The 72089-nt window shown below is 37.6% G+C and overlaps 1 protein-coding gene across 1 annotated transcript; it reads left to right on the forward strand.

Annotated features, from left to right (window-relative positions):
• Positions 1-18451: 18451 nt before the first annotated feature.
• Positions 18452-36693, forward strand: LOC145979552 (uncharacterized). The gene is made up of 5 exons (XM_083112525.1): positions 18452-18578; positions 24499-24653; positions 28320-28446; positions 32066-32296; positions 36085-36693. Exons 1-4 carry the CDS (start codon positions 18505-18507, stop codon positions 32277-32279), a joined length of 570 nt encoding a protein of 189 aa, XP_082968651.1. The 5' UTR covers positions 18452-18504; the 3' UTR covers positions 32280-32296; positions 36085-36693.
• Positions 36694-72089: the final 35396 nt, after the last annotated feature.

Raw genomic sequence — 72089 nt, forward strand, 5'->3', positions numbered from 1 at the left:
GAAGAAAACTCTAGAAGACTGAGCTCAGTAACGTATTCACTCAAATGATCTTCCGGAGAGCCTGTAATTGTATGTAAAACAGCTTTCCTAAGTATTTTAGGATTACAACAGCATCGGGGAAAAGTTGAAAATCTCCAGAAGTTGAAACTGAATCAAGAAACCAGACTCCCTCAAGATAAACGAGGAACACATGGAACAAGAGTGAAAAAAAATTCTGATGAAGATAATACATTTGTTAAGAAGCATATAGAATCATTTCCGGCATACCAGTCTCATTATTCAAGACGAAGGAGTGAAACAGGGGACATATTTAGGTCCAGAGCTAAATGTATGTAAAATGTATGAACTACAGTGTGAAGAACGGTCTCGAATTCCAGTGACAGCTGACAAGTATCGACGAATATTTTGCAGCAATTATAACATGGGATTCAAAGAACGAGCTATTGACACTTGCAATTTTTGTGACGAACGTATGATCAAACTTGAAGGTGAAGAGAACACAGAAGTGAAAACGAAGTTACAAGAAACTCAAAAGGTACATCTGCTGAAAGCTGATAGTGTTGGGAAGTCAATGCAGAGGCACATAGAAGAAGCAAGGGCTCATCCAGATGATGTCTAAGTTTTAGCTCTTGATTTACAACAAGCCCTTCCAACCCCAAAGTTGTCTACCAATGTTGCGTTTTACAGAAGGAAGCTTTGGACGTACAATCTTACCATCCATGACTGTCCTTCTGGCCAAGGATTCATGTATGTTTGGTCTGAAAATATAGCCAAAAGAGGTTCAGATGAAATTTCATCGTGCTTACTATGCTTTGTCAAGTCATATCCAAAAAAGCGGGAAAACTTGTTTTTGTATACTGATAACTGTGCAGGGCAAAACAAGAACCACACCATGTTGTATCTTCTTAGTGCATTTGTGTCGTGGGTTTTATGACCGTTACTCACATTATGCCTCCAGCTGGACATACCCGTCTTCCATTTGATTCAGATCAAGCCATTATAGAAAAGGTTCAGTCACGACACCAGTTCGTATATTCACCTGATGATTGGATAAACATCATTGCCACAGCTGCAAGGAAAAGGCCTTTTATAGTAAAGAAGATGTCACAAGAAGATTTCTTCCATATCACTGAACTGTCCTCGAACTTCACAAAACGAAAAGTTGCTACTGATGGTCTGGAGCTAAAATTTCGTGATGCTTGCTCATTTCAGTTTACAAAGGATGATCCCTGGACTGTGAAATTTAAAAACACTTACAGTGATATGGAAACATGGCACGACATTCCCCTTGGCAAACGTGGACCTAGACCCAAAATCGACCTCACTAAACTTGCACGTAAATGCAGTTCTCAGGTTCCAATTTCTGTAAAGAAGTATGAGGACTTACAGTATCTGCTGTTGTACAGTCATGGAAAGTAGTTCTTGGGCCACGAGACCTACGATATCGTAACATCTTAAAACAAAATTGTCGCTTGGGTTTGCCTGGCGGTCCTGGATTCTCGGGAATGATTGAGTATTGACAGCAGCGTGAGTCATACCCCCAGGCCCAGCCATAACAAATAACAGCTGGGTGCCGTGAGACCACCAGAAAAAGTTTCAGGAATTGGTTTCTTATCAACAGCTATTCGTAAGAAAATGTTCTCTTTATTGATATTAGAGTCATTGTTAAGAAAGTTCACTGAAATGGTGGTTTTCGTCGAATCATCATCGCGCAACACACATGCTGTCAACCCAGAAGTACTTGAAAAAGATTGGAGTTAAAAGTAACTACTTGACAAATGATAAGACGAATCGATATTCATTAGTCCCAACTTAGAATTTTGTGTAAGACATGGATCATCATGTCCTATCATCCATTTCATAACTTCATTAATCATCCTCATCGCCTTTGTTGACGCCAAGTGCTAGAAAAGCAATATAAAATAAGCAAAATTAAGAAATTAATAAATGACATTTTCAGCGATTTCACGCAGCGACTCAGTTGCATGTAGACAAAGTTTCATTAATTGGGAACCAAGGGCCTCGTTGTGTTTCATTGTCATTTTCCCTCCACTTTGCCTGCCGCGATTAACCTGATGTTGATTAATGCACAATCCACAAAGTGCACCAAAGGTATGAATAGGTAAACTATGTGATATTATGCTAATTTAGAGTTTAGTAATAAAATGTGAATTTTGGGGGGTTCAGTTAAGTGGCTGCACATCCATTACGTAATCGCGATATCATCAAATTGTACGAAGCCTGTCTACACCTACGTAAAGTGTCAGTCCCCGTCATAGGCGTGCGCAGACCCTCTGATTAGGGGGGATAGCCTTGATGATAGTTCAGGCCGGAAAAGAATAACGTAATTTCATCTCACTTGTTTAAATTTTATTGCATTGATGGGTGTGTTTATATATACACCCCTCCCCCCGCCCCACACACACATATAAATACATACATACATACATATATATATATATATATATATATATATATATATATACACAACACACACACACACACACACACACACACACATACTTATATACCAACAGTAAAAATCATATAAATTGTCTCTCAAATCTGCGCGTTCCTTTTCCTCCAAACAATTGTTGATGCACTTAAGAGAAAACCTTTTAGCAGCAGTACTTCTCTCCTCGGTAATTTAAAATGCATTACAGAAAACAAATTGCGAGCGAAGCGACCAATAAATTTTCAGATCCAAATTTTTGCAAAATGAAAACAATTTCGATTTAATATGGGGAAAAAATTCATGGAGCGCCATATTATTCTCTTTTACAATTTTTTTCATTTAGATAGTTTGGCTTCCAGGGTTAACTCCCGTCGACCCCTAGCTGCGGCTCTGAACTTGACTAGACTGCAAGAAAAGAAGACATTGCGAGCGAAGCGAGCAAGAACATTTTACAAAAGGTATTTATATTTGTATAAAATTTGAAATCAAGGGGGCAATTGCAGCTGTCCCCCCCCCCCCCCCCGCAGGTGCTCTTGGCAGTCTGGAAGAAATAATGCAAGAAAGACGTGAAAACAAAATCCATCTTGAGTATCCTTTCGTCCTGCTACTCTTAGATTCTGCTACTCTTGCTTTCCTTTACTTCCATGTTTGCCCCTAAAATTGATTCCCGTTCAAGGTTGTGGGGGGCTGTGGTTTCGCCACTGCACCCCCTTCCCCCGTAGTTGCTTTGAACTTTCATCGGCTTGAAAATACTTAACTTTCTTTAAGAGTATAATATAGTTTAATAACGGCGATAGGATTCATCTATCCTAAATTTCTAGGTGAAAATATAATAATATAGGGGCATAGATGTCTGGAAGGGGGGCAAGGATTGCCACATATTTCCCTTAGAAAACGAATGTCAACCAAAAAGTACGTTTTCACATGTATAATTTGATTTCAGTCATAATAATTTACATTAATTATTATAATGAGGATGCAGGAATGCGATAATGCAACACAATTATCGGGGTAATATGCCCCATGGAAAAATACCTTGCTTGTCTCTTCGTGGAAAAAATCTGCAGACGTCCATGATTAGGGGGGCATTTGCCCTCCCCCTGGCCCCCTGGGCGCACGCATATGATGCCCGTGATGGAAGATGTAGCGCAAAGCCAGGGCTTTAAGGTCAAATTTGTTTTGTTATTGTTTTTATTAGTAATTACCTCAGTTTTCTTCCTCTGAAGTTAAATTATTCATGACGACGATTTACGATTACATTAAAGACAAGAATGAACATACACAATGAACCCATTTTGGTCGAAACTCGAACTCGGAATCTTGTTCGGCAAGAAATACAAATATCCATAAGGCATGAGTGTTTCATTGGAGATGTTCCTCTACTTCCGTCATTTTATCACTAATATATTTCTTTAATATACAATAATAAATCACAACTACCTAAAAATAAATATTATTTTGCATTTTCACGTTCATATGTTTTTCTTACGGTTAGAGTGTGAACTGTCACCTGTTTATTTAGATTGTTCTTTATGTTTCGTGTGTAGTTAAAGATAGGAAAAATGCTTGAGGAACGATTAGGGCTATAAGAATTCCGCCCGTGACAGAGTGGTTAGCACAGTGCATCACGATGTCTGATGTCCTGGGTTCGAATCCCGTCGTGCGTATGGGTGTTCTTTGTGAGTGCCCCGTCATCAATTTCATCATATCACTCATCCTCGTCGTCGCGATTAGCAAGAGGTGAAAGAAAAACGACGCTAAATAAGAAAATAAAAATACTTATAAGAATCATTCTTATTTCCGGACGTGTCCTACATTTATAGTTGTGTCTGGCCTCCGGAAGGAATTTGAAAGAAATCTCAAATGCCTTATACGTATTTTGGGCATCACGTAACTTCAAATTAGATGGAGAAACAGAAAATCTGAGGGGAGTGTGAGATAACGTGGTTCCTTGGAGAAGTATGCTTAAATCAAAGAGTGTGCATGGTTGCTACTGGATGTTCGGAAAAGCTCAGAAATTACTTCACGATTTTCTAGATCCGGAAAAGTCCGGATATATGTATAAAAATGCTTACTTTGTGAAGTTTTATCGATATAAGTGTCGGTAATTTGTTCGAAGTAACAAGTAATTATTCTCCTTATTGGAGAAATAAGGCACACAATTCCGTTTTTTCCCAGTGTATAGTAGTTTCTTACATATTAATAAACAAGAACTTCCAGACTTTGTTTACCAAATTGTGAATTTTTTCCTTCCCGAATTGATGGATTGTTTTCTCTTCCTGGCCCCACATCGACGAAAAACGTTCTGTCTTACATACACATGTTGAAATCACATACAGCCGTGCTATTAATTAGCAGTTGAGGAATTTTGAACTCAACCGTTCACTTCAACATTAATTTTTGAGCTGAAGATGTCATACTCTTGTTATATGCTAAGATGTCCTAGTAAATACGTTCGTGTCCAACATTTTGAGACAATTTGTCTTACTCTCCGCTGAAGAGCGATCTGATAGCCCTATGCGTGATGAGAACAGTTTTTACTCAATTTCTGATATAATTCATTCCAGCATTTCCTTCAACTTCTATTACCTTGTTATTGCCTCCAATGCTTACACAACTTTTCCTTCGTGCTCGACCTTTGGGTTGAGAAATGTTTACTACACCCCCATCTCCCGCGTGTAAATAGCAGGAGGCAACAACACACTGGAAGACCATAATGTATACAACTTGTTTACTACATATTTTACGAAAATATTAGAATGTTAGCTTGATATAACTGTGGATTGGAACGAACGAAATAAAATACCTGTTTTATACGCACACTGGAACGAGAGAAGGCCAGCTGTGAGTCACTCTGGCAGTGAAGGTCAATGATCGAAGCAGTTAGTGCTTGCTTCCTACAAGCAGACGCCTTATCTTTTCTCAAGGAAACACGGAAATCTTAGTTACTTTCTTTCGCCAGACTAATGGTGAACATTTACAGGAACGTAAGGAGTAGTATCGTATTCTATTGGAATTAGATTTCGTGGTGTTTAAAAGATATCATAACAATATGTAAATCTCTTTTGTGACCTAGAAATTTAGTGATCCTTTTTCCTTACGATTTCTAAACAACCGAAGAGTGTGGTGAACGTGAAACTACTTATTGTTCGCAACAACGATATGCATTATACAAATGGTCTCTAATCAAAAACCCTATTACATCACAGGAAGTGATATTTAAAACAATCCTACCACGTATCCAACGTAACCAATATTCAGATTGATTCCAAGCTTCTGTTTGGGTTATTTTGTGTCGCATTTTTACCTCTTGCGATAATCGCGACGATGAAGATGATGGGTAATGATACGAATGCAATGCTACATCTAAGCCTCAACAGGTTTCAAAAATGGATCCTCTGGCTTTGTATAGAGTTACGGTGATTTTTATTTTTATTTTCATTTGGTATTTTAAGTGGCTAATCGAGACTGCATCTACAGTTTAAAGTGGGATCCTAACCACTGTGTCTCCACCGGGTATCGAACCGGGGACTCCTTGATTACAAGGCGACTCCTCTACTACAGCGCCATCGGGAAGGATGAGAGAGAGAGAGAGAGAGAGAGAGAGAGAGAGTTACGGTGACTACGATAATGAAGAATTGAAAGTAGCAGAACGACTAAGCTATTCTTTTGTCAATATTGGGATTGTTAATGAATGTTATGAATGTAAGTTCAAATTGAAAAAAAATAAACTAAAAAATTTCCAGAGTGCCGTTACAAATCGTTAATTTTTCTCTTTCCACACATTACTTTGCTACTATGTAGATATTTGCATGCTAAGATGTAGAAAGCGCTGCATATTCAGTGTGTGGAATTGAGATTTATTTCTGAGAATGGAGTGAGTAGTGGGAAAAGGATCACCTCACATGTTTAGATTATACCCCCCCCCCTACACACACGCACACAAAATATATCGGCTGTTGTTCTTAAAAGGAAATATAACATGTATGAATTGTGTCAAGAAATATTGGAGCCTATTCACATCCCTACGGAACTTGGAAGAAAGCCCACGTAGAGATTGGGAAGTTTTGTTCCGACAAAATTGGGATGTATAGTAAATTTATAAGCAAAGTCCTACCTTGTGCTTTGCACCAAGCCATGAAGGCGTATAGGGGGTGTGGAGTTAGTGGAGTTGGGGCCCAACGCTTTCTTCATCAGGCCGAATGTGGGAATGATGTGATCAGCACCACGCTCCTGGCCGCCTCCCCCCCCCTTCCCCAGAGTTTCCTCCAGGTACCCACTTTATACGACGCTGGGTGGGCACCGAAGCAGCTTGAACAGGTGGACAAAATCCCGATTATCCCCCGTCGGGGATCGAACCCAGATCTCTCGCATGGTAATAAAACGCCCTAACGACTTTGCTACTGCGGCACATACAGTAATTAAGGCATGAATTGTTTTAGCGTCTCGTTCAACGTTTTTAGGGGAATCATTTTCGGAGATTTAACGTGTAGCTCTTGTCGGTTCTGCGTCCTGGCTTGAGAAAAGACGATTTTCTGACGAACAACATTCCACCTGACAAGTCACGTGACTTTCCTACATTTCCTGTGCCTGTTGGCTTTTGCATGAAAGACGAGTTGCTCTTGAGACAGACAGAATCACCCGATCACCTAATGGTGCAATGTGTGTTGCCTACCCTTCCGGCATTATTTACTGCCATTAAAGTCTTTTTGGGAAGAACTTTTTTCCACCACTGTACGTGCCTCCAGTGTATCATTGTTTCTACAGCAATCTGCATTTTGATGCACAAATTAAATATGAAGACTGATTGTAGATATTAATCATTCCAAATAATGTAAAAGCGGGTTTTTTATACATCACTAGACTATCTCAATTTGTGATCATTTTGTATTAATATCATCAATCCTGATCATCCTCACATGCTAAGATAAAGCATTAGTAATATTGGTTTGTACTTTGCTTTTTCAAATAAAATAATAGTTCCTTTTACATTATTCATATTACCATACATATTTCTTTGATACATTTTGTGGCAACAGCATGGTAACCATCAGTTAGCTGCAATAATGGTATGCCACGTCCATGTTCTCCCACAACATGTACAGCAATTTATTTTGTTTCTTTTTAACGTGATTTTTGGGGTCTCATGTTTGGAGTATAGGGTATATGGTTCTTGAAAGTTCATTTCATCAGTAAGTAAAGTTTCAAAAGCTTCAACTTATATTTGCAAAATTAATTAATTTCTAAAATATTCAATCGTGTTTTTCTCAACACTACCTTGTTGTGGGTTCGCATTATCTTGCACCGAAGGGCAGAATTATTTTATCTCAGTGCAACAAACAGAATGGATAAACATAGCGAGAAAGAGAGTGTGAGAGAGACAAAGAATTCTTCGAACAGACAAAGAAAGATGATCGAATAGGAGGGTGTGTGTGTGTGAGAGAGAGAGAAAGAGATGGGGGGGGGACGTTACTACATTTGCGCACTGAATATATTACGCGTATAAACCAACAAATGTCCCTCAGTTTGGTTCTCATTTAGTCAGAAATGATCAATAGTCCTTATCTTTGTGAAATTTCAGTATTTAATATGAAAAAAAGGAATTTAATTTCCTGCCATTCATTGCAGACATGAATTAGAGCCTCGTTTAATGGTAGAATGCCTTATTGTTCACTCATCAAAATGCATGGCAACCTTTGATCCTGGGGTGACTGGAAATTCATATGCAGAGATAAGACCATGTGTCACATGATCCCCTAAATAGGGAAGGAAAGGAAGGACATGACTTCATAATTCTTGATTCCAGCAAGTACTTCTCCCTGGAAGATCTACAGACATGAAGTTACACTACTTATTAGCTGCTTTATGTAAGTACTGTCTAGAACATGTGATTGGACGTACAGTCATCGGCAATAAAAATGAGACAACTAAATCATGAAATACTCACTTCCCTGCAAGTTTTTATATGTGTTGCCGAACTCTTAGGCGATATGTTTATTTTAAGAGCTACTTTCAAATAGCATTTTCCACCACCGCGCGTAGAGTTAGGCAACACACATAACGGCTTGGGAGCAAGTGTTTCAGGATCTAGGTGTACCATATTTATTGCCGATGACTGTACCTTGTTAGAAATGTAGTATAGTAAATGAAAGTTTAATCTGTGACATGCGTCGAAGAGAAAGGCAGACTAGAGCGATATGGAGATAGAAACGAAGATACAGTTACTCACAATGTTGTTCGTACAGATGAAGTGTGAGAAGTAAACGAAAGAAAAAAAATTACAATAAGCCTTACTACATTTAGTATTCTCCCTACATATAGTTATAACTATACCTCGGAATTTAGGTTTTTAACCTATTTTTTTCCCTTTGCAGGTATATAAGAAATAACAAGTTATGTCAACATATCATTGCAAAACGCAACAACTGACGAAGTTTTATAGTGCCTAAAATAACCTATTTTGTTTCTTAGGACCTATTTTAGGTTTATGTGCCTAAACTAAACCTTTTTTAGGTTCTACAGGATTTTTATATCTCACAGAGGTATTTACTCGGTTAGGTGATGTAACAATTCAGTGACTTGCATGTTTGAAACATGTTTTCTGTCTATTTTCCTCCCCCTCCTTGTCTATGATGTTTTTCAAAGCTCTAAGCAAAACAAAATGTTTCAAACTACTGATACCTGCACACATTGACGGTGATTAGAGGGGGCAGTTGCCTCTTACTTTTTGTCCCCGCACTATGCACTCAGCCTTGTCTACTAAGAGAAAGTAAACTGTCCTTGCGCCCCCGCCCCTCCTTCCAAGTTTTGGCAGCCAATCGCCTCTACTGTCTGCACAGTCCAAAGTGCAAACTTCTGATCCATGTGATCTTGCTCACTTTCGCATCAGTTGGGTTCTATTGTGGCATTGACGCCTTACGAAGTAATGTTTCTCAACATCTGCTTGTACCTTTATTTCATGATTTACCAAAATTCACAAATGTTTTCCAGAGCCAGTAATTCCTGCATCATTCCCGTATATTGTGCAGCAAATTTTACATACTAATTCATTTTTCATGTCAACAAGAAATTTATGCTAATATAACAATTATAGTATCGCAATAATTTGTGTATAATTTTGAAAATGATGCATGCAAATAAAAATTTGGTTAGAAAATTAATATTTGGTTGTTACACATACCTACTAAAATTTCTTACGGTTCTTGTGATTTGTTTAACGATTGAATCTATATCGTACCATTTAAGTTTTTTGGAACCATATCAGGATTCTTCGAGCCCAATTTAATATTTTTAGAACTTGTATCAGAATTTTCAGAACCTATTTTAGGATTTTTAGAATCTATTTTCAGATTTTTAGAACCTATTTTAAGATTTTAGAACCTATTTTAAGATTTTTAGAACCTATTTTTTGGATTTTTAGTCTATTTTAGGATTTTTAGAACCTATTTTAGGATTTTTAGAACCTATTTTAGGATTTTTAGAACCTATTTTAAGATTTTTAGAATCTATTTTCAGATTTTTAGAACCTATTTTAAGATTTTAGAACCTATTTTAAGATTTTTAGAACCTATTTTAGGATTTTTAGAACCTATTTTAAGATTTTTAGAATCTATTTTCAGATTTTTAGAACCTATTTTAAGATTTTAGAACCTATTTTAAGATTTTTAGAACCTATTTTTTTGGATTTTTAGTCTATTTTGATATTTTTAGAACCTATTTTAGGATTTTTAGAGCCTATTTTAGGATTTTTAGAACCTATTTTGAGATTTTTAGAACCTATTTTAGGATTTTTAGAATCTATTTTCAGATTTTTAGAACCTATTTTAAGATTTTAGAACCTATTTTAAGATTTTTAGAACCTATTTTTTGGATTTTTAGTCTATTTTAATATTTTTAGAACCTATTTTAGGATTTTTAGAACCTATTTTAGGATTTTTAGAACCTATTTTAGGATTTTTAGAGCCTATTTTAGGAACCTAAAACCACACACAAACTTTGATGTCACATTTCTGTTCGTACAGTTGCAATGAAAACAACTTTACTTTAATAGCCAGATGCATAACCCTTGGCCTTAGTAACTGCTTGGCATCTACTGTGCATAGAAGCGACCAAGGTCTTGCAGGTGTCTGGGCTGATTCCCTCCCACTCTAAAGTGACGTCCCTCTTCTTTTGACTTGCACTCATCTTTACGGACACGTGTCATCAAAAATGTCCATAAATGCTCAATCGGATTCAGATCTGAACCTTGAACTAGTGTTTTCAACTGCTTTGGTACATTCAAAATCAACCAGTTCCTGTTGAGTTGAGCAGTATGTTTGCTGTCGTTATCCTGCTGGAATGTGAACACACGTGGCAATCCCATTTGCTAGGCACTTATTTTAATATCTTCAGGATATTATTACAGACATGTTTGTCCATGATTCCACCAATGACTTGCATTTTCCCAAATCCTTTAGTCGACATACAGGCGCAGATCAACGAACAACATTGTAAGTAACTGTAGCTAGAGAGAGAAATAGAGGAAATAGGGAAATGGAGAGAGGGAGATAGAAAGAGATAGGATGAGGAAAAGAGAAAAACTGTTAAAAAAAAGCTAATTAAAGATAATAGGTATAAGGAAGAAGAGAATTAAATGAGGAGAAAGAAAGAGAACGGGATAGAAGACATGGGAAAGAGGCATCCATACTGGGGTAAGAAGAAAGTTTCCCGGAGAAAAACAGAAAAACAGGCAGAAGGAGAATGAGAGAGAGACAGAGAAAGTAGGACTAAGCACGAACACACACACCTATGGCGTATGCTGCGCTCAAATATGGGGCTATCTCATCGTACCGTAATGTTTGAATAGACAAATTATCTATCTCAACTGTTGCAAGAGTCTGTCTCTTTCTATTCAATCTACCAGCAAAGAATAGGAAATGGACAAACTATTGAGCTTTAAGGCGGCAAGGAGTTGACAAGCCTTCAGTAAGAAGCCAGGTTGCCAACTCGGGAGGAGTGAGGTTACCAACTCTTCGTTTTTAGAGAGAAAGAGATAGAGGCGAGATAAGGTGGTAAGGTCACTGTCCCATTTTTTTAAAACAAAAAACGAATGCCAAATGTCCCTTTTTGTGACTGACTTATCGGCATTGTTGGGTAGATATTATTTCACACTTCAATATCAACAATGTGCCTCATTCCAATTTTCTTAAAACATTGGAATTTCCTCTCTCTTTACTAGCAGAAAATACCCTCACTGAACGAGTTTTTTCGTACATGAATGATTTGTGAACAAGTGATAAGAATGCTCTTTCAGTACAAACTTGGAAACCTATCTTGATTAATAAGGATAACTTTAATCACACGTTTGTAAACTTTTACAAAATGTTATAAATAAATTACAGTGGAGTAGTTGATTAGAGCACCGAATTTGTAGTCAAATCATCGGTCTGTCGCAGGTTCGATTCCCACCAACGACAAAATAAATTTATTTACCCTTGTCTACTACTTGACGAAGCAAAGTGTATGCTTTAAAGCATAAGTAAATAAAGGAAGCTTTTTTTGTATTCTCTATTGAAAAGTTATTGGTAGTTAATAGTTGTTGATTAGTAAACAAATCAAATTCAATAAAAGTCACTTTTTGGGCTTGAGTGTAGGTATAAATGAAGAAAAAATAATAGTGACTTTTGTTCCTAAGCATTGATCTGATTGGTTTAGTTGATTTCACTTCCCTTTTCTGCAACTTTTTGCTAATCTCAAAGATGAGGATGAAAGGTGAATAAGATGAGAAGGATAAAGGACCAATCACAAACATATAGGGACGACAAAACAAGAGCCCAATAGAGAATTATATTGGCTGTGAGTCGAGACACCAAAGCCTTGTTAGTCTGCAAAACAGACTGACATTTGGGTGTCTTCGGTGAGAGTTGCCTGTGCACTTGCAGTGATGTGCCGTAAACTCTTAAGTCTGTATGCACATACTATATGCGTAGATTCTATTGGCTTAGTTGGTGTTTTATATAGCTTTCCTGCAGCTTTTGGCTAATCGTAATGATGAAGATGAGTTTTAATGAAAGAAAATACCAATGACGCCCACTGATAGGCTGAGACTCGAACACGTGAACTGTAACGTTGACCACTTAAATCATTCGGCCACTAAACAGATTTCCCTATATACGATTTTAGTTAATCGTATTTTGATGACCTAAAAATTCGTAAAAAATGCCCTTAAAAAGATGCATTTATGACCTAAAAATTGCCAAAAAATGACTTTAAAAATGACCTAAAAACCGTTAAAAATTACAAAGTAAAATTTTATTTGCACTTCAAATTACAGCAACTCTAGTATGCAACTTTTGACAAATTATGAGAGGTTACTGTTCAGTTTTGAGGTGCAGTGTGTAACGAATATTTTCTGTAAATTTTCAAAAATAAATGAATGACGATTGTCAGCTAGCACACTTTCATACATAGAAAAGCTCCTTTCAACATCAACAGAGGTAATAGGGGCATATTTAAAACATACAATGTCACTTGGTTCTAATTCGGTTTCAGAGTCTGGCAATGAAAACGTTTTCCCACACAATACGTCCCGAATAGAACATATTATTGTGTATCCTGCATTTTCCCCTAGCACTTTCTGCATCTTTTCTCTCACTTGTATTCCAACAGTACCTGGAACTGCTTCCAAATTATCCTGAACTTTGTTAAGGACATTAACTTGATCAACCAATGTAGCTCCAGATGTCTCGAGTGAAGTTATGGCAGTAGGTAGGAAGCCGAAGTTGGACTTTATATAGCATAATTTTCCCTCCATTTCGGGATCAGCCAAGAGTTCCTGTGCTTGTCTTATACACAATGCTTCACTGCTGTCGGACGAGGTTACAACTTCTTTCACAACTTTATAATTTTCACAATAGTAACCACAAGCCTCTAACCATGTACCCCATCTAGTAAGAATAGGAGCTGGTGGCAAAGGCACATCAGGTGCATGAGACCTAAAAGCTAACACTCGTGATGGGGACTTGAGGAAAATCTTCTTAATGTTTGCAATCAGTTGGTCTACATCAGGAAAGTGACTTCGCAGTTCTTCAGCAATACGGTGACACGCATGTGCAAGACATGTTACATGTACCATTTTCGAGTACATACCTTTCAGAGAATTCCCTGCTTTAACCATGTACGGTGCCGCATCTGTTACGAAAAGCAACACCTTGTCATATTGAATGCCGTCGGGCCACAATAACTGCATCGCGTTATTGAAAACTTTGCTGATCGTTGAATAATTCACTTTTTCTAGACATTCACAATTTATTAGAAACACTTGAGTAGACTCGGATTCCTGCATCGTACCAATCACTACATTTGCAATGTACCGTCCGAGTGAGTCGGTACTTTCGTCAATTGACACCCATATTTTTTTACCATGAATTTTCTGCCGAATTTGATCCATTGTTTGGTTGTAGCATTTCTTGACATAATTTTTCCTTAGCGTGGAAGAATCTGGTATCGATTTCCCAGTATGTTTTTCCAAAAATTCTCGAAGTTTAGGATTATTTAGTTTACTTAGAGGAATGTCAGCAGAAATAAAAGCGTCGCACAGTTCTTCAGAAATAACAGAGGATTTGGAGGAACACTCACCCATTAACAATTGCACCGTCCTCTTCTGATCTTGAATTTGCTTCAGAGCTGCCTTGTGTTTCTCGCGGTTGACATGTTGCTCCACCGTGAATTTCTTTTCCGCAGCAACTCTTACACCACAAAGCTGACAGAATAATACTGATCCGTCCGTACTGAACGTATTTTCACCATACTGGGACACAAACTGTTTTAATTTGTACTGTGAACTTTGCTTGGTTTTTGGCATCTTGTCCAATGCTTCGAAAACCTGCTCTACTGAACACTGCACCAAAGTAAATTCTCGCAATAAACAGGAACTTCGACAATGGCCAGATCACACGTTCCATCCATTCACTTTCAAGGAACACAACAATTGGTCTGAGCAGATTAGAAGATAAGATTAGGCAGGGCAACAACTTTCTTCTCCTGGTGCAAAATTGCGAGCTGTTTTGAACTTCTAACAATTGAATTTCATTGTAAGGAAATCGTTATATTCGTGTTGTTTATTTTCTTCTGAGACGGATGGAAGGTAGCTGCGGTTTCATATATTTTAAATTGTCTAGGGAAGATATGAAAAAATAGGATATTTATTCATCTTAATCCTTTCACGTTAATGCTGTCCATGCACTCGCAGCGTACAAGTGCTCTGGAAAACTAAGAAAATAAAAAAATGACCAAAAAATGACTTAAAATGCCAAAAAATGACTTATACAACCCATAATGGCAAAAAATGCAAAAAAGAATGCCCCAACAAATAGTGCTTAAAAGTTTCAGCACGACACGAAACATATAAATATTAAAAGATTTGGGTTTCTTATTCACCAGAAAAAAAGATGCAATTTCATCAAAATCCTAGCCCTATTAATTATATATGTATATTTTTTATATTTTATCGCATTTCAAATATTTTTTTCTTCGAAATTTTCTGTCCATTTACAAAGTAATTTCCATGCCAATCCCCTTTCTGGGACTGCAGAACCCCTAAACTATTTCCAGAAAGCATCAGATCTGCTCATGGATACTTTATTGGAAGTCTTGGGCACAACAAAGAAACCCTTTATATTCTGAATTGACTAAAAAAGTCTTGGAATGAAAACAATGACTGGTAATATTAGTTTTAAAAATAATAATGGGCAAAAAATCATGTTTTATAGTATAATCCTTACATATATTTTTTCATTTCTTATAGGTCTTTCCTCAACAGCAAGTTCAACATTTACAGAGTTCTTCGACGCAGGAGTAGAACAAGTTTGTATTGAAAATTTAGGAATTCAAGGCGTACTTAAGTACAAAGTAAGTACATTTCTGCAAGATTATTGCAATAGATTAACCAGAATACTTCAAAAGCTTTAACATTATAAATTGCATACAGGGATCAAAGGAAGTAGGTTTGAAAACTATAAATGCATACCTACAGAACGAAACCAAATGTCAAGTTACAATATACAAGGGTCGTTCAAGGTTGACCGGGATTTTCGTACGTAAAAAATCGATGAATAGCCGGATCATGATGAAACGTGCGGGTGACGTAATGTATTCCTTCGCGAGTAACTAGCGCCCGGCATGACGTATTTCGCCAATGCGCAGCAGTTGCAGCGAACATGGCGGCAAGCAGTGTGTCTGTGGCTGTGGAGCAGCGGTGTGTAATCAAATTTCTCGTGAAGGAGAAAGTGAAACCAGCTGAGATTTTCAGACGATTGCAAGCACAGTATGGTGAAAAAACGATGTCGCGGACAAGAGTGTACGAATGGTGTGAGCAGTTTCGCGAAGGACGGGAGCTGGTGACAAATGAAGCGCATGGACACATTCGCCCGACTGCAGTCACACCAGTGATTATCGCACGTGTTGAGCAAATGATTCTTGAGAACCGGCGAGTAACAGTGCGGGATATTGCTGCCGAGGTGAATATCAGTGTCGGGAGTTTTGAGACAATCATTCACGACCACTTACGCTTCCGCAAAATCTGTGCAAGGTGGGTTCCCTGCCAGCTGACATTCGATCAGAAGTGGACACGCAGGACGGTCTGTGAACAGCTTCTGAATCGGTTTCGAGCAGAAGGTGATGAATTGTTGCAATCCATCATCACGTGTGATGAAACATGGTTGCACAATTCAACCCCAGAGACCAAAAGACGCAGCATGGAGTGGCGGCATAAAGGTTCCCCGCCCCCCAAGAAAAGCAAAACGCAGTCGTCCGCTGGAAAGATCATGACAAGTGTCTTCTGGGACATGAAGGGCGTTATCCATGTGGATTTTCTGGACAAAGGGAGCACGATTAATGCCCAGTATTACTCCACATTGTTGAGTGGTGCTGTACGAAAGTCCATTCGCAAGAAAAGACCTGGGATGTTGTCTGGAAATGTCATTCTTCTCCATGACAATGCCCGCCCTCACACGGCCAATGTGACAACAACAACTCTGGCCGACATGCGCTGGGAAGTTCTGCCCCATCCCCCCTACAGTCCGGATTTAGCCGCCAGTGATTATCATTTGTTTGCACCCCTTAAAGACCATCTGGGAGGGAAGAAATTCACGACAGACGAAGCACTGCGGAGCGATGTCCTCCAGTGGCTACGACAACAACCAAGTTCCTTCTACGCCAAAGGAATTCGGGAGCTGCCAGAACGATGGCAACGATGCCTCGGCGCGCACGGAGAATACTTTGAAAAACTGACATAGTTTGGTGTTTCTTCTGCTACCTATTTCCTCTGCAGAAATAAAAGTCCCGGTCAACCTTGAACGACCCTTGTAATTACAGACAACAACTCTTTTGAGTGAAAGTAAAAAGGGTAAAGCTACCCAATGCATATCGCAACAATCCAGGAAGTTATAAGGGGAGGGGTGGGAGTGAAGATAGAGTGTCAAAATGTATAGCGAGCTAGACGGGGCTATTTTTATCAGCTGATCTGCTGCTTACTGTGCTTCCTATACAGTGTGCAGGCGGTAAGCTTACACAGCACAAAGAACTTTCTGGCCTTGAGAATTTCACGCAAGATGTTGAAGATACACCAGCAAATGAATGATAAACAATATTGAACTGCATCATCCCCTGATATTATTAGAATAAATAAACCAAGAAAACCTCTGTGACAGGCCATAGGACATGCATGCTAGAGGACAGAAAAGTTTTTAGAATTCGTATTGGGAAATAAGATACCTGTTGGAAAGCTAAGATGAGGATGGGACGACAATATTAAGATGGACCTGAAGAAAATTGGAGAAGATTGTCAGGAGTGCTTGGGATAAAATGCGAGGCATGTTAAGGTGATGAATTTAGGAATTCCTGATAGTTGAATAGCTGATGTTGATAGGGTGTGGAAAATAATATGAGAGGTTCATGGTATACAATTTCACCGAAAACACCACCTTTTCTATACTTAATTTCACATAGTGACTACATTCAGTTCGTTAGTTCTATTTTATGTTTTATAAATATTCAGCACCGTAAAATTACCATTATATTAACATGGTTTATAGTTTACTGTAGTGGTACACTTAGAGTAAAATGTTTGTTTTTACACTTGATATTACGAATATAATGAAGAGTATTTGAAAATAATTAGAAAAATATTTGGACTTAAATGGGATTTTGAGACAGGTAAGTGGAGAAGATAATATAATTTAGAACTTAATTTGTATTCATGGACAGATATTATTAGAATAATTAAATCAAGAAGACTTAGGTGGGCAGGCTATGCGGCACGAATGGGAGAGGAAAGAAGAGTTTACAGGATTCTTGTTTAGAAACTGATGGTAAGAGACCTGTAGGAAGGCCAACACGAAGATGGAGGGATAACGTTGAGATGGACCTAAAGGAAATCGGTAAGGATGGAAAAGATTTGATTGATCATGTCCAGGATAGGGACAGATGGAAGGCTTGTGTTGCTTCAGCCATAAACCTCGGGTTTATGAGTTTAGGAAGGCTAGAGAGTTTGTTAGTTAGTTTGGAGGTTTTTGGAGCTGTATGCATAAATCCGGTATAATGCCAAGAATTACAGAATGACATATTAAGACAAGCAGAATCAATTAAATCAATCGAACTATTCTCAGGTGTTCATTGTCAACATCTACTAAACTAACGCATCGATACTATAGAATCATAACGGCTATAGAGATACGTGATTTTGCATTCAAAAAATAAATCAATGACATGACCTAAGACAGAATACCAATTGGTCTTTAGGAACTAATAATATTTCAAGAAGTATGGCAATAATATAGAGGTAACTTTTGATAACATGCAAACAAACTACCTTTAATTGTAAGAACATGAATTGTTGTGGTTATAGTTCATTTCTAGGTACAATTCGATATTGTATGCAGCATTGTTGCAATCGCTACTAACATAATTTATTACGTTTGAGAAAAGGGAACATTTAACTCATCAAATAATATTTTAATTCACAGGAAATTAAAAACATTACCTTCAATTGCATATCAGATGCAATTGCAAAGATGGAGGAAAGTGGTGCTGTATTTCGAAGTCGGCATGTCGACCCATTGATAAACATGTATCAAGCAATCTGCAGGTTAGTTACATCTTATATACGTAATATGTTTTGTTTAATTCAATCATCTTTGGAATGTATTACAGTCTCTAACAACAGTTACTTCAATTTTAGAAATGGTATAATCCCCCTTAAATATTTATGAGGACATTCCTCCTCCTATTTTTTTCTGTATACGGCCATGACTTTTACATTACAATAAAGTGCCTTAATGGTTGGTTGATTTGATGTTTTAAGTCAACTTTATGCACAGTAAGGCTAATCGGGACTGGGCCTACAGTTTAAAGTGCGATCCGAACCGCCGGGTATCGAACTCTGACCCCTTGAATACAGGGCGACGACGCTCCGACTGCGTCATCGGGGAAGCCCCAAAGTTCATTATTTGTAATGAGATAGAGTGTAAAAATATCATATCTACTACATCCTGCACTATAGGGTGACGTCAGATAGCTCTTAATTGCGTTTTTAAAATATTTTAAGTTTTCATCTTCCTTGATTTCACATAGCTGTTTATTGTATTCCCATATTTGGTGCATTCTGTTTATATATGTTGAATCTGTGATTCTGTATACATATTTTCATTCAATCGAGTGTTGTGGTTGTGTGTGTATTACAATTTCCTTCTGAGATATTTTTGCGCTTTTTACAAGTTCGCGTTCTAGGATATGCAGATATGGCAACACCGTGTTTCCAAATATTGTGAACGATTTTATTCATAAATTGTCAAAATAAGATCAACTTCACACACATGTAATATAACTGTCCAAGTTTAAGTGCCAATGGTTTTGGCAAAGTTAACTCAGGCTCTGTCCGAAAGTTACAAAGTACGCACTTGAAGTATGGTATTGGCGGAAGTAACGTCACCTAGTACAGCCAACTGCAAATGAAATAGGAGGAAAAATATTTTCCCGACGGAAAATAAGTTGGCAATGCTGCGAACACAGAGGCATTCTTGATAAGACGCTTGAGGAGCGTCGAGCCAACTTTCCTGAAAAACTACAACCCCAGTATCGATGGTCATGCTGCACGTGGATTGGCAACTTTCGGAAGCATGCTGTCTGTCTACACAATTCTCCCCAAATACCTGTTTGAAGATGAATCTTCTACTCGCATTTTATTTTCCCAATGTAGTTCTGACATTGTATTCATTTTCAATTATTTTTATTTGTTCATATTTTGCTTTGCTTTTAGGTCACTTTTATAATTAATCGAAACTATGAAGATTGATGATAATTAGATTAAATTGATGAAGAGACACTTAAAAAAGAGATTGCCAGACCAGGTCTCGAACTCGGAACCTAAAGCGGGTAGGTTGGGGAATAATAATAATAACTCCCGGCCATGAACTGGCTTATAACATTTGTAATTGCTCAGGAGTATTTTTTGTTCTGTTCCTGCCTAATTTATAAGTGACACACTTAGTTCGGAGAGGACAGTCCACTTATTGTTTGAGAGGAGGAACACATCTCGTTCATATACTAGATACAATCATGGACTATACTTGAAATGAGACGTGCTAGAGACTACTTTCGGAGATCATTTGGACGTGGCAATTTTGATATACAAGTTGCATTTTCTCTACTTAGATTCATTATGTCCAAATTTTATCCTAATAGATAATCTCGCAACAACGCAAAATGTTTTATTTAACACGAATTCACAATGACTAATATATACTGGACCTACATTTTTTAAATGAGAAATCTAGGTGACTAAAATATGCTTCATCACGAAATGAAAATGCAATATTCATTCAATACACTAAAAATGCTAACCAAAACAGACTTTATTATATTAATAACACTACACACGTAACGTTTTCATCCAACACGGTTTTCTTCGGAGTACGATTCACAAGGCTTAATATGATTATCATTCACTACAGAGCAATAGCTATAAATATTAGATAAACCTGAAATGAGGGGTTAGTGTTCACCATAAGAGAGTTGCAGCAGGTAAAACAAAATACATATGTAAGGAAGAGGTGTGTAAGTGTAAGTTTCTATGTGAAAATTTATTGAGTGGTAGCACCAGACAACTTTACGTCAAGGGTCCTAGATTCGAATACCAGTTTGGGCATTGGTGTTCTATTTCAACGTTCTATTTACCATATCTTCACTCTTCTTTATCGTCGCGATTGCCCAAAAATGGCAGAAAAGCGACGCTAAATAAAAAAATGTGAAAATTAGAAGGTTAATTAAGAGCTGATAGGTAAAATATATTTCATGAGCGATGTTCGATAGAAGTTCCGTTAAGATGTAGCAAGCAAATAGCGAAGTTGTGTGAAGGATTGAAGATAAGCTTCTATCACATTTAATCTAAGCTCACACGAAGAGCTAGAGCTCTCTGTGAGCTAGAGCAATGCAAAGCACAGACAGCACTTAATTATTGAGAGAAAAAATGAATTTCAAGGCTGCAAGTTTCTGCAAATGTCAGAATTTTAACTCTAAAATAATAATTCTTATGTGACGAATATGATTGATTGATTTGGTGTTTTAAGTCCACTTTATGCACAGTAAGGCTAATTGGGACTGGGCCTACAGTTTAAAGTGGGATCCGAACCACTTAGTGCCTCCACCGGGTATCGAACCCGGGACCCCTTGATTACAAGGCGACGACGCTACCACTGCGCCATCGGGGAGGCCCTTATGTGACGAATAGTATAATGTTGTGAGCCAGTGGGGATTTGAGGTGCTTTGCGTATTGTTGCCTTTCGAAATTATTTTCGTTGTTACCATTCTTGATATAGGCAGCATTTTGCGACAAGTTCTTAATTAGTTTTTTTTTTGTTTCAAGTCCATTTTATGCACAGATAGGTTAATCGGAACTGGGCCTACAGTATAAAGTGGGATCCAAACCTTTATGTGTCTCCACTGGGTATGGAACCCAGGGCCCCTTGATTGCAAGTCTTGACGTTATCACTACGTCATCCTGAAGACCATCCGTAATGGGACACATCTGCATGGATTAACATAAATTTATTTTAAACATATTTCTCACACTAAATAGAGTTCGTTATCACCACAGACTGGAAATTAGTTTTTGTGCGAAAATACGAGGAATACCTATCGCTCTTCTCTTGTTACTATTCATTAGAAAATAAGAATAATTTCATTTCTATTGTTGCTATTGATTGACGAAACAACAATGCTTCAAACTCAGAAGCCAATACTGAAGATTATATTTTTGTTATTTCACGCAATTGTTCTACCACTCTCAGTTAATTGCGATTATAAAGAATAAATATGTAAGGTGGAGGTGGGATGAAGACTATGTTCTAAACCCAGCTATTAGACTTTGAAGCGTTTTACACTAACCAATTCGCCACGGGGTTGGCTTTTTTGTGAATGTCAGTTTATCAAATCAATCTATTCGTCATTCAAATTCCAGAGGTAGCAAACCAACGTAAAATAACGAAAACAGAAAACGGCTACATATACACTTACCATCACCCACAAAACACACACACAAACCTCTTCTGGCATTTGTTGTGCTTAATGGCCTTGGGGATTAAAGATAGTCCATTTCTGGTTCAGCTCGAGACAATTCAGGTGCCTTATCAAAGCTGCCCTGAAGCACGCAGGGTTTCTAACCCAGTTCGCCATGCGGTCTACTATTATCTTTGCCGTTGTTTGTACAGTTCGAAAGCGCCAAGAACAGAAGCATGCAAATGCGCAGCTCGCAGTACAGATGGTTGCTCACTAGGTCATAATTTCCACATTCGTTGTTCATTTTGTTGGAAGTCACAAGTCCGCGATTTTAAACAAACGAACAACGAGTGTGGAAATCACGTGACCGAGTCAGCTTCCATCTGCACTGCATGCTATGCACTTCCTTACTCCTGTTCTGGCGCTTTCGAACTGTACTAGGCGACGTCACTTCCTCCAAATCCGTGCTTCAAGTATGTACTTCGGACAGAGCCACATGCTCAATGTCAGCATTATTCGTTACTCTGCACTCTACCCATGTCAATACGGTAATCCGACCTTGCAAAATGCTTTTTCCTCACCACTGGCAGTCATTTTACATCTGGTCAGCCTAGCACCTGGCGGCAGAATTTAGAACTACTGTGACCGTTCCAAAAAAGTCCGCGGGTTCTAGATTCCACAGGTGGACGGGCTAGTGCACCACTGATGCACACTTCGGCGTTCCGTATTTCACCGGTGCGCATCAAAGCTTTCACCAGGTTATACCATGACGTCATCAATTTTCACCGGCCTCCAGGGCTGGTGCGGTTGGTGAATCAAAATGGCGTCGTCTGCACTGAAACTTCTGCTGATCTGCCCGACAGACTGTCTTCTTTCCCATAAATGTACTTCTCTATACCGATGACTGTAAACTCTTCAAAGAAATTTCATCGGAACGCGATTCACTAATCCTACAACAAGCTCCTACAGAACTACTTGTGTGGTGTCGCCAGTGGAAACTTGAATTGAATACTCAGAATATCCTTAAAAAGGAACAAACTGATCTCTCCTTATACTCTCCAAAACTGTCCCATCAAAAATGTTTCCTCTCAAAAAGATCTTGGTGTTATCATCGATGAAAAGCTAAACTTCAATGATCACATTACATATACTATTAAACGAGCCATTCGTCTCCTTGGTATTCTGTACAGGTTCCCTGAAATCCAAAACCAATCAGCCATTAGCATATTTTTCAAATCCCTTATCTCTCCCATTCTTGAATACTGCTGCCCCATCTGGACTATGGCTTCTAAAACTAATCTTTCCAGGATTGATTCTGTCCTCAGCTTTTTCCTCGCCATTGCTCGCCATAGAATTCCTTCTCTCAGACACCTCTATAAAACAGATATTATGTCTATTTTGAAGATCCAGTCACCACACACTCGTCACGAACTAGCAGACATGAAATTTTTGCATAAAATCATTAATGGCAAAATTAAAACTAAATTCCCTGTCAACCAATTTCATCTACGAGTATCCGCACTGCCAACCAGCAACGTAAAGCTTTTTCACATTCCCGCTACAAGGCTCTCTCTCCTACAGCGGTCTCTTTACTATAAGCTCCCCCACTTATATAATAATCTGCCTGTAAATACCGATATTTTCTTGTCAGAATACAGTTTCCGACAATCGTTAAGAATGTAGGTGTAACAATTTTTTTTTCATCTGCCATCTTGTATTGTCTTGTTTTGTTGTTGGGTTTTTATTTTTATTATCATTATAATTTTTTTTTCTTGTTTCTACAGTTTCAGTATAAAGTGGTCTTTCAGTACTGTATCTGAAATTTTAAGTAAATAAATAAATAAATATACGTTCTGTAAGCAATAATACGGAATGTCACGCCAATTTTGTTGCACAGAGGGCGAATAAACTGGTTGCAGGCATAAACTGTAGACATTTTTAATACTACTGCTCCTTCACTTGCATGCAATGTATGCCGATGCATCAAAACATGCGTCCATCTTCTGCTGCAGCATACAGGAAAGCATCCATTAGCAATATTCGATGTTTTTACGAAATAATACCACTTAAAGTTGTAGTGTACATGAAAAATAAGATGATGTTAAGTGAAAATGCAAAATATTCATGAAAAATCTTCTGTGATTTAGTCACCATCAGTGACTATTTCCTAATAAACGTGAATATGGGTGCGCATTCCTAATCTAGCCTTCATTTGTTGCAGAATGAAGCTTTCCGGATTTCAGTGAATTTGACATCATTTTTGGTGCACCAGTCTGATACATGCTGGTGAATTCTGGAAAGGGCGGTGTATTTGAATGTATTTCACAGGATATTTGGATATTTGATTGGTGATTATGTTGTATTGCTCATGGAACGTGTTTTGATCGTTCAGATCATTTTGAAACTCTTTGCATTAATATTGAAAACTTTGGTGAATATTTTTTACGGGATGTACGTGGAGAGTTCTGAACAATTTTGTTAATTTAGTTCTGAAAATGTCGTGTGTTTTGCAGATATAAGTCGGATTTAGTACCATGTGCAAAAGAATTCTCAAAGGCATTTGAACTCTGCACAGAAGAATTCGATGAATCAGACAAACAATTAATGGATAAATCGATTGAAGGAATTGCAGAATATGTTTGCTCAAGACAAGGCGAGATTCTTTTTGGTAAGTTTTATTCCATTGCTTTATGACGCATATTAAGCAGAAGGTTGTGTGATAAATACTTTATGAACGTTTAGAATACATTAAGGTTATGATAATTGATCTTTGCCCTAACGGTTACACGCCAACCTCCTTGGTTAAGTAGTTAGAACAAGGCGCTGCGACGCCAGGGGTTCCGGGTTCGAAAACCGGCCTGAGCACGGGTGTTCCTTGTGTCTCTTCATCAATTTCTTCATATCATCTCTCATTCTCATCGTCACGATTAGCCAAGAGTGGCAGAAATGCGACGCTAGATAACAAAATAAAATAAAATCAAACCAAGGGGCTATGCCATCTTAGTACTATAGCGGTCGTCAGTGGCGGCGATTGGGTTCCAAAACTAGGGGGTAAGAACAGTTTTTCTTTCCCTTGTTAGATAAGGTTTAGCATAGTGCCGGAGAAAAACTTGCAAAAGTGCGGGGGCAACTGCCCCCTTCGCTCCCCTAATCGCCGCTGGCCTTGTGGTTACCCTTGTCAAATGGGGTCGGGCCGGAGGGTAACTCGAAAAATGTGTATAAAAGTAATTCAAATAATTTAAAACCTTCCTTTTCCAACGGTATCTTATGTAAATTTGTATCTGTTGTAATACTTTTTAAAATAAATATTGAAATCAGGGCAAATCAGCTGAAGCACCCCGTACAAAAGGTAGTTAAGATAGGTATAATTTCATGGAATGTTGTAGGAAATATTTATTGGTCTGAATCTTTCACGTTTGAATGGACCATTTACATATTATAGACTTTTGCGTGAATTTATAAATGTATAGAAATGGTTATCATTTGGACCAGACACTTGAGAAGAACGGATGTTTTATACAACGATTTTTTTATTAAAGTTTTGAATATGATGACCTACACAGTGTGTGTGTATATCCAAGTTATTGTTCGAGATTAGGACACCTTCTAACTATATTCAGATTATCCATCCTCCGCACATCCCTTTTAGTGCGGCACTACATGTGTTCAAAATGCAACCCATCTACTTCTTCTATAATTTTTCATTATTATCTTCAATTTATTATTATCACTTATATTTGCTCTTCCGGATGACGTAATGGTAACGTTGTGGCCTTGTAATCAGTGGTCCTTGATTTGATTCCTGGTAGAGGAACATAGCGGTTTGGACCCAAGTTTACAGTTTACGTTCAGTCCAGATTAGTCTAACTGTCCAAAAAGTGAATTCAATGTAAACATGGTCTCTGCTTAACATTTTACAACCCTAGCGTATGCGCTGTTAAACTTTTAGGACTACAGCACCGCCTGATACCATCTGCTATGTAATGAGCAACTTTGTTATAAAACTAGATAAAAGTATTTTCATTTGAACTTGCTACGATAATCTTTGTCAAATACTTGCCAGAAGCTTCAGATTGTAGAAAAACTTTTGAGTTACGCAAAATACATAAGGTATATACTGTTTTAATATTGTCCACTGGTTGAACTTCGTGGTGAATGGGTTATCATGTCCGTAGTGTGTGCTCCGCCAGAGAAAACATCTGGAATTGGAAGCCGAGAATGAGTAATTTTGCTAATCTTATCTCTTTCTTTATTTATGCCTTTCCTTGATAAATGTGTACTGTGGTGCGTCTGTCGAAAATATGTACACCACTCCTTTCGGAGTGAAGAAATCATTGGATAGATATTTAGAAAAAGAAGATAGGACTAATTTACTATGCGGAGACTCAAGGCTCTTGTTATCTCATTCCGTGGACAGTAGCGTGTCTTGTAATACGTCATTGGATTTGAGAGGGATAAGATCAGACTATGAAACAAATATTTCTGTTATCCGCAAATTAATTTTTAAAATAATGTCTAATGTATAGACAAGTATCTAGGAATATACTTTGGGAGAGTTACAATAATAATAATAACAATAAGAATATTAATATGAGAAACACGTTTCCTATGGTATTGTATATAGAGATATATTAATATGATATCCTCTTCAGAAAATAACCCTCCCCTCGCATTTCTACCTCCCACTGCATTCGATTTGTGCTGTTCCTGCTGTGTACTAAGAATTTTGATCCTTAAATACACATGATTTATTGTAATATTGTGTTATTCATTTCAACTTTATGCATTCTCTTAAAATTGATTTGACTGTAAATAAAAGGTATACCACGTGAATATTTATTAAAAAAATTCGAAAGAACACACTAATCAACACAAAGGTTAGTTCTGATGGAATTCTATATCAACCTAATTGAGAAAAATACGACTACAGTTCCACTAACTCTGTAGGTTACAATCATATGCGGAGAGAATCATTTTACAGTTTCTGTAGTTACAGACAGTTAGTACATTTGGTTTCTTTAAGGCGAAACTATTGAGTTTGTTGATATGTTTTACTTTTAACCTCTCGCATTAACGGCCATTTGGGTTGTGGAGAAATTCACGCGTTGGAGAAGTAACGTCAATTCAATCTCCAGGTGCTGAAGCTAAGGCAGTTTCTAGGGTCAAAGATCAGTTTAGTTTTAGAGAGGAATCCGAGTCTTAAAATTATATTGATCTTCAGGGAGAATTTATTGTATCGAAGATTTTTAACTAATCGGGAGCTAACATCCTTTTCATTTTCAAGGATTTTAACGAAGTTAGTTTCTAGGGTTCAATGACTTGTTGCATTGTGTACAGGCTTCTAATCAATCGGGAGCTAACATCATTATCATCTTCAAGGATTTTAACTAAGATAAGCTTCTAATCAATCGAGACCTAACATCATTTTCACTTTCAAGGATTTTAAGAAAGAGAGTTTATAGGGTTAAAGGACTTGTTGCATTGTGTAGAGCTTTCTAATCAATCGGGAGATAACATCAGTTTCATCTTCAGGGATTTTAACGATGAGAAGCTTCTAATCAATCGGGAGCTAACTTCACTTTCATCTTCAGGAATTTTAACTAAGAGAAGCTTCGAATCAATCGGGAGTTAACATCGGTTTCATCTTCAGAGATTTGAACGAAGAGAATCTTCTATCCAATCGGGAGCTAACATCATTTTCATCTTTAGGGATTTTAACTAAGAGAGTTTGTACGGCTTAATTACTTGTTGGATTGTTTAGAGGCTTCTAATCAACAGGGAGCTAACATCAGTTTCATCTTCAGGAATTCTAACGAAGAGAAGCTTCTAATCAATCAGGAGCTAATATCATTTTCATCTTGAGGGATTTTAGCCAGAAGGGTTTCATGGGTTGAAGTTGGACTGTGTAGAGGTTTCTAATCAAGCGGGAGCTAACACCGCTTTCATCTTGAGGGATTTTAACGTAGATGGTTTCTAGGGTTTAAGGACAAGCAGGATTGAGAAGAGGACTCTAATCTTTCGAGAGCTAATATGACTCTCATGTTCAGTGACTGAAGTGAAGATAATCGCTATGGTTAAAGACCATCTTTTCTGGAGTTGATTGCAAGTTGTAGAGAGCCAATGGTTGTCATATCAGAACTCACCTACTTGATAACCAGAGATCCTCTTCAATTGTTGTTAACAGGAAAGGGTTAAAGGGTTTGTCGGAAATGAATATTGATTTTGTTCAATGCGTTTTATACCTTTTGATTTTACCTGGTTAGTCTGTGATTGTAGTAGGTATGACAAAAGAACTCCGTGTGAAATTTAATAATGCTAATTTTCTTTCTTTCAGTGGAGTTGATGTATGAAGCACGAAGACGACCTTGGTCCTTTATGTTTTGCTTCCACGTCAAAGTGCCCCAAGGATTAATCTCCTGTTACGAATTAGCGAATTGGATTGAACCTTATGATGAATGCAGGTATATATATTTGCCTTGCAGTTTCAAGAAGGAATGGGTCGTTAAAGGATATAGAATAGAGAGAAGGCCAAGCTGGAAAGTAAACACCAGAATAATGTAGGCTGCTGAACTAGGTTCACTGGTAACGATTTAGTTATGCTGGGTGTATTTCAGGACATGGCAGCTCCACACCAAAAGTAACAGTACTAACGAAATAGTTACATATTCTGAAAATATTGTGAGTTGCCTCACCACCCAGTTCGTTCAGGAGCACAGAATCCATCACATGCCATTGCCAACTAATTCACCCAACCTCAACTGCATCAAAACAAAAATACATGAACACTCCTGAAGAGAGCTATTGTCAATCGTCCCAACCCATAACAGACTCCGATAGCTCACCGAGGCCACCATATAGGAATGGGCCGTATTCTTCAGCATACACTGGAGAACCTGGTACGAATCATGCAACAACGTGCTAGGGGAGGCCACTTGGTTCCTGACGACTAGGAGCTACTGGAACAGCGATGGCTGATGGGATTGGGGTTGCTGTCATTAATTATTCACATTGTGTTTGGTTCGAATTGTAACTGTGCTCCTTGTTTCATGTAAAAATCACATCACGTGTTCTCTCAAATCAAGGTTTTTTACCTTCTGCTTTATTTCATGGTATATCCCAATTCCCTAAAGACCTGTATCGCATTCCCTCTTGTAAAATATATAAAATTATGCAACTTTTTTTGAGCATTGTATACATGAAGCTCATACAGGCCGAGACCTCAGTTGACTGCAGCGAAGGATCTGTTTCTCAGGCACGCCGGAACAGACTCCTCAAGATGGTTGAGCTCCCGTAAGGACAATATTAAAGCGTGGGCTGATATGCTTCAGGTAGATGGGGTCGAATACGCTGATTAGCGCTATATTTCTAATTTCGCACACTTCAGTAGTAGTAGTAGTAGTACGGAAGGAGGTCTATCTCATTTAAAGTGTACATATACAGTATGTATATGTAATATAACTGTCTGAACTGGGGATGAACTACGTTTAAGTGAAAATAAAACTTGTGCTTATCAGCTTTGGGAAACGTTACTGAGACAGAATTGCCTTCGTGAGCAAGTTTTGGGTAATGCAACTGTAATAAACTTGAATCAAAAATGAAAACGGGTGCGTAATTATAACTGAAATAAGATTGTTCTACATTCCTTCTTAGTAACAATGACATACATTAGCATGCAATGTTAATTGTTCACTTTCCATTCTCTAGTGGTTTTAAAGCGACTTATTATAACAGCATATTTAGAGAGAACACATCTCTCGTCTTCAGGTGAATAAATTTCTTCTTGCCGGTAATGGGGATCGAGCATTCGGCAGACTTGTCATTTTATTAGAAATTCAGTTCGCTAACCAACCAGTCCACGCATCCCAGGAATTCTGTACTAATTTCTGATTCACTCATGAAACTATGCAACAACTTCTAATTTTTGATGAGAGGGGACCATAGTCGTTCATTAGAAGACGAGAGAAGGGGGTGTTCTCTATAATACGTAGTCTTAGAATACGTATAATTAAAAGGACTAGACAATGGATAATTTGATAACGTTCCATTAACATTGCATGTTAATTGTTCTGTATTAATACTTTAGATTAACCAAATTGCGGCTGAGTTTGTAAATTTATTTATTATTACTGGAATATTTGAAAAAATATACTGGGTTAGTAGAGAAAGGAGGAGACTTCAAAATATTATATCCAACAAACCATACACGACATGAACATAATCCGTACATCATTGGATAGAGGAAGGTTCCAAGTTTGTAATATGCGTATGACAAGCTGACTGTTTGCTGAATCTACGGCGGAATTCACGTTTCAAATTCCACAATGGATTCACACAAAACGACTTTTCCTGTGGCGTCGTCATTTACACCCAACGAGAAAAAAAAGTAATTGTTAGTGCACGAAGGAAAGCAATTGTCCTACAACATAACTTTGAACCATAATACAGGGTGTCCGGCTTAGACCTTTAACATTTCAAAAGAGCATAATTTTGCAGAGAAACCCAATTTTATTACCAAAATTTACATTTTGGTAGAAAAACTCGTGCATTTTTTTGTCCCAGCACCAGCACTTCACACAACCCCGATATGAGCCCCCCTGTGGCACGGCAGATGTCGAACCGATATTCCAATTCCGTCCAGGTATTCACTAGCAATTGAGGGGTCACATTGATAATCGCCTGACGAATTCTGTTACGAGGATCTTCCAAGTTCTCGACGGGCATACTGCAGACTTGGTCCTTGATGAACCCCCAAAAGAAAAAGTCTAGGGGGGAAAGATCCGGCGAGCGGGGAGGCCAAGTAAGTGGTTTAGAACCTCTTCCTATCCATCTTCTGGGAAAATGCTCATCGAGAAATTCTCGTACAATGATAGCAAAATGTGCCGGGGCTCTGTCTTGTTGGAAAATGGTTTCTGGAGGCATTTGAGGCACAGCGTAATGCTGAAGCATGTCTAAATAATTCGTTCCTCTCACTGTTTCTTCAGCAAAGAAGAACGAGCCTATTATCTTCTCTTTCATTAAACCACACCACACATTAACTTTTGGCGAGTCTCTCATAATTTCACGAAACTCATGAGGATTGTCACTTCTCCAAATACGGCAATTTTGCTTGCTAACTTTCCAACACGTGTGGAATGCAGCTTCATCAGAAAAGCACACTTTGTCCAGAAAAACATAGTTGTTGTCAATTTCGGTTAACATTTTGCCCGAAAACGTCTGTCTTTTAGGCTTATCATCAGGATAAATTCCTTGATGTAACTGGATCATGGATAGTAGACCGAAGAATGTTGAACTCTAAACTTGCACGTCTTATTGATTTTCTTGGACTTCTTGTTAATGCAGTGCGAATCATTCAATGTTTTCCTCTGATACCTTCCGCTTCGCGTACTTCCCGCGCACCGACACAACACTTCCAGTTTCTCGTAGTTGTTTATCCCACTTAGCAATACTCAAATAGGAAGGAACATTGCCGTGACGTTGAAGATTGAATTCACGCCGAGAAGCACGTTGAACAAGCTTCACAGATTTGTTTCCTGCCAGTGAAAGAACGCAGAACACTTTCTGCTGAACCATCAACTCCGCCATCTTGGAATTTATGCGTTACAAGCGCATGCGCGTCACATCAACTCGAAGTACTGGTGATTCTCGCAAATGGCCACAGTTGCCAGTCCCATACAAACAATAAATTTCATTTGAAATTGAATGTAACTAAAGTTATACTGTTTTGTAATGTTAAAGGTCTAAGCCGGACACCCTGTATATCCAGTGATATTCGGATTATGCTTCTGTCGTGTATTGTTTGTTGGAAATTACATTTTGAAATCTGTTCTTCCTTTTAAACTAACCCTATATATAAATGCCAGCTACTGTAATTACAAATTCATTTCAATCTGAGCTACATCATACAAGTACATGCATTGTGATAAACCTCCTTTCAAATCCAGTTTGGAGAAGGATTCCGACACACATTTGGCCACAGTCTCAACTGCCTATTTGTCCACTACTTTAGTTTGATATGTTCTAGTAATACATTAACACATATTTGATTTATTAGTTATACTATGAAACTTCAATTCTTTCCAGATTAGAGGAGCTGTTCCTAGAATGTATGGAAGGTACAATAAGGTCCTGCAAACTCCCAAGGACAATGAAGTTCGTTGAGGCCATCATTGATTCTGATTCCAAACTTGGCCCCTGCTCATATTCAACACAGGGCAATACTCCTATCCGCAATAGAAGGGCATTGCCTTTCACAAATTGGAAGAACCGGCCAGAACCAAGAACTATTGGCGCCTAGGCACTTCAGTAATTGAAGTATGTGATTCATTTAGTGTATTAGAATTAGAATTAGAAATTCTTTATTCATGGGCGAAGTTCAGCCTGTGGCTGCTCTACCACTTAACGATAAACTCTCTTGGAGTGATCACTTAGCTCTAGTTGTTCATTGATGACCACTTAAAAGGAAACAGAAGATCATCATTTTTTAAGTTTACCTCTGTCTAATTACCTAATTATTAATGACGGCTACCTTTCACCTCGTCGGAACCTTCGACTACATCTAAAGCATTGAAAACAAATGCGATTGGTTCTGATTTGATTTGATTTGAATTTAAAATTTTGGGAGCGTCAGCACTTAGGCTATTTTGCTCCCGTCACATTATACGGGGTCCAGCCCCTTATCGTTACAAATCACAACTCTAACGTTGCAGAACTAAAATCATAAAATATTAAAATGTTCTGACTTTCGTTAAAAGCTGAGGCTGTAAAGGGGCACTCAGCACACATAAGGACAAAAGACCAGGACAATACAAACAAAATTATACTGGCCATGGGGCCAGTCGCCAGAGCCTCGTTAGTCTTCAGTCCAGGGTGCACTAACGTGGAAGTGAGGTTGACATTTGGGTGTACTATGTGGAAGGTCACCCCTTACACCCCCGCTTGGTTCTGCTAAACACGAAAAGGGAAACATGACGGTAGGTAGTTAATAGACAGTTTTCTTTACTTTACTTGAAATCATAACGCAACGTCTGAATACAGGATCATTAAAAAAGAAGGACCATATTGCAAATCTTTATTGTGGACACTGGGTAAAAGATACAAACATGTACTATGCGTCACCAGATAGGGAAAGAATGAAAGTTTTATGCACTCAATTGAGCACCGTATGTGATGCGACAAACATCGAATCTACAATCCTGTTTCTTCGACATGAACTCAAACTGGTCTGAAGTTGTGAACTCCACAGCCCCAACAATTCGACGCTTCAGCTCATTCAGATTTGCAGATAGAGATGGGATATAAACAGTGTCTTTTACGTATCCCATGGATAAAAATCGCAGGGTGTGATGTCGGGAGAAATGGGAAGCCAACAACGACACACAAGGTTATGGTGCTCGTTTTCCAATCCAACATCCGGTACACCTGGGGAGTCACCATATTGCTTTCATTACCTAGAGCGTTGCCGTGCAGGATCTAGTGGAATTTTTGAATCTTACTCTCTCCGGTGACACATAACACATGTTTTTATCTTTTTACGATTTTTTTCCCAAGAATAAAGATTTGTAATCAGATCCTTCTTTTTGAATAACCCTGCACTTTAAGACATCGTGAGGTTTAATCAATTTACACGTTTACAGGGAATAGTTGATTTTAACATCTATTTAAAAGGGTTCCAATCTGAGTGTACGCAGTACCCCATACTAGAGAGTAAGGGCTGGTGATCTGTATACTCGTGTAGCCAAGGAATTCGCAGTTCACGTTGTAATAATGTCAGAAGAAACAGGAGGAGGTTCAGAAAAAATGTAGATGCTTCCCCCTTGACCTCTCAACGGTAGTGGCTCCCTCCACTCCGCTGTTTGCTGCTTGATGTCCAGTGTACAGGAGGAAATCTCGAACCGCAAGGAGAGATAGCTGGCCTCCACAAGTGCAAGCCAGATGCTCAAGCCCAGTGTGAATGGTGCCCATCCACTAGTAGTGAGCAAGACCCATTGGAGCAGTCAAGCAAGTCATTGCACTCAGAGGCATGAAAAAGACCTGGAAATTGCAAGAAGTCGCTCCTAAAATATCATGCAACATGATCATCAAACTCGCTAGAACACGTTGTCTTACCAGTTAAACACATTTCCCCATGCTAGGCTTTTTTAACTCACCAGGTACTCGCACTCATGAGATAACTAGCAAGTCTCAGTACGTTCTGACAATCAAATGCACGCCCCTCCAGGTCTTGTTAAATAGTCAGTTACCTTGGAAGCTCAAAGCACCTTGAAGAGGAGGAATCCGGGTAAAGAGACAAGTCGACTCGTTGGCACGGGTCTGGAAGCAAGAAAACTGTTCTAACGGACATGAAGCGGTGGGTAGGAGAAACTTCAACTTTGCAGTGTTCTGATTTCACTTAGTTGGCAAAACTATTATTCAGCGATCATTGCTAGGTTACCTCGAGCATCTTCGAGTACACGGTATCGACAAATCTAACACTAATTTCACTGATATCATGTTCTGTTCGTGACGATTCACTTAGTGTAGCGTGATATGAATGAAGTGACCCAAAGTTCGAATCTCGGGTAAGACATTAGTGTATCGTCATGAAATTGCTATTAATTTTTATCGACCTCATGAGGTGACAAAGTCATAAAATGTATCAAAACAAATGCCAGATGGTCATAATTAACATTGCATAATCAGAGCCCTCTGAAGCCAGTTCGAATAATCATATTGTGGTGAGCAGGCCCCCGTGGCGGAGTGGTTAGAACATCGCGCTACGACGCTAGGGATCCCGGGTTCGAATCCCGGCCTGGTGAAACTTAGTATGGAATTTTCAGCGCCAGGTAGAAATATGGCGCTTAGAGTTAAATATCCCTTACTCAGAGCCCTGCAGCCTGTTCGAAGAATTAGATTGCGGTGAAACATGGTATAGGAGCCATGGAAACCATAGGAGAGCAAATGCTGATAAAATAATATGGTTCAAATTTCATTACCAGGCAAAAATGTGGCGCTGAAATAACAACAACTAGAAGTCGGGCATGCAAAATTTTATTTTGAGTTTATGTCAGTACAGCATTATTCAATGTGAACAAAATCAACGTGAATGAACCATTGGAAGTGTAAAACAACGTGATCAATGGTCGCACGTAGAGTTTCACTGCGCGCCAGATCTCAGCACCGTATTTCCACTTGGTGTTCAAAATTTGAACTTGTTTAGCATTTGCTTCCCCATGGTCTGCAGATCCTCTATACGAAGTTTCACCGAAATCTGATGCTCAAACGGTCTTCACTGGGCTCTGTGTAGAAAAACTTTAATGACCACCGGGATAAGCTTTGGGGTTAAATGACATGGAAAGTTATTCATGATATCCTTATGGTTAAGGCTGTTGCTTCGTATTCAAGGGTTTTGTAATTTCAGTGTCTGTTATAATGCTTGTTGGTGACTGACGAAAGGATCCATTATATAAAGAAAGTAAAATATAAACTTAGGTAAACTTTCCTGCTAGCAACCACAACACAAAGTTAATTCAATGTTTATGTTAAGTTCAGTATAAAATATTACATTCAGAATCAACAAGCATATATTTTTCTTCAATGAAGTAAATGCATTATAGTTTAACAGATGTTGAAATTTTTTTTTATTATGCATTGCTTCCGTTATAAGCAACGTGAAGGACAGTTCATCTTTCAAGGAAGTTACATTATGTTTTTCGTTTGACCTTTTGAAAATAATGAACTAATTTTGCTGGATGTCGACAAGGTGATTTCTAGTAAAATTTGTAATTTACCAAGAGCTAACGTTACTCTCATCTTCATGGATTTTGTAAATACCTGAAGAGTGACGTTTACGCTTCAAAGTGTGGAAGCTCATCCAGAAGAAAACGGCTTCATATCCGAGAATATCCCTCCATTAATCACGTCTGGGAAAATGAATTGTTTTTATTCATATGTTTTGGAGATCAATTTTCACTCGGTATGGACGAAATGCCATAATACATAGCGAAATTACTTCTCCTTCCTTTATCATTTAACCTTGTATATCCATGTTAAATTTAATGCTTGTAAATATATTTCACAGTGTGAAAAAATGTTTAATCAGTAAATATGTATTTCCTCTGCAGGTTGTTGCAAACTACATTCAAGATTCTGGATGAAGATGTTTAAGACGAACCATAATTATTATGTAGGTCGTGCATTATTGTAACTAAATAACGTTATAATTAACCTCATAATCCCAAACAATTATATTACATATTATCGATTGGCTTCTATATATATATAAAAGCTATTATAGTCAAACTGTACTTTTTACAATATCTCACATTCAAGGAGGAAAACACAATAACGTATCAGTAAAACGTAGTACAAAAAATTAAAAAAATCTCTTAGTTGAGGTGTTGCTAAGATACAAACAAATAATGACACTTTTCGTATACGTTCCTTCATTAGGAAGTCCATTGCATAAGAAGAGCGAGAAGAAATATTAAATATTAAGTATTAATATTATTAGATTAAACCGTGTATGCAATATTCAAAGATCAAGCAAATGTAAATAAATTACAGAAAATTAAGGAAGGAATTGAAACAATGTACATTTACCAGGTTATGTATTATATTTTGTTAGATATAAAATATTACCATGTAAATCAGATTAAGCTCTGACCTGCGTGTAGATAAGGTGCCATTAACATGATTTTAAGATTTCTGTTAGTAATTTGGAGCAACAATGAAAAAAAGTACATTATGTACTTCCCCTGTTTCAGATGATCAATCTTTCAAGAAATGTATATGCACTTATAAATATGTCTGGTTGCATGTAGAACTGATGCTGTATTAAAAAAATATATACACGGAATTAAGCAAAATGCTACTAATCTAACCATTTATTGTTGTTTCCTCGTAGATAGAAATTACTATTATTTCATACAAAATGTAATTATAATATGTCTTAATATAATTATTTTTCGCATCAGAACAGTAATAAATTATTTAGAACTAAACCATCCTACGTTACTTTTCTTCTGATTGCCAAGAGCTCTGGGGTTCCGTAGTATCTTCAAAGGTTGAAGTAAAAGGTATATGCAATGGCATGATGAAAGGGGTTTGGGGTGGGGTAAAACTCTTTCACTCCAACCCCTGAGAATTTGAATTGCTTGCTATCAGGCCTGATCATCCCACTGTTTTGGTGAAGGAACGTTTTCATATGCTCGTGTGGATTAATTTAATGATTTTGTTTATTTACTTCGCATTTCTGCCACTTTTTGCTATCGCGAAGATGAGGATGAGTGATGATATGATGACATTGAAGAAGGTACTCCCAAAAAGAACACCCATGCTCAGGCCGGGTTTGTAATTTGGGACCCCTGGTGTCGTACCGCGCTGTGCTAACCACTCAGCCACGAAGGTCGGCGCACGTGTGGACTCTAGAGCAAGAAACACCACAGTAGCGTTGCAAGAGTAGTGTGAAGAAGAATGATCCAGCTAGGAGGCTTCGTCGGTCGCGCTTGTGCAATGGGAAACATTTTGTCATATGATCCATGAGTAAATGTAAAATGTGGCATTGTGACCATGGCAGATGAAACAAGTGATGGTTCCGTGAAAAGTAGGATGTCTTCCCCTGCAATATTTTCTACATCTCAAAGCTTGTGATTCCGCCACTCCTCAGCTGCAAAGATCGTTTGCACACGGACCTGTAAAACCGGTGTCGTTTCCGAAACCGATATGGTCAAAACAGAAATCAACGGGGTTAGTGGCACAGCTGCAGCCGTGGTCAGACATGATACATTCTCCGGAAGGACCACATCGGCAACCCTTTTATAAAACTTAACACTGACAACAATAGCAAACAATAGCCAAGCCGCTCCCGATAAGAGCATGCACTCAGACGTTGTTGCCACATTTTCTTTACATTTCTTGTAGTTGCAAGGCGCCTCTCATTATTTCTGCTCCATAACCACGTGCGGGGTTGATTCTTTTTAACTAGTTGTGTTGTGTTATGGTGCGGTTTTGTTGTCTTGTTATAGTGTTGTGCTTTTAGTTTTTTTATTAGACTTTGCATAATGTAAGTTATCACTCACGGATGCTAGTGAAAATCCTAAGTATGAAGACAAAACTGCAGGGTATTATTTCCTTCATAGAAAGCAGAGGTGCCCATCCCCCCCTAAAATCATGTCATGCGTCCCCCCAGATTATATCATGTGTCCCCCATATAAAAAACATCATTCGCGCCCTCAAACCATATCGTAATCCCAACAAAGTATTTAATTACGACAGTGTGTCTACCGAAAGTAACTTTTTCCTTAGCTTTACACAACACTATACTTGATCTGCCCTTATTCCCTAAACAAGGGTGCACATCACTCAAGACCACCCCTAAAATCGTTCATAAACCCCCGAAAATAGTTTGGATGAATGTGTAATAGTTGATGTCCATTTGAATGAAATACCATGTTACATTGTCCATATTTTTTGATTTTTCGATTTTCGAAAAAACTTAAAGCTAGCACATTGATTGGTTAAATGTAGTAAATTAAAATATGTAAATATGCATATAAATAGTATTTTTGAGTGGGTTTATAAAACTCAATTTGAGTATTTAACACAAATTGTTACACAACTTAAGATAAAGATAGAATAATTCAACCTTGGCAAACCAAATAATAATCTCCAGCCGTATGGCAGATTCAATTTGTTTCACGAGACATTACAGAACCCTAGCTAGAAATTCTTAACCTCAGGGCGATAATAAAACAGGGTTCCTCTTTCAAAGAACTCACCCTCACCTCCCGTTTTCCTGGGGTAAATATAATTATTTTAGTAACAAACCATAATCCATAACCATAATTACTTGGATTTTATCTTCAGTGCAAATTTAAAATCTTCCTGTGACACGTTAGAAATACGGATTCGATATATTTTTGTCCCAAATGATGCACCTGCTTTAAATTAAGCAGTATACCAACACTAAGCATTATATTTAAAGAAGTGATGTTATTAATGAATATCGATAATATCGTTTATGTCTTGTAATGCAGCTATAGTATAAAACTTCACTTTCACCTCAGTAAAGCGCCAAACACTCATTCTCGCAACACATGTTTGCGAGTGAAGCGAGCAAGAAAATGTTTACACCTATTTAATTGCAGGCTTTCAAGAATATTAATTTAATGGGGTGTCAATACTTCCTTAAGATCCCGAGATATTTTATATTTTCCAGCTTCTCTTTTGGCACGTTTGGGGTCGAAAACGTGTACGTACATACAATATCGCTAAATACAGTCTCCAAAATGTAATGTTCGAACTCTCTCTCCACTACAGAAATCTCTCGACAATCTAAGATTTAACACTTTATCAAGAGCTTCCTATTTCCTCCTTTAAATTTAATACAATACACCAAATTTTCCATGCTAGTTTTAGACAGCATTGCATCCTCCAAAAAATTAATTCTCAGTCTCCACACCAGAATTTTCGCAACAGTCTAAGACAATAGTAATACACAAGAATTGGATACCCCTTCAATTTAATGTTCAATCCCCCTCTAACTAAAATACCAGCCATAATGTAAGACCTAGAGTTGGATACTTCCCCCCCCCCCACGTTTTATTCACAATTCCCCCCGGAACCCCGGTGTCAATTGAGGCCTAATATGTAAGAGTTGGATATTTCTCCCCTCCCTTCGATAATACCCTTAAACACTTCCTTTTTAATCTTTATGTGTATTTATTTTCTCTTTCCATATTCTTTAATTTTGTTTCTCTTTCTTTTTCTTTTTTCTTACAATTTCCTTTTGCTTTTCCTCTTTATCTCTTCAATTTGGCAACATCGCTTTCCTACTCCAGTTTGTTGCTTCTACTTCAAAAGAAAACCGCCAGCTTGGGTGTTTCTTTTAACAAAGAGTACCGCTCCCTTTGTTAACCGCTGGGGATATAATGAACGCGCGGACTTTATGCAATCGGAGCTCCGTCGATAAATCGGAAAGCGGACTGGACTGACGACGCTCGTTATGTAAGAGATAGATCCCCAGTCATAAAATTCAGCTGGGTCGAGGGAGAAGTTGTGTTGTTGGAAAAATATAACAGGTGGTTATAATTAAAGTGACGGTGTTCAGAGTGGTACAGTACGGACTGTAATGAGAGTAGCAGTCTGAAACTTTGTAGATATGCTAATGAAGCAATGCGCTCGCGAATTATGCAAAAAAATAATTAGTTCCAATTCTCGCCACTAGGGTAAAAAATGGCGCTGTAAGCAGTCAAAACTTGGTATAGTTACAGGAAAAACACTATAAATCGCAGAAAACAATACTCTTTGTAATAAAATATCGCTACAATTTCACTATTCGAATTACATGAACATTACTAAAGGAAAAAGCAACAAGCGTCACCAACAACAACCAGGGAGCTCACACAATGGTTAGGCAATGTCACCGACGTTGACGTCAGAGTTACGGAAATTTCCACGTTTTGACTGCTTACAGCGCCATTTTTTACCCTGGTGGCGAGAATTGGAACTAATTATTTTTTTACATAATTCGCGAGCGCATTGCTTCATTAGCATATCTACGAAGTTTCAGACTCCTACTCTCATTACAGCCCGTGCTGTACCACTCTGAACACCGTCACTTTAATTATAACCACCTGGTATTTTGATTTCTCGGAACCTGTCTTTCACCAAATTGAGAGAGGATAGCAAGTTAAAATGGTATAAGGACTGCCTTCCAGAGATATTGCTGCAATTATTTCAATAATTTGGTATTCTTCAATGCACCCAGTAACGTTTTTTTTTTTTTTTAAATTTCTATCGCGGTTGTATTTAAGTCGAAGATCAAACGAACAAAAGATAAAAGCTTCTATTTTAGGCAGGAGCCATCTCCGCTTTCAGACCTTGTTCACATCTTCTTTCGCCCCCCACCAAGGTGTCAGTATCGTCGCCGATAACGACTCCGACAATATATCGGTACGTATGCAAGCGCTCTTACTAGCCTTGAGGTTAAGTGTGCAGACGGGAAGCACAAAACGCACAGGTTTAACAGTCCTTCTGCGGTGCACGTCTGAAAGAAGTAAGTATATTTAATTTGCAGCTGAGATCTACAACTTTACCTTACAGCTGGGTATTCAAATCAGAATTACATGAATCTAGTGATGAAGTATAATGAGTGAAGTTCGAGAAGAGGCTCGTTTAATGCTCTCTTCCACTGTTCATTATCCTGCCTCCTTCATCGATTGCCTCCAAGTTATTCCAGGAATGCGCTGCATTTCATATTGCTTCAATACTGAAGTCATATGGGAGGTTACGAAAGTAGCCTCGCCGATAGAGAACTTGACACGTTCATTCGTTTATTTCAAGTATTATTATATTTATTAATAATGACTTAATAATACTCAGCGGTGAACGATGAGACTCGGTGAAGTACACAGACTCCTCTCAGGTACAGGGATAGTGTTAGGCAAAGACAATATTCACAGCACAGAATTAAAACCACATTGCTGGAGTAGATAACCTAAAAGGTTTTATTCTTTATTTATGGCAATTATAATGCGAATATACAATACTTGAGACGAAGGCGATGATTTCGTTTTGTCGATGAATTGACCCACTAAAACGCATCAACTCAATGCGTGGCTATCAGCATGCCTATGATCACATAGACCTAGCTTGCGACCGCCTTCACCCCCCAGAGTTTCCTACAGGTACACATGCATGCGGTATACAAAAATATTTGTCATTTTATAATATGTTTGCTTCTTTCGTGGAATTTCATGACTCGAATATACTTATAATTGGAGATTTCAATTTACCCACGATTACCAGTTCAGGATACGAGTTACAGAATGGTGGACCCTCTTGTAGAGCTTTGTTAATTTTTTTGAATTTTTATAACCTTCATTCTGTAAACAATATTAAAAATCGCCTCGATAGAACTTTAGATCTTATTCTTACTAACCTTCCAAAGAATGTGAATATATGTAGGGAGGAAATGCCACTTGTAAAAGAAGATAACCATCATCCTGCATTGACTGTACACCTAACTATGAGTGAATCTACTGATGTAATAACAAATGAAGCTTATTATTCTTACAATTTTAAAAAAGCCAATTTCATGCAGATGTATCATTTGCTTGGAGTGGTAGATTGGTCTGTATTAGATAATATGACTGATGTAAATCAGGCGGTTAATTTTTTTTGTAATAGAGTTCATGAAGTATTTCTTGCCACAGTCCCAAAAAGAAGACGAATGACAACAAATAAATACCCATGTTGGTTTAATAATGATATCATTAAATTGATAAAGTTAAAAGAGTATTACAGAAAAAATATAAAATTTAGAATAGAATATAAGTCATTGTTTCGGCAAACTAGAAAGCAGGTAAAAACAATGATAAGTAGTGCCCATTACAACTACATAAAGGAATTGGAAAGCAATTTGAAATCAAATACTAAAGAGTTTTGGAGTTTTATTAGAAATAAGAAAAATAATAATGGTGTTTTATAACTTAATAATGAAAACACAAATGTTCCCTGATATCTGGAAGGAAACGCGTGTATGCCCCATCTTAAAATCTGGTGAAAGTTCAAAAATAGAAAATTACAGGCCCATAGCAATTCTCTGTGCACCGGCGAAAGTATTCGAGTCCATCCTATACATCCTATACAATCGCATATTTAATCATGTAAAATGTTTCTTAAGTGACAATCAACATGGTTTCTTGCCAAGTAGATCAACACAAACAAATCTGATAAATTTTGTCCAAGATATACTTGATGCGTTCCATGAGAGACTTAGTGTACATGCATTATATATAGATTTCGCAAAAGCTTTTGACAGAATTAATCATAATATTCTTCTAAGAAAACTTGCAAGTTTTGGGTTATCAACACAATATGTAAATCTTTTCAAATCTTACATTATTAATCGAAAACAATATGTAACTTATAAACAAGCAAAGTCTTTTGTTTATGATGTTAAATCTTGGGTTCCATAAGGTTCAAATCTGCGTCCTCTATTCTTTGCAATTTATATTAATGATTTACCAGGTACAATCAAATTTTCAAAGTGTTTAGTGTATGCAGATGATGTTAAAATACGTACATAGAGAAATTAGGGATATTACTGATACTAGGAAATTACAGACTGATATAAACATGGTTCATAGGAGGAGTGTAGAGAATGATATCAAGTTTAATATTAAGAAATGTTCATACATGATATTTAGTAGAGCACGAAATAATGAGAGAAATGATAAGTATGTTATTAACAGCGAATTTGTAAAAAGAGTATTCAATTAAATACCTAGGAGTAATTATTACCCATAATATGACTTTTACTGAGCATATTTCTTGCATTACCCAGAATGCCTACAGGAATCTTGGATTTCTAATAAGAAATGCTAAAAGTTTAAATGATATATGCTCTTTGTGCATGCTCTACAAATGTTCAGTTAGAAGCAAATTAGAATATGCTTGTTCCGTATGGGCGCCAAACTGTGACTCCCAGAAAAATATGATTGAACGTATACAAAAGAAATTTCTCAGATTTTTATATTATAAGAAGTATCGAATATCGCCAAAAATTTTTAAAATACCATACAATGATTTATTAAATGAATTTGATTTTGTAAGCCTGTCAAATAGACGTGAAATTTCTCAACAAATGTTTCTGTATAAAATAATATATGGACATATTGATAGTAGTTCTATACTAGAGAGAATCTGGTTTAATGTGAGACAGGGTCATTTACGTAATAGACGTTTACTCTCATACAAAATCCCAAGAACAGAAATGTAAAGGTTCCCCACTACAAAAAATGACACTTCAATATAACAAGATCTCAAATCATTTGGTGGACTTGGATTTCGGCATGACACGAACCAAATTTATGAATATGTTAAAGGGGTATCTCTCTTAATAATGTATTTATTATGATAATTGGATTTGTCATTATGAAGTTTGTTGTAATGATATATTGTACCAGTGTTTGTGATACTTGTTTTGTGTAATTAAGATGAAATGTGTAAATATCTGAACATTTGTTGTCACAGTTAAGCAGTAAACTTGTTCTGTCACCAAGATGTCTGTTTGTGTGTATATATATATTATGTATTATCTGTCTATGTTTGTGAATATGTGTGTGTGTGTAAAGGAGGAAGGAGGGTGAATGTGTACGTGCGTACATACAAGTTGTAAATGAAAATGTAATATTTTCATATTACCTTTCTGTAATTGGAGACTTGTCTCTGTTGAAGGGAAATAAATAAATAAAACATGTTATTCGAAGCTGGGTGGGCGCCGGGGCCGCTTCCAACGTTAGAAAAGTTGTCATATTTGAACCGGCCGGGGATCGAACCTGGGAGCTTTAGCATCGTAGTCAGACGCGTTACCGACTGAGCCACAGCGGCCAACGTTCCCCTATACAACTTTGTACTGTTTTATTCAAGAATAATCCCTCAACTAACACTTCATAATGGAGACGTTTTGTATTTTTCAAACCATTTTGTACGCTCCCGTGCAAAACAGTCCCAAATCTTAGAGAGTTTTATTACCAGTCCCCAGATTTTTTTTATTAATTAACCTCACCAGTTGAATATTTTCATTGCGTTCCAATCGTAAAGTTTAATTACATAATGCTGCGAATAACTATTTGAATTTCTTTAGTGACATAGTGCTTTTATCCTGACGTAAATGTATACTTGCTGCGAAATAACCCCTTCCCCCATTTTTGTTTTTCTCTTGCATAAGAATAGCGTATGAATAGCTCACAATTAAACTTGCATGAAGACCTTGACCATTTTTTAAATCAAATCCTTGAATTAGCTACTGCATTCACAGAACCCCCACCCCCAGTACAACCCTTAAATACTGCACCTTCACCACCACTAACTAGATCTAAAACTGCTAACACGGCAGTCAGTATACCTCAAACGTTGTATCCTCACCCCTTTAGTGGTCAAAATCCTCAAGAGGTTGAGCAATTCAAAGTCAACACGCTTCAGTCCCACAGTGTAATCAGTGTTCACACGAACCACCTCAAGCGGATTGCATAAATTGTTACCCAGTTAATTCCTTGAATCCCCGCAGCTCGAAGCCACAAACAGTGACAAATAATGAGTTATACGTCAAAACATCGACGCAAAAACATCGACAACAAAAACATCGCCTACATTTCATCGACAGTACAAAACATTGACAGCACAAAACATCGACAGTACAAAACATCGCCGCAAAAATATCGACGGCAAAAACATCGACGGCAAAAACATCTGCTACAAAAACATCGACGCCAAAAACACCGACTGAAAAAACGTCGACACCAAAAATATCGACGGCAAAATCATCGACGGCAAAAACATCGACACCAAAAACATCGCTATTTATTTTTTGTCATTAAATCCGTTAATTTATAATGCGGTCATGTTTTATTATTATTGGAGGAAGGCGGAAAGTAGGAGGAGCAGAGTAGAAAGACGGGGGTTAGTAATAGGGTGGAAAGTAGAGGGGCCCAACTCGCAGAGGTGAAATTTATATCTTGATTCGCACCATGAATAGGATTTAGTGTTGTGATAATAGCATCATGAAACTACAGCTCTTCTTTCTTTTGATCAAATATGCCTACATTGGTCGATCTTGTTTTTAGATTTCTTATCAGCCATGGTTGTTGCGCAAGGTCGGTATTTTCATTGATTGCACGCGCACCTTCTGACATCAAAACAATATCGTAATTAGCACCTGATTCTTGCCCCAAAGCTCAAACAATGGAATCGTAAACAATGAGAAGTGTCATGTTTCCTTCTGCTTTCTACCAAGCTGCTTTTAACTTCATAGACGGGAACGTTGTATGCTCGTTATATTGTGGATGTGGAAGAAATATTCCTTGATGACTATGGTACGAAACCGACTGATACCTTGTGACAGCCACTGGACATAAGCTTTCAAAACATCGTCTCTCCCAAACATCAGGGTTTATCTGCAACTGATATCAATTCATACCAGAAGGGTTGCTAGAATTTTTGTCACAAATGTAGATGTGATTGAAGAGGTTTTAACAAACAACGTGTTTTCTTTTTCAAAATACACAGCCTTATATGAACCAGTGGCGTAGCATGGACATTTCGGGTGGGAACGCCAAGTCCGAAGGAAGAGTCGGCCCTTTCTTGCTTAATAATTTACTTATGGTATTAGTCGCCACAGGTATTATTTGCCTGAAGTCAGCTGGGTTTTCAATAAAACATTATCATTGCATGTTTTAGCTACAAAATTAGATGCCTCACTATGCCACAGATGTTTTGAACTCTGGTGTTCTATACCTTTTTTTATATCTTTCTGCAGGACGCAAGTCATTAAAAACCTACCTGAATCACAAGCGCCTCTGCACAACAGTAGACGTCATTGTTGTGGGCGATCCAACTACTGATTGATTTTGTTTATTTTACTTCGCTTTTCTACCACTTTTGGTTAATTGCGATTATGAATATGAGTGATGATATTGATGAAGGCACACTGACAAAGAACACCCGTGCTCACGCCGGGGTTCGAACCAGGGACCTCTGTCGTCTTGGCTCACTGTGAAAAACAGAGTGGATGATCCAAATATCGTACACTCTACTGACGTAACAGTGCCGATTAGTAATTCAGGCCACTGTTTATTACATCTTGAGAATGCTGATCAACATTTTAAAATAATTTTGTCCAGAGACCATTCGATGTTAAGAGTTTTCAAATGAATGCTAAACATTTCCATTCACACAATATTAAGGAGTTGGATAATAACGAAAAAATACAATAAAAAAATAATAGTTTTGCGGGTTAAGTGGTAGAGCAGCCACAGGATGAATTTCTACCACGAGGACTTCAACTTATTTGACAAAAACTGTGTTGATCTTTTAGTTTCTAATACACATCGCTGTTCGTGCGATAAATTATACAATGCAGTGGCCATTAAGAAGCTGTATATTTGAGATTGGTAAAGTTACGTCAGTCAATATTGCGTATTGTAGCAACACATAGCACGAGTGGCACGAGCGCGAAGAACCGGGTAGGAAAACGGCTGTTCGTAAACTCCAGCCAACTCAGCGCAGATCTTACGAGTGGATTACGCAGACGTCACACGAAACGTCATGTCGACGTCACTAGCCAAGCTGTTTCACGCTGCAGTTTACGAACAGCATGGATTATGGCGTGGTGGATCGTCTCGTCTGCTTGACTCTTGAGCATGTTTAAAAGCAGTTGACTTTCTTTGAAGTAGTATTGGGTGTAAATGGCACTAAATCTCACTTCTATATAAAGCTCGGCTACATTAATATAAATTAATAGAATATTTTGACAAGATTTAGAAATTGACACAAAAAATAACCGAAAAAAAATGATCATACGTATGCCTACACATCAAAAATAATTATTTTGTAGTATTTTATTGGTTGGTGAATTTAGTTTAGTATACCGTGTGTTAACACCAACTAATAACGTTGAATTATGGTAAATGAAGTGGTTTCAAAAATATTTATTTCATTACAGTTCACATCAAAAACAACTATTCATTGTTTTATACTTTTTCTCTTCGGATACCAGTTTTTGCATATTTTCCCCATATATATACATCTACGGAAAGAATGATAAGATAATATTAACTACATCTTTTCCTTCACCTGCCTTTCTGACTTACGAAGGCATCAAATAAATCATTGCCGGCCATTGAAAGCTGTCGCATTTTGCTTTCTGCTAGTTTTCGTCTGCAGTCAGCCAACTCAGTCGCATCGAGAACGGCTTACAAATCTTACGAGCCAAGTAAGCCGGATACGTCACCGTGACGTCACGGAACCGGAAGTGGGCGTTGCTAGCCGTACTTGGATTGAGTTTACGTACAGATGTAGCCGGCTTCGTCTGACTTGGCTGGAGTTTACGAACAACCGTAATTCTACCGCTGTCGTCTGCTTCAGAAGGCAGGAAGGGTCACATGAACCAATAACGGTAGACCTCTCTGCTCCGTACGCTGGCGTAAGAGAGACCATTAACGCACATGCTGTAGAAATCGAAGCTTTCCCTCCAGAAAGGCAACAAGGAATATAGAGTCCTGTACGCCGAACCTGCTCGGCGTCCGGCCGGGAAAGGCATTGAAAAGAGATGCTAGAACGAGTGTTGAGAGTGGAGCGTTGCAAGCGGATCGCGAAAAATAGCTATTATAATGCCATGAAGGTCAAACATATATGAAATTAGTCACGTTTTACTTTATAATCACAGCATTTAAGCATTTTTGAAATTTTAAATCTGGGAACGGCGGGCGTACGGGCGTACTATAACGCTACGCCACTGATATGAACATAAGAAAATAAGGATAATAATTTAAGGAATTGCGTCCATTGGAATTTATTTAGCTGTAATTTTTTGCTACAAGTTTGTATTAAACATAAATACACAGGTTGCCGCCATACACATAAGCGGATCTTGAATTTGTTTCTGCGAATGGCTGGAATGGCAGAGAATAATATATATACACATACATACATACATACACAAATACACACACACACACACACACACACACACATACACACACCCCCACACACCACACACACACACACACACACACCCCCACACACACACACACACACACACACACATATATATATATATTGGCCTAGGCATGTGTATTCTTTGTGAGTGTCCATCAATTTCGTTCATTATATCTCTCATCCTCATCGTCACGATTAGCGAAATGTGGCAGAAAAGCGGAACTAATTAACCAAAATAATATATACCTATTAGGGCTGAGACTATATGGATGTCGTTGTATCAATATCGGCCGATAACAATAGTATCGATATCGGAAAGTATCCGCTGGATTCAGTGGCGGTGATTGGGTTCCAAAACCGTGGGGGCAAGGAGCTCAAACTGGGAACTGTGGGGGGGGGAGATATAGTATATTTCCCTTTGTAGATAAGGTTCAGCATAGTGCTGGAGCAAAAGTGGAGAAAAAAAGGGTTGGCAACTGCCCCCTCGCCCCCCCTAATCGCCGCCACTGGCTGGATTTTACTTACAGATACTGGCCGATTCTTTTCCAGCGTTTTGAGAGTTGGCGGGTCCATAATAATACCGCGCGACAATTTCGCAGAGTCTAATTTTCTTGGGTGTCCAGCAAAGTTTAAGTTTCCATTGATTTTGTACCAATAGCTATTGAGTGAGAAAACTATATTTTGGGATTACTTAACACATATATTTATATAGTGGTACAATTTTTTAATAGTTGGATGTATTTGGTGGTTGTGGGGTTGTTCTTTTGTTGGAGGTTCAAACGGTGACGAAGAATATGTGCATATACACAGTGACGCAGGAACGGGGGGGGGGGACAGGGGTTCATTGTACCCCTTCCCCTTAAATCCGTAAATCTAGTTGTACTTCCATGTACCCCCACCCCTTTGTTGATTTGACAGCAGACGCAAGGTGCTACTGTTAAAAGAACCTATTTTCAATTCACCCAATAAAAAAGTGAATATTTTTTTATAACTTATAAGCATTATCTTCCTTACCACAGAAATTCAAACCATTGTAAACTGATTCTACTACATTGTGCTTGCTACTAGTTAGATCATTGACCTATGTTCTTGGAAACCTCTTTAAGGAAATGAGGAAATGAAAATTGTTTTAAATGTGTGTGGAACGATGGAATCAGATTTGCTCTCAGAAAGTCACGCTTCAGCCGAATGCTCCTTTGCGTAAGGGGGATACACTTTCTAAAGAAGAAGTCACGTCGATTTGAAGATAAGATACAAATCTTTATTAGAAGAGTATATGACTGACATCATTTTCTTTTGAATATTTAAAATGGAATTTTCCGAAACGAAATACTTACACGAACGAGACGATATACGACAGACCAACTCGGGGTGGACAATGTACTCCTGTACCTCACCCATATTTTTCATAACTTTGTAAGAGGGTGTTCGGAAACCTATATATTAAAATATTTTTTGAAAATAGTCACGATTATCCTATCTGAGCATGAAGAAAATCTAGAATAAGTTTTAATGACTTCAGAGTGGAAACCGAAACAAAAATAAACACAAACAAAAACGAGAAGGACCTAACCACACAGGAGACGAGTTGAGGCTGTGACAATTATCTACTCATCGCAAAGCCATATCATTACTAGGTGAAATGACATTTTCCCTAGACATTTAAAAAGGGTGCAATTTACGATTTTTTCAGAGGGGCTTATTTTTACCTATGTATTAGTTATATTTATAATTGGACATTAATTGCTTAAAATCTAATTTTGAATGCAACACAATGTAATTTTAAGTTAGACCCTAAAGTCAAAATGTAAGGAAATTACATTAGTCAGATGAATGAACGAGATAGGTGAGACTCACTGCAGGTTCTATTTGTAGATTTCTGATTGAATTCAAAAATTAATGTTTGATTGATTTATTTGGTTTATTTTATTTCACTTTTCTGCCACTTTTGGCTAATCGCGAAGATGAGGATGAATCAGGATATTATGAAATTGATGGACACTCACAAATCCCAAATAACACACTGCCCAGGCCGCGATTAAAACCTGGGGCCTCTGGCGTCATAGCGCACTATGCTAACCCCTCTGTCACGGAGGCCGGCGAGGTGGGAATGTGTATTGGATTTTCTTTGTAGATGCAAAAATCTTTAACTGTGACGCACACATGCTCTTGCTTATATTAAAGTTTACCTTTTCACATAAACGAGAAATTGACATGTCACCCAAAAACACACGCATACACCTGAATTTAATACCATTGCATACGAAAAGAAACCTTGGCCGGTTCTTCATATTGTCCACCAACGATTGAAAAGAAAAACAACTTTTGAACGTATGGCTTTCCTTGCTTCCTCTGAGATCTGAAGGATTTCGGTTTTGTATATGTATTGATAGTACTTTTATTGCTTGATGAGTGTCATTAGATACAGCTAATAATATAACAAATAAATGCCTTGTCAAATGTTTCACAAATATTTCAAAGTTAGACTTCTTACGAGTTCATCGGGAACCATCTCAACTCAGTTTTTTTACTTTTTTAATACAACGCCCTATAGATGTCTGAGAAAATACCAAATAGTACATGGCTTCTAAAAAACATCCACCATTAATTGTTTAAAGATATATTTATGCGTAGCTATGGGACTTTAAAATTAAAAGAACTGAACTGAAGTGGAACTCTATAAGTATGATATATTCAATAATGTGGTTTCTTTATCCAGTGGGTGGGAGATGATTATTCCTGGTTGGGGTGGTTCAAGATCCTCCTTACCCCCTATAATCTCAACCTGCATGAAAAGGAATAGATGTGTTTTGGTTCGCAATTTTCACATTTCGAACTCCTGATTTTTCGTTCCGTTAAATTAAATAAGCCCGGAACGAGGTCCACCGTTTTATGTTTCAGAATAGTTATCTGTTTTAAAATCTGTTTTTTTTTAATGAATTCTAAAAACAAATAAAAATATTTATGCAAATTTTGCATAAAACAACAGGACATTCGTATGCTGTTCTAAAATAAAATATTTCTCATGGCTTCACATAATATCTAGGTACCAATGTCGTATTTAGGGAGGTCCAAGGAGTCCGGATCCACCCGAAAGACTTACCAAGTAGTAATGGTAAATAATCAAAATATAATTGTTTAGCATTGTTTAACAATAATCGATAGTTATTTCCGCTGAACTTTTCGGATGGCAAGGAATTTGGCTCATACGGCTTTGACGGTTGCAAAGTTTTATGCACATTAATAATGTTAATATCCGTAAAATATTAATCAGAAACTTCACTTTTCGCTAATTGGATCTAACTCCTTTTTTGTTATTCAATAAATATTCAATTCCTTTTCTATTTGACATTAAATTCCTTGCCAGGGCAGTTGTTTTTATGCAAATCTTGGCGATCTCAACTACACGTAAGCTAGATAATGAATACGTACTGTTATATCTCTATTCTGTTACTATCTTTACCTGTTCATGTAATAATAACAACAAAATATTAATTAATTTACATATTTAATTAATATTTTAATTTAATTAAATATAATTATTTCAATTGTTATTATTATAATTATTATTCCTACATTTGGTTGGACCCGCCGAAATGTATGTCTAGATACGTGCTTGCTAGGCAATGTGCGTGTCTGTTTATATATACGGATATATATATATATATGTATATATTTATATATATATATATATATATATATATATATATACAGGGTGTCGCAAAACTCTTTCAACAACGCTTGGGTGCTGGTAGATATCATAAAAACAAGTAACTTTTCCCTATAAAGTTTACCTCGAAAGCGCTTAGTTTCTGCGCTATAAGCGCTTAAAATCTATCCTGTACGTATGCAACCCAACCCAACAAACGCTTACTCTGACATAACTACCAGGGGCGCTTGGCAGGGTTGCCACTAGCGTTCCTCGTTAAGAGAGACGGCTTGAAAATAACAACTTTGGAGTCTTGCCTGAGCAAAATGCAAAACATTAATGATACTTGCGATGTTGTAAGAAGCGTTGACAGTATTTATAAACTTACCAAGACAAATAATAGGCAGACTGAAATTAAAGATTACTCATTCTAAAATATCTCTATAATTGATTGATTGATTGATTTGATTTATTTTAATTCGCTTTTCTGCCACCTTTGGCTAATCGCGAAGATGAGGATGATATGATGAAATAACAAATGACACCAATGTCTAGGCCAGGATTTAAACCCGAGACACCTGGTGCCCTAGCGAGTTGTGCTAACCACATCACCACGGAGTGTTTCTTGTATCATGTAATATCACCAATTGCAAGGGACACGTGAGATAGGGGAAATCCACGAACGAACAAATGTAAACATGATGTGTTTGCTGCCTCGTTTCGACCACGCAGACTGTAATGTTATTCCAATTCATTTGAAAATTATTGCTATGTGTGCTAGCGTTATTACTAATCGTGTTCGTCTCATGAGGCAATAATTGAAAGGCTCATTTAATTTAATGATTGATTGATTGATTCATTCATTGACTTGCTTTATTTTACTTCGCTTTTTGTACCACTTTTGTCTAATTTGCGAAGATGGGATGAGTGATGGATGATATGATGAAATTGATGAATGGACACTCACAAACATCCATGCCCAAGCGGGGATTATAACCCAAGACCCCTGGCTTATTTTAGAAAACAGTGGCAACATATACATTTTAGCGACAACTGATATGCATGTAAGAAAAATTGTGTGTTTTAAAAGTGGGTTTCAAAAAAATTCCGATTATTTGCAATACTAGGAACATGCGAATTAAAAACACCCTCTCTCCCTCTCTCTCTCTTTCTCTTCACTCAAACTGGTTCATCTTGAATGCTCTATTAAAGAATTTGTATGAAGAAATTAATATTTTATTGAAAGGAATTACAGTGAGTTCGATGCCTACTGCCTGTACTAGTTTGTTCCGCACTTCACGATATCGTTTGATATTGGTACATCAAGAGAAATCCTTGTAATTTACACTCTTTTCATGTGTGGGAAAAATTTTCTCATTTTGTGTCCTTGCTTTGCATTCTGATCGAACGTGAAAAAAATGAATAAAAGGAAACCATAGAGTACACGTCATAAATTGTACATTCATTGTAGCAACTTGATATCAACATTGAAATGTAAGAGCAACATTTTTGGAAGGCACCAAAATGTCAACTTTTAGTACACCCTGGAAACAAATGTTTTGTAGCAAACGAGCGGAATTTTGACATCTAGGTGAATTTCCGGGATAATTCTTGTGAATTTCTATTCTTCTCATTGTGCGTCATTTTTCTGTACTTTCAGGCAAATAGTAAATACGAGAACGAAAGATCCAGTGACACCTTTGTCCACGGTGGAACTCGTGTCCGGAACATTCGGTAGAGAGATCATGTGTTGATCACTAAACGTACTCAGTCACCGAAGTGGCTCAAGAATATCCATCTGCCGGAGATTCTTGTTTCTTTTCAACCTACTTTTTATAACGAATTCGATTCGCAATAGCGATAGTTCACAATTTTCTAATAAATAAATTGTAATAACATTACAGTCTGCGTGGTCGAAACGAGGCAACAAACACATCATGTTTACATTTGTTCGTTCGTGGATTTCCCCTATCTCACGTGTCCCTTGCAATTGGTGATATTACATGATACAAGAAACACTCCGTGGTGATGTGGTTAGCACAACTCGCTATGGCACCAGGTGTCTCGGGTTTAAATCCTGGCCTAGACATTGGTGTCATTTGTTATTTCATCATATCATCCTCATCTTCGCGATTAGCCAAAGGTGGCAGAAAAGCGAATTAAAATAAATCAAATCAATCAATCAATCAATTATAGAGATATTTTAGAATAAGTAATCTTTAATTTCAGTCTGCCTATTATTTGTCTTGGTAAGTTTATAAATACTGTCAACGCTTCTTACAACATCGCAAGTATCATTAATGTTTTGCATTTTGCTCAGGCAAGACTCCAAAGTTGTTGTTTCCAAGTCGTCTCTCTTAACGAGGAACGCTAGTGGCAACACTGCCAAGCGCTCCTGGCAGTTATGTCAGAGCAAGCGTTTGCTGTGTTGGGTTGCATACGTACAGGATAGATTTTAAGCGCTTATAGCGCAGAAACTAAGCGCTTTCGAGGTAAACTTTATAGGGAAAAGTTACCTGTTTTTATGATATCTACCAGCACCCAAGCGTTGTTGAAAGAGTTTTGCGACACCCTGTATATATATATATACACACACACACACACACACACACACACACACACACACACACACACACACACAGGGTGACTGGTAATTAGATGTATTCCCTGAAAGGGGTTAAAGTATAGACAATTTGCAATAAATTTGACCATATGATACCCCGTCCGAAAATTAGTAGTTTTCGAGATAATCGAATTTCAATTGTTTTTTTAAAAATGACAATTTTCCACATAAAAAGATGAATTGAGAAAAAAACTGCTCATTGTATGGAACTTATTTCAGCGTTTTCTGATAGCTAACAAATAAGTGGTTCGTTGAAAAAAAAAAGTTTTTCCCAAATAACAATCACATGTAAGTAACGGGTGGGTCTAAACTTACAAGTGATGATAAAAAAAATGCACTCTTAGTTTACTTGTCAACGTATTAATTACAAGAATGGTATGACACGAAGCGTACAAATTACTTAAATTACTTCCTTGTGTCATCTGCTATCCAACAAGGTACAAATGTTGCTAAGATTCACATTTGTGTGCAAGAAATAATACTTCATTCATGTTCATGTGAATGCAATCAATGAACAATACAATTAAAGAACATTACACGTCTTGCTCAAAGTGGGCACCTCCGTTACGAATGCAGGCACGCAGGTTTTTACGGACATTTGGTCTCTTAACTCGTGATGTGATGGTGGCCTTGATGTGTTGACCAGCTGTTAAGATCCTCTACCTGAACTCTTTTGCCCGTGTCTTGTCATGTTGCTCCAAATGTAAAAGTCGCAAGGCTTCAAATCGATCGGGGTATCGAGCTGGGCAGTCATCATGCTGATAAATCATGTCACGTCTTGTAGCTAGAGGCACATCCTCCAACAACATTGCCATCCCGTTCCTCAAAAAATGTTCATAAGTGATGCCATTTAAGATTTGGGTCAGGAAAAATGGCTCGATCAAATGATTGTTGATTATGCACATCCATACTTCTGCCTGGGCGTGCGACAGTGACTGGATGAAAATTACCCAAAGAAATGGATTGGCCGAGGTGGCCCGATTCCCTGGCCGGCTCGATCCCCCGATTTGAGGCCTTGCGACTTTTACATTTGGACCCACATGACAAGACACCGGTAAACTCGCAAGAAGAGCTCAGGGAGAGAATCTTAACAGCTGGTCAACACATCAAAGACACCATCACATCACGAGTTAAGAGACCAAATGTCCGTAAAAACCTGCGTGCATGCATTCGTAACGGAGGTGCCCACTTTGAGCAAGACGTGTAATGTTCTTTAATTGTATTGTTCATTGATTGCATTCACATGAACATGAATGAAGTATTATTTCTTGTACACAAATGTGAATCTTAGCAACATTTGTACCTTGTTGGATAGCAGATGACACAAGGAAGTAATTTAAGTAATTTGTACGCTTCGTGTCATACCATTCTTGTTATTAATACGTTGACAAGTAAACTAAGAGTGCATTTTTTATCATCACTTGTAAGTTTAGACCCACCCGTTATATATATATATATATATATATATGAGGATGAATTTTGTACCTCCCAAATAAAAAACGTTCCTGCGCCACTGCATATACAGCTAAATGTGTATAATTCCCCTATAAATCGAATCGCTATTTTTAGAACAAGTATAACAGATGAGAATTTTTTTTTTTATAAGCAGGAGGACTTTCAACATCTAATGATGTTCATTTCTGTTTGGCCGAGTCTGCTGCCACGCGCGTGTCAGCAGTAAGAATAAGCGGCAAATTTGCTCATGCCACGTAATTCGTCTGCTAAGAGGATGTTACAAATCATAAGAACAGATGAAGACGAGAAAAATGCAAGTTCATGACTACTGGGAATGAATGTACAGGTAATTTAGAACCTTTTCTTTTAGAAAGCATTTAGCGATATTATTTTAATGGTAACAGAACCTAACCTCACTACGAGAGCATTTAGGTTTATTATTAGAATAATGCAAAGGGACCTAATCGTAAAACATTTTTATGTAAGTAATAGCTAAAACTTCACAGTATGTGTTACAGACGTAATTGCATACATAGCATGATGAAATCACGATAAAACAAAGACCGAGTCTACTGCCTCGCGCATGTCTCTTTTGAGGTTACAGCAGAATAGGAACGTGGCAGCAGGCACTACCTTTCTGTTTGTTAGTTAGTTCCTCATTCGAGTACCAACAATATTAGTGTTAGCAATGTTCTCTCATTCGTGTCATAATTATACAGTGCCTTTCACGGCCTATGTGGCCGTGGAGCGGCGGCTAGCGCGCCGGATAGTATGAACGCGTCTGCCGGCAAATTGGATGCAATATCCGCGTAACTGGAACCTCTAGCTATGTAATTAAATAAGCTCGTAGAATTGCATTGACAGTTACAATATAATAAACACATACCGTGTTACAAAAGGTGTTTGGAATGATGTTCTCCTGCATCCACATATTGATAGGAAATTTTCACTAACACGTATCAGTTTCTCTTCCGAAATTGCTTCAATTTATTTCTTCATATTTTCTTTCAATTCTTCTAATATATGGCTTCCGGTATAAAAGCTTGGTAGCTCGCACGATGACGTTAAAAATATGTCTGTTTCTTGTGCAAGGCGCCTTAGAGATTTTTGTGGAGTATGTTTCAATCGTGTTTCAACGTCGTCTAGTTTATCCTCAGTAAGCACATGCCGTTTTACCTTAACAAGAGCAGACCCTATTTTCATAAATTTGTTCACAAGTAACAGAACACTGTCTCTGTGTGTGAAAGGAACATCTGCGAATTCTGCTGTAAAAGGCATTCTAACTTCCATACAAGAATTCGTAATGACGTAAGAGTCGTATATAAAAATTCGTTGTTTAAAATTGTACGGATAGCGTGGCATTATTAGACTGCAGAAAAAAACTGGTAATACGTAAACTAAAACAAAACAATTTAAAACATTTATTAACAATTTAACACTTCACAAACACGTGCAAACTGGACAACAGCTATCTGGATACTGAAGCACTGACGTGTCCAATGCCAAGGTCAGCGTACAGTTATGGGTTTAAATGCCGGCAGATGTGCTCTTACTTTCCGAAGCGAGCCTTCACTTCAGTTACATTTGTATTTGAGACTATTTCCTGATGTCAAATATTTACGGAAAGGTTTTATGACTGTCATAGCATTCACACAGCAAACCCATCTTGTTACAGATAGAATCTTTAAAGAAATTAGTTTCTATCTTCCATCTCTTAAGATGCTTTCGAAGATACCATGCCTTGTTGGACTACTATTTGCAATTAAGCTATATACGTATGTATTGCATTATTAAAAAAAAAAAAGATGACGCTGTTTAAATTATATGTGACTTTAAATCAGTCTCTGAGGTTCAGATTCAAAACAACTTCACATAATGTAATAATTTCCAAGTATAAACCATTTACTCGCCAGCCACATAAAACAACACAGCTCACAGCTAACGAATAAAGTATGAGTGAGTGTTAATAACAAGAAATATCCTAGAAAACGGAGTGGAATAGTTAAACTATATACAAAGTAATACAAGCAACCCCCTCTCCCGTAGTTGCTTGGACATTTATCGGCTTAAAAATAGGTAACGTTCTTTTAGAGTATAATATTATAACTGCAATAAGATTACATTACATTTCTAAGTAAAGGATTAGGGGACAGTCGGCCACCCATGACTCGCCGTGCGCAGGTCTTTGAAAATGAAGCTTAAGTGTTTGTTAGGTGTTGAACGTCCTCCAACTTTTAAAAATTTATTTTCGCACCTGTTAGACCTATTCCTAAAAATAGTGATTCAATTTTGTAGCAAGTTTGGTGAGTTATGATTGGCCAAATGGAAGTTTTTAATGGCAAATAATAAGTGAGAAAACTTCTAGTTTTTCCTATTTTTGGTCGAAATGCGTGTAACGTACTATAAAAATCTTGGGGAGAAGGGAGCCAGAGATGTTTTGTGAGGCTTCAGTCCCCTAGTCCGCCTGGAACGCCGTCCCTGATGAGGTGGACATAAGGGAATAAGAGCGAATATTCTGAGGGAAAGTAACTCACTAGATGGACAGTTTGGTTCAAATGGCCATTTATACCCATCAGTGTAGCATTTGTAAGAGTGCAGTGAAAAATTTTAAAATAATTTTCAATCACCAGTTACTTTATTTGCAGAAGAAACTCATTTTTCCAATTGTCTCTGCAATAAACGCAGTGTTACCTTGTAAACAAGGGGTCCCGGGTTCCATACCCAGTGAAAGCACATGTTGGTTCAGATCCTATTTTGAACTGTGGATCCAGTCCCGATTAACGTCTCTGTGCATAAAGAGGACTTAAAATGAAAATTTAATTTTTTAATTATTTTCTTTAGTTTTATGGGTGCACATGTAACATTGAAATTTTCGTTATTTGGAATATTACTTATTTTGTCCTGTATATTTATTTTTTAAAACTGGAACATACAATTCGTAGTTTTATACAATCTTAATTGTTTGCAAATATATATATATATATATATATATATATATATATATATATTTAATCGTAATAATTGAGGATTTGGCGTGTTAGATCTTTGATTTAACATATATTAAGAGCCCGGTCTTTGGCACCGTGAGCGATCAACAAGGTGACCCATGAAGGGTTAATCGGAACTGAACCTATAGTTTAAAGAATCCATACCACTGTGCAACTTTCCTCCACCGGGGATCGAACCTCGGACACGTTGATTAAAATGCAACAGGAGTACTAATACTTCGTGGTGACGGCGCCGCCCGGGGAAAATGTCTGGAGGGGAAGGGAGCGAGAAAATATTGCAAGGGGGTAGTTATATTACTTGCACAGGGTGTATACGCGTGCATGTACACGTAGTATGTACGTACCTCGAATCGGACAGTAAAATTGATCAGTGTTTATACTTTTGTTATTGTTTTTTTTTTATTTACACGTTGTTCCTCGTCGTTAAATTTTTAAATCCAAGATGGCTACCGCTTCAATCACTAACTAAGAAAATCCATCATAACTCCTTTAATAGTGGTTTTGGGAAAATAATTATAGATATTTTTTTTTTAGAATTAAAAAAGGAACAAAATTGATTCTTACAGGTTTTTTTCATATCTCGCACTATTATGGAGATATATCCAGTGAGACTATTTCGTGCTCTTTTCTGTAAGGATTCTATGCATATTTTACACTTTGCTTGACATTCTGGCATACAACAAACTTATAACTATCGCTACAAACAGTCGTATAATCAATTTCATGATCGATTTCGCCGATATCTTATCCGACAGCGACAGGCAGGGCAGATTGGGACACCGAATTCTCCGGGATATCAATGCAGGATAGTAGATCCTATCAATTATTAAGAAACTATATACGAAAGAATGCACAATCCGCTGTCTACCCTCTCCACGGTCCAAATGGCATGGTCTACGCACACGAGGAGAAGGCTGAAGTGTTCTCTACACATCTAGAGAACCAAGTCCACACACCAGATTAACCGCATAATGACACTTATAACCAGAATATTCAACATCGACTGGAACAACTATGTCATGAACCACTCACAGTTTATCCACTCGTCAAAACCCACCAGGAGTACAAAAGGTGTTATATATCTTCTCCAATACTATTTTCCTTACTGGCTACATAAAGTTGGAAACTAGCAAAACTAATCCTCTTGCCAAAACCAGGAAAGAACATTCTTCTACCACAGAATTATAGACCTACGTATAAGCCTTCTGAGCCATGTTAGCAAAATCTTTGAATATATACCACTCAGACGATTACAAGATGTGGTGGATGAAAAAGGCTTGCTACCGTATCATCAATTCGGATTTCGTAAACAGTCACAGTGCTACTACGCAACTGGTTCGAGTAGTGGAGTACGTGTTACAGGATATTCTCTAGGAGTATTTCTCGACTCCCACAAAGCCTTTCATCGAATTTGGCATTCTGGATTACTTGTGAAACTAGTTGAATTTGAAGTTCCTATTCATTTGATGCAATTATTGGATCAGTATTTACAAAATAGACAATTTCAAGTGCAATTTTTAGGGATTCGATCCACCGTTAAGATAAGTGTTGGTGTTTCTCAGGGAGCTGTTCTATCTCCACTTCTATTTGCTTTATATGCCAGTAATATCCCTGTCACTCATAAATGCATGTTAGCTAACTATGCAGATGATGTTGTTAATATTACAAATAGCCCTTTACAAGAACTACGGTACAGCAGGATGAGACAACAACTATTAGAGTTGGAAGATTGGTCTACTCACTGGCGCATGAAGTATAGTTCACTGAAGAGTGGGGCGGTTTTATTTACACGTCGACATAGACAACTCCCAAATATTCTACGACTCCAGGGATCTTCTATACGGAACAAGCCTTCTACAACATATCTAGGAGTGGTTTTGGACAGAAGACTAAATTTCCATAAACACATATCAACTGTGACAGCAAAAGCAGAAACTTGGGTTGGACATTTATACCCAGTTTTCCGAAATCCTACCTTGGGACTGAAGACTCGCTTGCATGTGTATAACGTGATGGTACGTCCCACACTCTTGTTTGCGGCACCAGCTTGGGGTCATCTCTGACCTTCGGTCATACGTAAATTGCAGATTACACAGAATAATGTCGCTCGACTTATTACTGGACATAGCCGAGTTACTCGTATCTCACAAATCCATGAGGACCTTGAACTGGATTTTGTTCAATCTGCTATATATGCCATGCGTTACAACTTCTGGGCACAGATACAACAGCATTCAAATCCAGCAGTTCGGGGCATTGCAACTTGACCACAGGTCCGGATGTCTCACTCCATTCCCAGAAATTTTGAACTCACATAAATTCAAAGATGCTCTTGTATTATTATGGTGTGTTACATATGCTCCCCGTTTATGAGTACTTCCAAAGTACTGTTTTGAATGGGGCAGATTAGTGTTCCTTGATACCGCAGCTATGAAAGCACAGATTGTGATTTTGTTGTTACTTTATATATTGTCATCATTATTATTATTTTATGTGGTTACTTTATGTTTAATGTGTCTTTAAAGTGATGTGCACAAATATAGTTTGTGATTTGAAATTTTCATCAGTGCACCGAACTATTGTATGCTTTGGAAAATAATAGTAATTATTTTCCGCCTCTGTCAATGCGAAATGATAACAAGGAACTCAATAATTTCGAATTAGTGAAATAATACAAATGAACTCTTGTCCAAATCCCGGCGACAGTCTACCAGGGATATAGCAAGAGCAATGTTGTACATTCACTACTTTGTAAGAACATGAAAGTAAATCAAGGGCCCAATGGTCCAGATACAAAAGAGAACCTGCCAATAAAGCAGTGGCATTGGCATTGTAACCGGTGTCCCACTAGCTTTCGAACCCGAAAAAAACGTTATAATTTGCGAACAAACATACATAGGAAAATGAAATTCACAATACACATACCTTGTTTCATGCTGAACACGAGGCAGGGTTGAAAATAAACGCACGCGTCAAAACAAAGACGGTAGGTGGCGCCAGGGGAAGTGGTGCGTGTGGGTTAGTGTGATGTGCGAGTCCCTGCATCGCGAGGATGGATCGGTACACCGTACCAGAACGTGTGTTCATTGTAAAGAAATATTGGATATCGGGATCGTATCAGATCGTTCAACGTGAATTTGGACGCCGTAAAGGACCATTGAAGGTGGGAGTTTGGTATGCAATTTCCCGACAGTGTATCATTGGACCCATCTTCTTTGAAGATACAGTAAACACACAAGTTTACTTACACATCTTCATTGCATTTGTGAATCAGCTGGATGATGAATAACTGCGTCGCGGTTATTTTCAACAAGACGGAGCGCCATGCCATACTTCCAACGTCTCCTTGGCAGAAATTGAGTCCTTTTTTGGTGACAGAATCATCTCCAAAGGATTGTGGCCGCCAAGATCCCCAGATTTGTCTCCTCCGGATTTCTTTTTATGGGGTTTCCTTAAAGGTTGTGTCTACAGAAACAAACCACGATCACTGCAAGAGTTGCGAAACAACATCGAGAATGCGATTCACGACATCACACCGGAGACTCTACATCGGACTTTTCCCAATATGGAACGCTGTGTATAAACATGTCTATACGTCCAGGAAAGACTCTTGCAGTACCTGCTGTGACGATCATGTATTCAGCATGAAACAAGGTATAAGTATTGTGAATTTCATTTTCCTATATATGTTCGTTCGGAAATTATAGACGTGAACAAACACAATTTTAGATTATTTAACTGAAATTTCTGCAGCAACTAGATATTGCAAACGCCTAGAAGGTATTATCATCGAGCAAAATTTGAAGATGCTTTTCAAAATGATGTACAAGAAAATTATTTTACACAGCAATTAAGAGGATATATTTCAACATTATGTCTGGAATACATTTTCGAGGTCCAAAGCAAGTAAACCTACAGTAATTAATGTTACCTCATAATTCACAAATTAAAAAACACACATTGAGTTTTTGTTTTAAGTTCACTTTATGTGCACACACTTCATTCATGTACATACCACAGCCGGGTATCGAACCCGGAACCACTTTCGATTTCAAGGCGATGACGTTACCACTACGCTATCGGACACGCTCAAAAACAAAACTTTAAATGTATAATATGTAGTGAATGTGGAGCGTGTGTCATCAGTCCCAAAATGGTGTCTGCACACTGGTAGCGTCGTCGCCTTGTAATCAAGGGGTCCCGAGTTCGATACCAGGTGGAGGCACATTATGGTTCGGATCCAACTTCAAACTGTAGGTGCAGTCCCTCCCGACTACTCTTATTGTGCATAAATTGGACTTGATATAACAAGTCAATCAATTAGACACAAGTAAAATTAATCGTTATTTATAGAAGACTATGTCACAAGTTTAATTCTCCAATGCACGAAACATAAAATTTGCAGCACTCACTTGATATAACATAAATTACGACAACCTTGGAAATATGTTTGGTAGATGCGGGGTGTGCTCAAATATAAGAGCAAAGAGTCAGACAACACCAAAATAATCAACTATTCTCAAACAACTTACTCGTAATAAGGGGCACCAATTTCCCTCTTATGCAGGTAGATCAGCACTAATTGAGCACTAAATATTGAACTGGGAGTTTAACCTTTTGGATGTTCTGAGTGAGGCTAACTTCACAGCATGGGTGTCGCCAGAAATTTTTGCAGGGGAGCTCGGACAAATGATGAGTTGAATAGTAGAAAAATAGTAAGTATTATTACCACGGTCATAGTTATAAATGTTGTTATACAATAACAAATATTATAAACAGACAAAAATAAATTTTATTTGAAATAATAATAATAATAATAATAATTATTATTATTATCATTGTATATATGAGGAGACTCAATCTACCAATTACTCCTGCATGAACTGTTACATAACTGGCGGCATGTATTAGATCGTAAAGGAAAGCAATACATCGGCATAATTTCGCTAGATATCAGTAAAGCATTCGACAGTGTTCAACCAAAGTTATTAATACAGAAATTATATCAGCAATTCAATTTTTCTGCTACTGCGTGCAACTGGATCGAAAGCTATTTGCACAATAGGAGTATCGATACAAAAGTTGGCAACTCGATTTCGTACGGTCTGAATGTATCTCTCGGTGTACCTCAGGGATCAATTCTGGGCCCAAAACTTTTTAACATGTTTGTAAATGATATCGCAAGCAAGAAATTTGTCTTTGATTTGTATCTATACGCAGACGACTGTCTCCTGTACTGCGCATCTAACAAATTAGAAAAAGTAATTGCAAATATTGAAAAAAGCATGCCCGAAGTTCTTGAGTGGTATCAATCTAACATGTTGAAAGTGAACGAGTTTAAGACTCAAGTATTAATATTATCCACGGAAAACAATAACATCACGCAAGTTGACAATATTAAAATAGGTAATTCGAATATAAAACCAAGTGAGAGTCTAAAATATCTTGGTGTGTACCTAGATAAGAATTTATCCTTTTCACAACATGTGAAGATTATGTGTGCACGTGCAGCACCTAGAATCAAACAGTTTCAATATGTCTGCAAATATGTGCACCTTGCTCACAAATTAGCGTTCTACAAAGCATTTATTAGGCCATTACTTGAGTATTGTTCCTCTGTACTCTATGGGATTAACATAAATAACACCAACAAATTAGAAAAAATGCAAAATTGGGCAATTCGTAGTATACAAAATACACCACACATGACTTCACGATCGAGCAGAGAAGAACTGCAACTACCCACGCTTGAATCCAGACGAAAATATGCGTTCCTACTCAAAATTCATCAGGCAATTCACACACACAACCACTTACTAAGCGGCAAGGTAATTATGTAGTAACATGCATTATCCCAATCTGCGATCTAATAACACCAATAGTATCCGAGTACCAAAATGTAACAAGGCAAGATACGGATCAAAATCCCTGTCATCTCTGGCAAGTAAGGCGTGGAATCAACTGCCTGTAGCCTGGAAAAAGGAGAGAAATTTGGCCAAATTTAAACAACAAATTAAAATGTTAATCTACGAATACTGACACCGTGCCTCATTTGCCAAATTGCCTCCTTCACATATACTTACTTAATTTCTATTTCTTGTGTGTTTTTATTCCTTGTGTATTTTTATTCCTTGTGTATTATTCCTTGTGTATTTTTATTCCTTGTGTGTCTCAATTATATAGGTACACTTATATTTTTCCATATTTTATACATCTATAAACATTTAGCAGAATTGTATAGCTTAACAAATTAATCCATGTAGGGCAAAAAGCTGTTTCTATAGTAAGATAATCCGTGTAAAAATACTGTAAGCTTAAGTGTAACCCTACTTCAAATAATAAATAATAATAATAATAATAATAAAAAACGAGTGAATACCAGCAAAACTAGTTTCCATTATTTCTTTTGCATTTTACGCAGTTAGTATCTAAAATGCATTTTGATATTAACTTTTGAACGTCTCGTTCAAGAAAAGGCTTTAAATGTTAGGGGAAATTATTCTCTTCATAAAGTTCTTTTGTGTGACCTCTCACCTATAACTATAATTATTAGAATTCTGAAAACTATGAAACCATTTGTTCTTTGAATGAAATGGTTCCTGTATTTTTCATTCAATGTTTTCTATCCAATGCATTTTCCTTTGATTATTCTTTTCCAATACAAAGCATATTAATTTTATTTCTGTTCTTAACAATTAGAGTAACAAATTTCGGCTTTCTTGTATTTTTAAATGAACAATGTCAATTTCCAGGGGAGGTCCACCGACCCGTTCGACCCTCCTTCCCGACACCCATACTTCACAGGCGGCATAGATCAAAGGAATCAATTAATCACTAATAAATTTTATTTTATTAACAACAGTAATTTTTCTTTCATGCAGTTTCATTACCACTAATTAAGCATTAAATTTTGGCGTGGGTCTTTAACCTCTTGGATGTTGTGGGTGGGGCTAGCTTCACAGGCGGCACAGATCAAATAAATCAATTAATCAATAATAACTTGCTGGTATTAATAGCACAATTTTTTCCTTTCATGAGGTTTAATTTGCACTAATTGGGCACTAAATCTTGGCTTGATATTTAAACATTTTGGGTATTGTGAGTGGGGCTAGCTTCACAGACGGCACAGATGAAAGGAATCAATAAATCTCTAATAACTTGCTTGTACTAATAGCACAAATTTTACTTTCATGCGGGATGATCAGCACTAATTTAGCACTAAATCATAGCAAATGTTTCGTAACTTGTGCTGATGTGGGTGGAGCCACCGTGAAGTTAGCCTCACCCAAAATCATTTTAATTTTTCTGGTATATTAAAGTAGTACTAATTTTTTGGATTGTACTAATTCGGCACTAATTTTTAGTATATGTCTTATAACTGGTGCCGTTATAGGTGGGGCTGTGATCACGAATTTTATGAAATGTGGTAAGAAAAAACAAAAAGGCGATTTGTGCCTGTGCGGCTATTTCCTTCTGGTCGAAGCTCCCGTCGACACATCTGGAAACAAATCTTTCTGCCAATGCTAGATTCGAAGTACCCACATGGCATGGCCGCCGCTCGTTGTGTGTATATTTCTGGTGTAATTAGGTTACCTTGCTCGATTGTCGATTAAATCCACCTATTTTTGCCAAATGACGGAAAATTTATACCTTTCGTGGCTTAAAGTTTCCATGTGGTCAAACGTGTAGGAATGACTATTGTTTTTGTTTTCCGAACAGGTGTGGGGTCAGTTGTATCATAGTCCCTAGGAAATATCAATAATAATCCTTTCAGGTATCCAAGTATATTTCATTTCACAAAGTCTCCATATTTATTTAGGAAATGAATATTAACTGCTTCATCAAAGAAATAAAACTAGCACAAACAATACAATTTACTGTATTATTAACCAGTTTTTGGAGCCGTGGAAAATATTCATTCTCGTTTCGTGGAATGTTACAAAAAAGCTAGTAACATTATAAGAGATTTAAAACTGAAATCTAATAAAACCAACACATAACTGACGATATGAGAAGAGAATATGCCGGTGCATAAATCTTAAACGAAATGACAGGAAGAGGTACATCAAACTTGATTTCAACAGAATTTCATCTTATTAATGTAATAAGCAATATTTCTTCCAGAATATCCAATCTAAGGCTCTAAGATGGAGGCAACTTTGGTGTAAAAATTACAAGACGATAAATTATTGTGAATGATTTTAGGAACTTTTTGATAATAATTTGGAAAATTACGTTTTAGTGTGGAGAGCATTTTCTTGAGATATATTGAAAAGTAGAAAGCAAGGTAAATCAGATGGAAGAAAAAGAAATGAAAAAATTAAAATTTGGAGGAGTGTCGAACTTACGTCGTTCAATTCGATAGCGAAAAATAAGCCGGCTTTGGGGTTTCTTGTGAATAAAATGAAGTGGAGGACAATATGCAATGTGGGTAGAGAAAACAAAAAGGCTGTTCGCGCCTGTAGGGCTATTTCCTTCTGGTCGAAGCTCCCTTCGACACATCTGGAAACAAACTTTTCTGCTAATGCTAGATTCGAAGTACACACATGGCATGGCCGCCGCTCGTTGTGTGTATATTTCTGGTGTAATTAGATTACCTTGCAAGATTGTGGATTAAATCCACAAATTTTTGCCAAATGGCGGAAAATTTATACCTTTCGTGGATTTAAGTTTCCATGTGGTCAAACGTGTAGGAAAGACTATTGTTTTTGTTTGGCCGAACAGGTGTGGGGTCAGTTGTATCATGGTCCCAAGGAAATATCAATAATAATCCTTTCAGGTATCCAAGTATATTTCATTTCACAAAGTCTCCATATTTATTTAGGAAATGAATATTAACTGCTTCATCAAAGAAATAAAACTAGCACGAACAATACAATTTACTGTATTATGAACCAGTTTTGGAGTCGTGGAAAATATTCGTTCTCGTTTCATGGAATGTTACAAAAATGCAAGTAACATTATAAGAGATCTTAAACTGAAATCTAATAAAACAAACACATAACTTGTAACGTTTCCGAATATTACATATTCTTAATCCTTCCATAAAGAAAAATCGAACTATAATAATGTTTCAAAGTTCAATTTTCGGCCATCAGATGGCGTCACCACCTGATAGCTCTCTTTGTGCTGCCTCTAGTAGCGACTTTCGTACTAGTTAGCTTGCCGTAAAACTCGCGCAAATAGTCTGACCCATTTCACCGGCAGGAATCGAAGAGTACACGACGCGTTTTGCAGCTTCTCCACCTACTTCCTGGTTCAGCGGAGAGACGTGCCTGGCCATGGTCCGAATCAAATAGAAGGCAGCCATTTGCTCTACACGTGCAATAGGACACTACTGAATGGAAAGGGACCATAAAGTCGAGTAGGGTTTTTTGGGCTTTTGACTGAACACTTTACGCTAGGTACGTAAATACTCTGGTATGGCATTAGGAATGCAAAAATACAGTATCAGGCAATTGCTGTACTTCATATTCTGTTTTATGCTGCATTAAGGCGACGATACATTTTTTGGACTATCCCACCCCCTTTGTCTCACGAACAAAAAGTGAACCAATATCAGTTTCTACACAAAAGAACTCGTGCATATAGAGCCAAGCAAACTAAAATCTACATCACGCCTTATGATCCTTTGTGCAATACATATTCTTGTTAGAAGCCAGGTGTACGTGGTTAAATTACCGCCGAGCATGTGGAGGCGAAATTAACGGACACGCAGGTCGTGTTCGAGAATCAAATAGTGCCACGCTTGCGCGATAATAGAACCCTTGCTTCGTAATACAGAAAATTGCAACTAATCAGGCAAAACTTGAAAAATAACGGATAATGCTTGAGAAAAACCCTTTTAATTCTAGTAGAATTGTTTACCCACGTTACCCCTAAGAGTAGCATTAAAAAAAAAACGCTAGAATCAGCATAAAGAATTAGTGTACATTTAAATGTTTCTCGCCAAACAAAAGGCAGATAGCGTGTATATGTATCGTGTAGTGGAGAGAGTAGAAAGTTTTTTTGTTGTGGTTTTGCGTGGTAATAGCAGTTAATGTTTTTTGTTAAACATACATATGTATAAAGTTCTGATCTGTGATTGGTGCGAAATTAATTATGAATGTTTCGTAAGAATACACGCAGGACGTGTGGTCAAGTAACAAGCGTTGTTTGACGCATTGAGCGTTTGTCTCTTTCTGTATAAATAGATTTAAATTGTTAATTCTTGCATGCTTTATAAGATGTCCTGTTGATGATATACGCAATAAATTGCACGATTCATTGTTAAAAATTGACATTTTTGAAATAGTATCTTTGCAAGACCTGCCTTCTCAATCATATGTAAATTGTAAGAAAAGTACATTTACTAGCGAACAGCAAGTGCTGATTGAACTAAAAGTGTCACGAAACAAACGTCACGCGTCGGCCGTTTGGGTTAATCGCGACGGTTTGGCGTACGGATGGTGATCTAAACAGCACAATAGGGAGTGTGATTAATCTCTAGTTTTTTTTATTATACGTGGTGCACACCAAAAGTACGTGCCGTTTTGTTCTGAAGTCAACATTTCTTCTCTTTTCAGGGAAAGAACTATGGCATCGGAGACTTCCATCCTTCGTCTTCAAGCAGTGTCAGTTTTGTGTGCTGGGTGGCAGTAGTTGAGTGACAGTGCCTGAAGGAGTAAGACGTGTTTCTGATACTGCCTGGGGAAATGGAATTTCCACTTGAAGAGCAACGGGTAATTGTGAAATTCCTTACCGCAGCTGGACGTTGTGCAGCCCATATTCATCGCCAACTGGAGGCCGTGTGTGGTGATAGTGCTCTTGCAGAAAACACTGTTAGGAAGTGGGTGCGTGAGTTCAAAGATGGACGAACGAGTGTGAAAGACGAGCAGAGTTCTGGACGTCCGAAAACAGCATCATCTGATGCTAACATTGACCGTGTTGAACATTTTATCATGGAAGATAGGCGTGTCACCATGCAGGAGATTTGTGATACCCTGGGGCTACAGAATTTTTGCCGAAATTGACTATGAAACGACCACAAATGGCTAATGGCAATTTAATTCTCCACATGGACAATGCACTGCCACATCGTGCTAATGTTGTGACCTCATTCTTGGCTGACCACGGTATTGAACTTCTGACACATCCACCATACTAACCATATTTAGCCCCGAGTGACTTCTGGTTGTTCCCAAACCACAAGAATTCTCTTCGTGGACGCCATTATGCCAATAGATCATCCCTGGGAAGTGCTGTTTTTCAGTATCTAAAACAAACCTCCAAATATGACTATGCCACATGCTACACAAAATGGACTGAGCGATGGCAACTATGTATCAATAAAGAGGGAGAGTTTGTTGAAAAATAAACGCAGGTTATTTCATTGTATTTCATTGAATATTGCAGCGATATTTCTGGAGAGGGAAAACGTTAATTTAACTATCTAAACAATGATAGCAATGGAGAAAGCATAAAAGTGCCGGACCCTTTGATACATTTTTACAGGGCCTTTGCCTCGTGCTTCTCGTTGATTTTGCCCGTAAACTCCCGCACTATTAAGGAAGAATTACGACGCAAATTAATAATTTGTAACGCTCAAGAACGGGTTCTTTATACACTTCTGGCTGCTGTTGACTGTAGCCGCTTCCAGCTTAAATATTTTTGGCAACTGCAACTTACTCCAAGTATAGCGTTACAAACTGACGATATGAGAAAAGAATATGCTGGTGCATAAATTTTAAACGAAATGACAGGAAGAGGTACATCAAATTTGATTTCAATAGAATTTCATCTTAATAATGTAATAAGCAATATTTCTTCCAGAAAATCCCATCTAAGGCTCTAAGATGGAGTGTAACTTTGGTGTAAAAATTACGAGAGGATAAATTATTGTGAATGATTTTAAAAATGCTTCGATAATAATAATTGGGAAAAGTACGTTTTATTGTGGAGAGCATTTTCTTGAGATTTATTGAAAAGTAGAAAGCAAAGAAAATCAAGTGGAAGAAAAAGAAATGAAAAAATTAAAATTTGGAGGAGTGTCGGACTTACGTCGTTCAATTCGATAGCGAAAAATAAGCCGGCTTTCGGGTTTCTTGTGAATAAATGGAAGTGGAGGACATTATGCAACGTGGGTAGAGAAAACAAAAAGGCGGTTTTCGCCTTTCGGGCTATTTCCTTCTCGTCGAAGCTCCCTTCGACACATATGGAAACAAACTTTTCTGCTAATGCTAGATTCGAAGTACCCACATGACGTGGCCGCCGCTCGTTGTGTGTATATTTCTGGTGTAATTAGGTTACCTTGCTCGATTGTCGATTAAATCCACCTATTTTTGCCAAATGACGGAAAATGTATACCTTTCGTGGCTTAAAGTTTCCATGTGGTCAAACGTGTAGGAAAGAATATTGTTTTTGTTTGGCCGAACAGGTGTAGCGTCAGTTGTATCATGATCCCTAGGAAATATCAATAATAATCCTCAGGTATCCAAGTATATTTCATTTCACAAAGTCTCCATATTTATTTAGGAAATGAATATTAACTGCTTCATCAAAGAAATTAAACTAGCACGAACAAAACAATTTACTGTATTATTAAGCAGTTTTTGGAGCCGTGGAAAATATTCATCCTCGTTTCGTGGAATGTTGCAAAAAAGCTAGTAACATTATAAGAGATTTAAAACTGAAATCTAATAAAACAAACACATAACTGACGATATGAGAAGAGAATATGCCGGTGCAAAAATCTTAAACGAAATGACAGGAAAAGGTACATCAAACTTGATTTCAACAGAATTTCACCTTATTAATTTAATAAGCAATATTTCTTCCAGAATATCCCATGTAATTCTCTAAGATGGAGGGCAATTTTGGTGTAAAAATTACGAGAATATAAATTATTGTGAA

The sequence above is a fragment of the Lepisma saccharinum genome, chromosome 26 (genome assembly GCF_977018435.1).
Source record: "Lepisma saccharinum chromosome 26, izLepSacc3.1, whole genome shotgun sequence".
In the NCBI taxonomy this organism is placed as follows: domain Eukaryota; kingdom Metazoa; phylum Arthropoda; class Insecta; order Zygentoma; family Lepismatidae; genus Lepisma; species Lepisma saccharinum.

Coding starts and splice junctions, on each gene's coding strand:
- LOC145979552 (XM_083112525.1), top strand. CDS start 18,505: ATGGAGGAAAGTGGTGCTGTATTTCGAAGTCGGCATGTCGACCCATTG. Junction 18,579..24,498: donor ATGTATCAAGCAATCTGCAG/GTTAGTTACATC, acceptor TGTGTTTTGCAG/ATATAAGTCGGATTTAGTAC. Junction 24,654..28,319: donor ACAAGGCGAGATTCTTTTTG/GTAAGTTTTATT, acceptor TCTTTCTTTCAG/TGGAGTTGATGTATGAAGCA.